Here is a 67,181-nt window from a genome sequence, read left to right on the forward strand (position 1 = left end):
AGATTGAAGGCAGGAGGAGAAGGGGACGACAGAGGATGAGATGGTTGGATGGCATCACTGACTCAATGGACATGAGTTTCAGCAAACTCAGGAGATAGTGAAGGACGGGGAAGCCTGGCGTGCTGCAGTCCACAGGGTCACACAGAGTCAGACACGACGTAGCAGCTGAACAAGGACAGTGGTGCTGGTATCAAACAGACACACAGATCAGTGGGACAGAACAGAGGTCAGAACAAACCCACACTCACGCGGTCAGTTAATTTATAGCAGAGGAGTCAAGAATATACAATGGGGAAAGGATAGTCTGTTCGATAAATGGTGTTGGGAAAACTGGGCCACTATCTTACACCAGGGGGCCTAGTGGTGAAGAACCCGTCTGCCAACGCAGGAGACGTAAGAAACGCGGGTCTGATCGTAAGAAACGCGGGTCTGATCCCTGAGTCGGGAAGGTTCCGTGGAGGAGGGTATGGCAACCCACTGCAGTATTCTCACCTGGAGAATCCCATGGACAAAGGAGCCTGGCGGGCTACAGGCCGTGGGGTCACAGTTGGACACAATGAAGCAACTCAGCATACATCTTACACCATGTACAAAAATTAAGTCAAAATGGATTAAAGAATGTAAGACTTGAAACCATAAAACTCCTAAAAGAAAACCTAGGCAGTAAGCTCCCTGACATCAGTCTTGGCGATAATTTTTCGGACCTGACACCAAAAGCTACAGTAAATAAGTGGGACTACACCAAACCAAAATTCTCCTTTCACAGCAAGGGAACCACTAACAGAGTGAAAAGACAGCCTGTGGAATGGGAGAAGAGGTCGGCGAACCACGTGTCTGAGAAGGGGTTAATATCCAAAATGTATGAACTCATATTACTCAGCAGTGAAAAAACCACAAGAAAGATGCTCAGCATCACTAACCATTAGGGAAATGCAAATCAAGCCCACAGCGAGACATCACCTGGCACATGTCACAAGCACTGTTACTAAAAAGACGACAGACAGGCTTTCCCTGGTGGCTCAGGGGTAAAGAATCTGCCTCCCAATGCAGGAGATGGGGTTCCATCCCTGGTCTGGGAAGATCCCACGTGCCTCGGACCACCTAAGCCCGACAGCCACAACTCCAGAGCCCCCAGCCGCAACTACGGAAACCTGCGCTCCCGCGAGACATGCTAAGCAACAAGAGAAGCCACTGCAATGAGAAGCCCAGAAATAGAGAGTAGAACCACAAATAGAGAGTATAGCCCCTCCAAGAGAAGTCCCTGCAGCGGTGAAGACCCAGCACAGCCAAAAAGTTAAAATTATACAAAAGACAACAGATACCGAAGGTCGGCAAGGATGTGGAAAAAGGGGCCTTATGCACTGCTGTAAATGGGTGCAGCCTCCATGGAAAACTGTGGAGATGCCTCGAAAATAAAAATAAAAACGGAACTACCATATAATCCAGCAGTTCTCCTTATGGGTATTTATCTGAAGAAAATGGAAACACTAACTCAGAAAGATATCTGCACTCCTTGAGTTCACAGCAGCGTTATTTAGAGCAGCCAAGATATAGAAGCAAACTGAGTGCCCGCGGACAGCTGAGTGGATAGAGATGTGGTATATACACACAGTGGAATACTGAAAGTGAAAGTCGCTCGGTCGTGTCTGACTCTTTGCAACCCCATGGACTATACAGTCCATGGAATTCTCCAGACCAGAATACTGGAGTGGGTAGCCGTTCCCTTCTCCAGGGGATCTTCCCAACCCAGGGATCAAACCCAGGTCTCCCACACTGCAGGAGGATTCTTTACCAGCTGAGCCACCAGGAAAGCTTATTCCTAAGTGGAATATTACTCGGCCATTAAAACAATGAAACCCTGCCATTTGTGACAACTTGGCTTACCTAAGAGGGCATTAGGACAGAGAGCCAAATGTATGATCTCATATATATGTGCAATCTTAAAAAAAAATTGAACTGGTAGAACAGATGAATGTGGTTGCCAGAGATGGAGGTCCAGGAGTGGACGCCACAAAGGGAGCCAAGAGGCACCAACTCCCAGTCACAAACCAGGTCACGGGGTGCAGTGTACGACACGGGACTCTGGTTAGCGATGCCGTGTTGTTTGTGACAGCTGGTGGAGAGTCCGTCTTCAGAGTTCTCACCACGAGAAAAAAAAACCCGGTAACTCTGTAAGGTGACGGATGTTACCTAGACTTACTGCAGTGGTCATCTCACAATATACACAGATACAGAATCGTGATGCTGCACACCTAAAACTAATATAATCTGTAATTATACCTCAATTTTTAAAAAAAAGGCTTCCGGTCTGAGACTGATATTCCAGAGTTCAGATGCTAAACTCTACCCGGGACGGGAGGCCCCCAGGCTCCGGGGCACCCCTCCGCCCAGTCTGTGTCCAGCGCCCTGCACGGTCTCCCTGAGGGCCAGGGGCACGACAGGACAGGAGTGGGGCGGGCAGTGAGGACGGCGTCAGCGCGGGGGCCAGGCCGGGGCGCTCCTCTCAGCAAAGGCGAGGAGCCCTTCTCAGGCTTGATTCGGGTCCAGGGTCCCCGAGACCTTCCACGACCACAGAGTGGCCTGCGTGCCTCACCCCTGGCGGCTGCAACAGTTTTGCCGAGGTGACCCCAACGGACTCGGCCACCACCAGCCGCCCTTCGGCTGCAACAGTTTTGCCGAGGTGACCCCAACGGACTCGGCCACCACCAGCCGCCCTTCACGGCTCTGCAGAAAGGGCAGGCATTTTTCTGGTCCCCACTTGGCTCCGTGTGGCTCAGCCCCCGCGCCCCAGAGCCTCCCTGGCCAGAGGGCAGCCGTCACGGGTCAGGACAAACCCCTGCCCCTGGTATTTTGATTCCTGGCTCCTCGACTGCCCCTCCGAGGTGCCTCTGGCCAGGCCTGGAAGACCCCGGCAGGGAACTGCTCTGCTTCCCACGGCCACGTGCCTCCAGGCAGGCGCTGCCCAGGAGACTCCCGGCCACCCACGGGGCAGAGGGCCAAGGGGCCGCAGGGGCCCTTCCTGGGTGCCCCCACATCCTGGGTCGGCCTCGTGAAGACACGGCGGGCTCCTCTTATTCCTACAACAGGAGGACCCAGACGCCAGTCACCCGAGGTCACGGGTAACGCCTGGGACCCAGACTGCCTGTCCGCGCGCTGGAGCGTGTGGCCTGCCCAGACCCCAAACCCCCAGCTGAGGGGCCCCAACACAGCAGGAGCCCCGGACTGGGGTTGGCCACACTTTGCCCGCACGTGCAAAGACAAAAGCTTGCTCCCCTTGGAGTCCTGTCCATGGTCTGTGAGACTCGGACCTGCGTGTGGAGTGGCCCTGGGGCCTTTGCATCTCACTGGGGGCATCTGCTGGCTCAGGCTTGGTGGGGGAGGGGAGCTACATCAACCCTGGCCACATCAACCGGAGGGACCCTCCCCCGAGAGGTGGAGGACGTGTGGGGTGTTCCACAGGCTTCCCATGGTCAGACTAACTGAGGCTTGCTGGGTCCTGGGTGGGATCACCGCAGGAGGCAGTGCACGTGGGTCTGTGTGTGTGTATGGCAGGGGGTGGGGGGGGGGTGTTGAGGGTGGTTGGAAACCCCACCAGGCAGAAGAACCCCATCACATCTCTGAGACCAGGGTGGGAGGGTCCAGCTCAGCAAGGAGGACAGAAAGCCCACCACCAACTCCAGGAACTTCCCAGCACCCAGACCACCCCCCACCGGCCAGGGGAGCCAGGACCACCCCTCCTGCCCACTGAGTCACGGACACGCCTGTCGACCCCCAAGGCCTCGGGAAACCCCCGCCCGCCGGCCAGGGGTCCAACCTGTGCACCCAGAAGCACACAGCAGGAGCCCCAGCCCTCAGGAAATAACTGGCTGTGTTGACAAGGAACATAAGCGATTTTAAAGATCTAAACCGTTCACAGGACTAACTGAATGGGTCCCGGGAGGCCGACAGTCCGCTGAAGGGCTCAAGGGCCACGCCCTCTGGGCGCAAGGCAGTGGTGACCCGGAGGGGATGATGGAGCCCTGCAGATGGACACCCCCCCACACACCCGCCCTGGTTGGAGACGAGGGTCCTCTTCACTGGGCCGCCGCCTCTAGGGAAGGTTGCGGGCAGCTCACATCCCAGGGCCGGAAACTGCTGGCCAGACGCTGCCTCGGGTCCACCGGAGCCGCCGCGGACACCTGTACAGGAGGCATCTCCCGCTGGCCTGGGGGCCAGAGCAGGCGTCAGAGGGGCAACCAGAGCCGTCCGTCCACCCGCCGCCCCCGCCCGGGCCCGGGGAAGCGCGCCCACCCTCGGCTCCGAGCCCGACCGCCGCAATGGCGCGGGGCCGCTCCCTCCGCCGTCCAGGCGCGTCGCCGTCGTCCAGCCGCCTCACCGCGGGGCCGCCTTCGGCCTCTGCTCGGGCGCGGGCAGCCGCTCCTCCCGGGCCTGCGCGTGCTGGGCCCCCGCCCTGTGCGCCGCCTCGGTGGCCGCGACGTCAATCAGCGCGTAGCGGGAGGCGCCGGCCCCTGCAATTACGCGCGGGGTGAGCGCGGCCGGGCCGAGCCCCCCGCGACCCCCCGGACCCCTGAGGAGGAAGCCCATCGCCCGCGCACCCACCTCGCACGCCCGCGCCCGCCTCCGGCAGCTGCAGGCCCAGGTAGTGCAGCCGCTTGGCAGGGCAGGGGCTGGCGGGCACGTTCACGTAGGTGGGCGCCTCACCGCGCGGCCTCCCGGGACCCGGAGCTCCTGCGGGGACAGCGGCCGTCAGTCCCCAGGCGGTGACCCCCTAGACGGTCCAGAAAAGAGCTCCCCACTGCAGGCCACCCCTCTGGCGTCTCACCTCCACCTTTCCAGGGCCTCCCCGGTGCCCCCCATCTTCCCATCACCTTTGCCCACCCCCCCACGCCTCCCCCCCCCCCCCACCCACACAGCGGGCTGCCCGGGGGCGCCCCGATGGCCCCACTGGGTCCAAGCAGCCACACTTCTGTCTTCAGCCCCTGGCCACCCAGCCTTCCAGCGTCTCTCCCCACCACTTCCTCCTGGGCTCCCCAGTGCCCTGCCCCCTCCCAGGCCGCCTTGCCCTGCTGTCCCAGCCCACCCCCAGCCCTCCCCTTCCGCTGTCCTCCTGGGTCACCCCGCCTGTGTCAGGGACCCCCTGTGGACTAGTGAGTCCTTCCCTGAGCACAGGCCCACCCACACTTCTTTTCACAGTGACACCTTCTCCAGGATGGCCCCTGGGAACTCCTCTCCCCCATCTAAGAAACTGCTCCTGGCCCTGGCTGTCTGTGGGGTCCACCCGGGTCATAGCCAGGTCAGGGGGTGGCCCCTCTCTGCCAGGCAGCTGGCTGAGCGCCCTCATCAGGCAGAGGATGGGAGTGAGTCCAAGCCCCAGACATCTCAGCCCTGAGGCAGGGCTCAAAGCTCAGGGCTCTCTGTAAATCCACTGTGTCTGTAGCACAGAGCCCATCGCCCCATCACCCCCGAGGAGAGCTCCTCCCTGAGGCCCAGTGGGCAGTGCAAGAGGCCTGGTGGATGGCGCTGGGCAGGGCCCTCTGCACTCCCCCCGCCCAGGGTGGCAAGGAAGAGCCTGGCCTCGCTGAGCCCATGCTGGCTCCAAGCTCCCATCCAATACACCCAAACAGCAAGGCGGGACCCCACTCTGGGCAGGCCTGGGTGAGCACTGACACAGAGGGGTAGACGCAGACCCTTTCCCGTGTAACCCGAGATAACAGGCAGAGGCGCCTTGGGGAGGCTCTTAGACCAAGGGGCCCAGGGGAAATCTGGGCGGGCTGCCTGGAGAAGGGGGCATGTGCCAAGGGATGAAGTCGGGGGGGCGGGGGGGGCAAAGGCCTGGCTGGAGCGAGGAGAGCCCTTGGGGGCTGAGACAGGGGTCTGAGGGGAGTCTGGGAAGGAGGCCCAGCTCCTGAAATCCGAGAGGAGGGCCCTGCTTGGCCCACAGGGGCCAACCCCAAACGGGGCACGCCCCCCTGAAAAGAAGAGGGAAAGACCTAGGCTTGTAAGGACTGCCCCCCAGGCTGGAGGGGCCTCTATGCACCAAGAAGACCAAGTGCAGAGTGGACCCTCCCCAGCCGGGCCAGGCCAACCGCCCCCACCCGCGGCCCCTTCCACCCGCCCAGGCCTTGCCAGCCCAGAGCCAGCTCTGCCCAGCTGTCCCCGTGTACGGGGGCGTCCCCGAGGAGACCCTGTATCTCCCCTCGCTCCCTGCCTGGGCCCCTGGGCAATGGTCCCCTGGGCAATCATCACCTCCATTCTCTGTCCCCTGGGGACAGGCTTCCTCTTAAAGGCTTGGGCTCCAGGCCAGCCCTGGACCCGCCCGCCCTGTCCACGCAGCCTCCGCGGCAGGCTGGACACACTTGGCCACCTTGTCCCCAACCCGCTGCCTGGCCCCCCCAACTCCAGCCAGGGCCCACCCAGCCACCGTCCCCCTCTCCCACCGTCCCCCTCCTCCCGCTGTCCCCCAGCGTCTCATCTGGCAGACACTCTGGCTGGGCCGTGACCACAGCCGCCGTGACCCCACGTCCCTGCCCCGGGTTGGTGGGCGCTGGTGCCCAGGCTGAGGCCTACCTGCGTGGGTCACCAGGAGCCCGGGGGGCATGGCAGCAGCTGCCTAGACCAAGGAGAACACACGTCAGTCGTCCACCCAGCTCCACCCTGGGCAGAGTTCGGGCTCATTGGGTTTGCCCCCTCTCAGGGCCCTGCCCACCCTGACACCCACACAGCCCATGTGGGGCGAGGTGGTGGCACCTCGGGGCCCCAGACGTGGCCCGCAGCCACGCCATGTGTCACATGTTCACAGCGGGTTCGTTGTGAGGTGCTCAAGGGCACTGTCCACTTGCTCTAAGCAGGGCACCCCGGGTGAGCCACTCCTGGGGGCCTCATGAGATGAGTCAGGGCCCCCAGACTGCAGGGCAGCCAGTCTGGGGCGTCTGATTGGAGGTGCATATGGGCCCGGAGGAGCAAGACGGTTTGGAGACCTCAGAGCTGGGGGCGGAGCGGGCGGGGGGTGGCGCCCCACCACGGGCACGGTCATCACTGCCTGGGCCTCTGCTTCACACAACCAGGAGGAGATGGGCCCCCCCCCCAGGGCTGGACCCAGCACCCCAGCGTGGCTGAGGGGCAGCCTGGCAGGGGGGCCTCCCGGGGGGGCCATGGGCTGGAACAGGGGGTTCAGAAGCCGACCTGCTCTTCAGGGGGGTAAAGGTGTTGCCCACACTCAGGAAACAGCACCCCAGCCCTGGCCCCAGGCCGGCTCCTTTTGGGAGCCCCGACCCATCACCTTTGAAGAGGCCACCGGGCAGGCTCCAGGACTTGGGGAGGGTATGTGTGACCCCTGAGACCTGGGATGAGAGCCGGCTGCCCTCGGGGGCCCCCCGTCACTGGGAGCCCCACCCACAGCGGCACCCGCTTCCAGGGCCAGTCCTGCAGGCACGGCCTGCAGCCCCAAAGATGCAGCCAGGGGCTGGGGGGGAGCGAACGCAGTCCCGTCCGCCTTCCCTGGGACCAGGTGGGGGCAGGCGGGCATACATGGCCCGTGGGGTGAGGGGGGTCTCCAGTGGCCCCGGGGGTGGGGGTGGGGGGCAGGCATTCCCAGCCAGGAGCACACATGAGGCCCAGGGACCCAGGCCCATCCTACGGCCTCACACTTCCCTCTGGGAAGGGGGAGGGCTGTCTTTGTCACCCACCCCATCGGCTCAGAGATGAGAGTAAGTGAATTGGAAGCCTCGTGGGGGCGGGTGGGTGCTGTCCTGGGGCCCACCCAGCCCCACCAGGCGAGATGCCCCCCAACCCCCACCGGTCCCCGGGCCACGCTAGGCTCAGGGGAACCTGAGACGCAGCCGCCGTGGGGGCCGGGCCTCCTCCAGAGCCTCCCCAAAGGGCCTCGTGGTCAGGGGCCACCGCCACGAAGGGCCCTGCCTCCCCTGGCCCAGGGCCCCCATTGGAAGGCCTGGGCCACCCACTCCACCCGGGCCCGGGTCCCCCCCACCGAGCGTTGCCCACAGTCCACCCTGCCCGCCTCAGCCCCCAGACGGCCCTCCCCTGAAGTCTCAGCCATCAGCCTCTGACAAGGAGCCCGGCGCTCACAGCCAGGACACCCTCGCGGGGCGGGGGCCGGCAGGAGGGAGGTCCGGCTTCCAGCCCGCCCGGCTTCACGTGGGGGTAGTTCCCTGGGCCGCCAGGGCCTCCGCCGGCTCTGCTGGAGGGGTGGCCCCGCGGGACGGAGCCTGGAAGCCCCCCGCCCGCAGCTCCAGCCGCTCCCAGCCCCTCGCTCTTTGGCAGCAAGGCCGGCGGGCCATCTGCGGGGAGACGACTCCCGCGGACAAGCTTCCACTAGACGTGGTGTCTCGCTAGTCCCCAGCTCCCAGGCCGGCAGCACTGCCGTCCCATGTACGGGGCAGGGGACTCCCGATGGGAGAGACCCCCCAGCCTGCCTTTCCCACTGCAGTCTTGCAGGGGCCAAGTCAGAGCCTACTTTCAGCACCCCCGGGGAACCTGGGACCCGGGTCCCCACCAGGTGGTGAACAAGGGTAAGACGTGGTCCCCCGGGACTTGCAGGGAGCCCGTGATGGGGGGGTCCCGGCAGCTCTGCCACCCACACGGGAGAGACTGGGGACGGGGGCGCTTCAGGCTCAGAGCCAGGACCCTCGCTGACCCAGAAGATGGCGGGGGTCCACCCTCCCTGGACACAGCGAGCCACCTGCCTGAGCCCAAGCAGACCACTGAAGACTGCGCTGTGGTCTCCAGTGAACGCGTGCAGACACGGTGTCACACACATGGGCGCGCACACGCACATACCTGGCACACAAGCATACATCACACCAGACAGGCAACACACGCACAGCACATGCAAGTGCATGCACATGTGTACACACGCGTGCACGCCGCATGCCACACTTGCGTACACACCTCATACACAATGCACACGCATGCAGACGCACGCTCTCACATGCACACATCACACGCAGACACACACCACACATGCATGCACGGGCCCCGGGGGCTGTCCGAGGCCTCTCTCCTGGTTCATGCTTCCGGCGTGTTCAGGCTTAAGGCCAACCAGACAGGCAAGGCCTTGTACGGCTGCAACCCGCGGGCCGAAGGAGGCCGGGCCCCGGATTTCAGAGACAGCGAAAGGCCCCAAGCGGCAGGGCCGGGGCAGGAGGCGGAGAGAGCCAGCCACACGGAATAGGACAAGACAGTAAGAAAAAACAGTTTTATTTCCAGTCTAAGAAGGTCTTACAAACGGTGTCAGGTTTTAAAAATGTGAAAAGAGCGACAAACGGTCTTCAGCTGACAGTGAAGGTACAAAGCGGAACATTTACAGGTGAGCTGAGCACGGGATGCCCGCCGGCCGGAGCCCAGGTGGGCAGCCATGGGCCTCGCCTTCCACAGGGGCGTCTGGAACCAACTGCGGCGCCAAGGGACAGAGCAGGCCACGCAGCCAAAGTCCATGCAGGGGAGCAGGCTGCCCCTGAGGGCGCACGCGGTGCCTGGGGCCCCGGAACGGGAACGGACGTCCCCACCCTGCACCTTCTGGTCCTGAACACAGGCCCTGGGCTCAGCCAGGAGTGGGAGGAGGGACGGTCCTGGGGCTCCCGACGCGTGACCCCAAACCCTGCCCTTCCCCACCCACAAGAGGCTGCTGTGAGTGAGCCACAGAGGTGCTAGGGTCCCAAGAGCAGACCCCCACCAGCCAGCAGGCCCCCTGAGCCTCAGGGTCCTGTTCAAAGGATGGGCCACCTGTGGGTGCAACTTCGGCAAGGAGATGCGGGGGGCCAGGTAGGTGGAGGCCCCTGGGACACACGTCGAGGAGCACTGGGAGGTCCTTGGGTTCTGCCGCCCCGAAGCTGCCCAGGACGCAGCCCTCCCTGCAGGCTGGTCCCCACTCTGACCCCGGGCCCTCCCCACGGAGCTCAGCACCGCCCCACCCCCACCCCCAGGCCCCCACCACCCTCAGGGAGGGGGCTTTACCTTCAGTCCTCCGCAGACAGGACACGCGGAAAAGAGCGCGGGAGGGGGCCCGGCGTGGGGGACGCCCGCTTCCCAGGGCTCGCCAGCCCCCGCCGCTGCCGCCTCTGGCGCCGGTCCCCGCCGTCTCTCGCCAGGCCAGCCAGGGGGACACCCTGAGTCCCGGGCGCCCCCGTCGGGGCTGCCCGGCGCGGCGGGGGGCTGGTCCCGGGGCGCCTGGCGCAGGCTGCGGGGCGTGTCGTAGTGCGGCCGCGGGGCGGCGGGCACCTGGTACTCGGCCGCCCCGGGTGGGCAGGCGCACAGGCCGGGCTCTGGGGCCCCGGCCGCCGGCAGGCTGAGCAGGGAGCCGAGCTCGTCGCCGGCCCGCCACACGTCCAGGCTGCTGCCCGCGCACGACGAGAAGCTGCCCGAGTAGGAGGAGTGGCTGCCAGTGGCGATGCCGCTGTCCGAGGAGCTCTGGCGGCCGACCTCCTGCAGCTGCCGCGGCCGCAGTGGCTTTGGGGCGGCCCTGGCAGCGCCAGACGCGGCGTCCCCAGGGGCCTGGGCGGCCGCCAGCCCGGGGCCCTCCTGCGACGTGCTGGCCGAGGACGAGGACGGCTCCGGCCACGGCGTGAGCCGGCTGCTGGCGCTGACGTCCGAGTGGCTGGCCTCTGACGACGAGCTGGACACGCTGCGGTCGTCCCCTGGGTGGAAGAGCCCGGGGCTGAGGCTGCGGAGGGGCTCGGCCACTCAGGTGGGCGGGGGGCGGGAGAACCTGGGTGGGGGGCTGACGCCCGGCCCCTGAGGCCCGGGCCCTGCGGAGGTAACGCTCTTCACGCTGGGACAGCTCACACATCCCCTCCCCAGACCCCGCCCCCAGGGCCCGCCCCCTCCCCACGTCAACGCCCTCCCCACCGTCGCCCTGGGAACCAGACATGAGCACCTTCTCCAAGGATGTGGCAGCCCCGGGCACACCTGAGACCCCCGCTGTAGGGCCTGGACAGGCCGCCGTCCCCAGCATGCACCCGTGGGGCTGTCGGCAACCCCAGAGGACAGAGGGCCCGCAGGGCTCCCCTGCTCTGGGCCCAGAGACCCCGGTGCCGCCCCCCAGCCCGGGGGCTGGCCCCCTTCTCGAGAGCTGCAGGGGCCCCTCGAGGATCTCAGCCCCTTCCTTCCGTCTCCCCATGAACCACAGCAGCGGGGCGGGTGGGGGGGGTGCCTCTGCACCAGCAGCTGACACCCCCGGGTCCCCGCTCTGGGCACAGACGGTGCAGCCTGTCCTCACCACGCCCCGGTCGGCATCCAGGCTGGAGCTGGGTGAGTGTGGCCCCTTGTGTGAGGGGGACAGAGGAGTGGACAGGAGCTGGGGGCGGGGGCGGCTTAAAGGGGCGGGGCCAGCCCCAGGGCCGCCGGACCGCCCCGCCCCGCCCCGCTCGCCCCGCCCGCCCCGCTCCGGGTCATGGCCCTACCTCCGCTGCCCGGCCGGCCGGAGTGAGAGAGGAGGCTGAGCCGCTTCTCCAGCTGCAGGGCTTCCAGGGCCTCCTGCGCCACCCTTTCCTCCAGGGCGGGGCCTCCAGGGCTCGGGTCTGCGGCAGAGCAGGGTGTCGGTGAGGACGCGGCCCCAGGCCTGTCGCAGCAGCGTCCTCCCCAGGACCCCAATGCCATCGGAGCTGCGTGGACCCTGGTCCAGCCCCAAAGCCAGGACAGAACCCCTGGGAGCCCCAGCCACCGCACCCCCCCACCATGCCTGCACACCAGCCACTGGACCCCGAGCTCAGGGTACCCCAAACATCCCAGCGCAGGTCCCCTGGCCACCATCCTGTGTCCTGGGCCCAAGGAAAGGACAGCCCCTCAACCACCAGCCGATGTCCCTGGCCCGAAGCTGACAGTCCCTGCAGGGGGTGGTCAGGACGCCAGGACACCCTCCTGCGGCCGGCAGGTCTGCAAGACGCTGGCACTGGACGGACTCGCAGCCCCACCCCTCGCCCTCCCCGAGCCTGGCATCAGCATCTGCCCCCCAGTCACGATTGGGCCCGGGTGGGAACACACAGAACATGTGCTCAGGGCAGGGGCGGGAACTCTGAACTCTAATCTCTCGCTTCTTCCTAGCAATTCTGTCTGTCTGAGGCAGGTCCTGCCTCCGAGCCTTGGGGCCTGAGTGGGCCCCCGCCAAGCCGCAGTCAGCTGGAGGAGACACTCCAAGATCCCCGAGGGTTAAGGCTGCACACCCATTGGAGGCCACGTCTCAAGAGTCCCTGACGATCACAGACCTCGGTGGGACACCAGCCAGGCTCAGAGAGCAGAGCCCCACCAGCTCCATCCACACCCCACGTGCCCACCCCTGCCCTGTCCACACGCTCCCCATCCACGCCGCACCTGTGGCTGCAATGCAGGAAGGTGCCAGCAGAGGGCACAGCCATGCCACCCAGCAGAGCCTGGGCAGCAGGGCTCTGGTCCCAGGAGCCCTGTCCCTGCATCCATCACCCGCACCTCCCTCTGACTCACTTCGGGCTGGGGGCCCAGGGGCTGAGGCGGGGAAAGGGTGTCCTGGCACAGCCCCAGCCTCCCTAGAAGGTCCACCTGACCCCTGTCTGGCTGCGGGGCTCATGCAAGAAGGCTGCAACTGAGAGCTCAGTGACCATCTGCTGCCTGACGCAGGCCTTGGTCTCCCACCTGGACCAGGGGACAAGCGCCACCTCACTGGGGCCAGAGCAGCAGCAGCAGTCCCAGGTACCACCGCCCAGAGGGCCTCAGTGCAGGGCAGCAGCAATGCCCAGGGCCCGCCTTTGTCCCTCCCAAGGCAGCTGTCCCCGAGCGGGGAGGATAGAGCTCACCCGGCGCAAGGAAGTGCCCGGCTAGCATGCACTCCGGGGGCCGGCAACATCCCCGGCCCAGGACTCAAATGAGAGGGGCGCCCCGCCCACGCCGGGGAAGCAGGGAGAAGGCCAGGCCAGCTCAGAGCGGCGGGCCCCCACCCCCACCACCCCGACGTGCGGGCACCAAGACCCCACCTCACAAGGCGGCCTCCAGCCCGAACACCGGCTCAGGCGGGGCCAGAGAGCTGACCCCAGAGACCTCGGGCAAGGCTCTCAGCCAGGTCTGGGAGGCAGGGCCCGCTCAGGTCTTTGAAGGGGGGGATGCAGTTCCAGGCTCTGGCCTCGCGCTGGTCCACCCAGTACGGCCGCGGTAGCTCATCCCGGCCCTGAAGCCGCAGCCTCTGAGCATCTTGTGAAAAAGGGGCTGTGCCAGTGTGAGCGCCCCCCACCCCGGGAGCCCCGCGGGGGCTCACAGCAGCAGCCCCCCCAAACCCTCTGGCCAGGCCAGGCGTCCCCTCCGCCCACTACGCACTCACCTGGAAGAACAGGCCGCAGCCCGAAGGGGCCCTTGGTGGGCGAGATGCCTCGGACAATGCAGTCGAACAGAAAGCTGATCTGGTCTCCCTCGGCGGAGGACAGGAAGAAGACTCCGGCCCCTGAGTGGGGAGGACAGACCCTGCTGTCAGCCTGGCCCAGGGCATCGGTGGCGTGGGACCCCTGTGGGGTGGGCATGGGCCGCCAGATGGAGGCTCCCGCCGAAGCCAAGCAAACCCACGAGTCCCCCCCCAACCCCTGCACCAGGGCGATGCGAGCCTCTTCCCCACCACGGAAAATGCACAACTCGCCCAGGAGGCTGCGGCCACACGCGGCTCTCCCAGGCCTGAAGGCACTGGGCCGGGCTGAGCGGCCTGGACAGGGTGGATGAGGACAATGGTAGAGGGTGGCCGGAGGGCAAGGAGGGCGTCCTGTCTGCACAGAGCGCCCAGCAGCCACTTCCCACTCCCCGTGCTCCTCTGAGGGGTGGCAGGGGCAGGTGCACCCCCCAGGAGGCGGCTGTGGGGCCTGGCTTCCTCAGCTGGGGCTGTGCTGAGCGGCCTGGCCCCCTCCGAGGCCTCTCCTCTTCCCGGGCGTGTTCTCAGGGTGGGGACCCCTGGAGCACCCCCACCCCGGCACTCCCACCCGCAGAGAGGGTCAAAGGAACACTCACATCTTGAGATACAGGAAGGTCACTGTGGCCCACGCGGGAGTTAACCCGAATTTGATGCTAACCAAAGCCGCCTGTTTGCAGCCTATCAAACATACACTGTACATCTGCTTTGATCATAAAAGCAAAGGGCACCCTGACCAGACGTAAAAACGTCCGTGTTAAAGAAGACAGTGCTGGCCCTCCATCCAGGGTGACATCCCTCCCCAGGTGCCAAGGCCACGCTGACTCACTGGGCACAGGCTGATCCGTTCTTCTGGGGGGAGGAGGAAGCGTGAAAACACGTAACCCCGACTTCTTTAATGTTCTTTGTTCTGACGCGATAAACTCCGATAAAGCCCCTGAAAAGCCCTGCTTCTGCAGAGCCATTTGGCAAGCAGGCTTACGGGTCAGTCCTCAGGTGGAGCTCAAACAAAACTCTTCTCTGTTCTTGTGACTGAAGTTTTGCTGATCACTGTTGTTGACAGGGGGAGGCCAGCTAGGATCCTCTCCCCAGGGGGGCTGGGGGGGTCTGGGGGGGGTGCCTGGGCCTGCGGGAGCCTGGGTGGAGCCCGCTGGCGTGAATGGAGTCCCGCGGCCGCGTGAATGGGGACACCGGGTCCCGCGGGCCGCGCGCCCGGCGTGCCATCACCGCCCAAGAATCCCTCGTGCCTCGCCGCCGTCTGCCCAAAGAAAGGCCGGCCCCCCGCGCGGAGGAGGAGGGCACTCGGGGTGGGGCGGGCAGGCCAGGGAAGCGGCACTCTAAAACCGGCCTGGTCACGCTCGCCCGCCCCGGATTCCAGGGCCCCGGGCCAGCCCCACACGTGGTGCCGCCGCTGTGCCCCTGGGCGGCCCCCCAGGGCCCTAGCTGGTGGCACGCCCGCTGGAGAGACCAGGAAACAGAGGCCGGGACGGGCACCACGGAGCCCCGGCCAGGAGCAGAGCAGCGACACCCCCGCCCGCCTGCCGGGCCCCCTCTAAGGCCCCCCTGAGGCTCGCTGCCCACGGGGCTGGGCGGGGTCTCTCCTTCTCCCGGCCCCGGGGTGGGGGGGCTGCTGACCAGGAACTCAAGCCGGGACCTTGGCCGGCAGCGGGCGGACAGGGAGGAGGCCCTGTCCCGGACGCCCCGCTCAGCTGGGGCCAGGCCTCTAATCCCAAGCTTATGGTCAGCTGGCAGCGGCGCTGACACAGCCAGTCCCCCGACTATAAAAAACTGCGTTACAGGAGGGAGCGGAGCCGGCGGCATTCCGCGGGCATCTGCGGGCTCCTGCTCCCGCACTGGCCGCCACCTGCCCCCGTCCTTGGCAGCCCCAGGGGCTCCCACAGGGGACGTGAGTCTCTGAGGGGGCCCACCCGAGCCTCGCAACCAAGAGACAAGGCCGCCCAGACGCAGCACCAACCGCTTACCGCCCCGGGCTCCCCTCTCCACCCCAGGCTTTGAGGAACAAACGTGCCTGGCCCACCTGGCACACCTCCCCGAGGGTGGCCACATCCGCAAGCCCCTGCCCCGCCCTCGCCCAGAACGCCCCTCAGCCACACGTAACCACCCTCCTCCTGTTGACTCTGCTCCTGTGACGTGGCCTTTCCTGGCCCCGACCCCTGGGCACTCAGGGACACTTTCACAGGGCCAGGCGCCAGGAGCGGCCCCCACTGAGTGTGGATAGAAAGAGGGGGCGCGGGCAGCCCGGCCCTTGCCTTCAGACGCCCCTCCCCAGGAAAGTGTCTCCGTGTTTCCTGTTTGCTCGTCTGTCCGCGAGGAGGGAAGGAAAGCTAGAGCCTGGCCCGTTTTGCCTTGTTGTGCAGGTGTGGTCCACGGTCACTGCAGGTGGTGGCCGCAGCCATGAAACTAAAAGACGCTTGCTCCTTGGAAGGAAGGTTATGACCAACCCAGACAGCATGTTAAAAAGCAGAGACATTACTTTGTCAACAAAGGTCTGTCTAGTCAAGGTTTTTCCAGTGGTCATGAATGGATGTGAGAATTGGACTATAAAGGAAGCTGAGCACCGAAGAATTGATGCTTTTGAACTGTGGTGTTGGAGAAGACTCTTGAGAGTCCCTTGGACTGCAAGAAGATCCAACCAGTCCATCCTAAAGGAAATCAGTCCTGAATGTACATTGGAAGGACTGATGTTGAAGCTGAAACTCCAATACTTTGGCCACCTGATGTGAAGAGCTGACTCATTTGAAAAGACCCTGATGCTGGGAAAGATTGAAGGTGGGAGGAGAAGGGGATGACAGAGGATGAGATGGTTGGATGGCATCACCGACTCTATGGACATGGGTTTGGGTAGACTCCGGGAGTTGGTGATGGACAGGGAGGCCTGGCGTGCTGTGGTCCATGGGGTTAGGTCGCAAAGAGTCGGACGCGACTGAGGGACTGAACTGAACAGGTGTGGTCACTGCCACCATGCCCCTCCCACCCGCCCCCTCTCATCCATGTCCGTGAAGCCCTCACTCCACCCCGAAGCGGGGCCAGTCCCCTCCCCTGGGCTCTGGACCACAGTAAGTGGCAGAGGGGACACTCTACAGGGTTTGGGGCCCAGGCACGAGGGGCTGGCAACCCCCAGGCTCCCTGTCTTGGAACCAGCCACCCGGGTTGTTCTGTTGGAAGGTAAGGCCCGGAGGAGAACTGAGGCGTCCCAGCCAATAGCCAGCACCGGGGCCCCAGGCCATGCCTGAGGCCTCCCACCAAATGCCACTGCCCAAGTGACTCCAGTCGGCTGCTCAGAGCAGAGGGAGCCCCGCCCAGACCGCTGACCCGCAGGGTCGCAGCCAGGAAGCAGCGCTAAGGTTTGGGGGTATCTGTCTCCCAGCAATAAGTAAGGTGGAAAGTTAAGATTCGGAGCAGAGTGTCCTGCCCGGTAGGAAGCAGCTGCCTGCGGGTTCACGGCCACCTTTTGCTCTAGAGACAGACGCTATCGCTCATAAGGGGGTGCAGCAAACCTCACTCCCATCATAAATGCAATTGCTCCCAGGGAAGAATATCTCCAGGGGAGAAGCATCACGTTCAACTCGAAGATTCACCAGCCATGAGAAAGAAAAACCTTCCTTCAAATATCCGATGAGCCAGATCCGGGCTTTCATCTCCAGGCTCCAGACTTTTGTCCCTGAATCTCGGTACCCCCAGCTCCTCAGAGAATTCCACTCTCTGCTGGCAAAGACCACACAGCAAAGGCCAGTCGGGGACAGAGACTCTGAAGGAATTTCCTGCTGAGAAGGTTCTAGAAAGCTCCGTCCACACAGCCCTGGTTATCAATCAGAAAGCTGGCAGAGCTAACTGAGCCTTGGGATATTATTTTGCAGTTTCCTAATAGAGTGAAACATCTACTGATTAAAGTTTCATTTGTCTCTGCCTCTATTTTGGGAGAAAGAAAGTGCAATGAGATAAGTTCATGTGAAATGAAGCTGAAATCTCACCTGATGGTTTCATACCCACTAGAAGTGGGTATTTAAACCTATGTAAATAACAGGTGTGCTATTTAAACAACACACAGAAACGAAACAGAAAACAAGAGCTGGTGAGGGTCTGGAGAAACTGGGACCCTCACACACTGTTGGTGGGAACCTAACATCATACAGTCGTGTGGAAAGCAGTGCGGCAGCTCCTCAACACATTCCACCGAGAACCACCATCTGATCCAGCAAGTGTATTTCTGGGCACGCACCCAAAAGAATTAAAAGTAAGGTCTCCAAGAGATATTTGCCTGCCCGTGTTCACAGCAACATCATTCACAATAGCTAAAATGTGGACGCAGTCCAAGTGTCCATCGACAGATGGATGGATAAACACCATGTGGTCCGTCCATACAGCGGAATCTGCTTCAGCCTTAAAAAGGAAGGAAATTCTAACACCTGCTGGACGCGGATGAGCCGTGAGGATGCTGAGCCAAGGGAAATAGGCCAGTCACAAAAGGGCAAATCCTGAGTGATTCCACTTATGTGAGGTCCCCAGAGTTGTCAAAATCAGAGACAGAAAGCAGAATAAGGGGTGCGGGGCTGGGCGGGGAGGGGAGCAGGGAGCTGGTGTCTGGGGACAGAGTTTGGGACGATGACGAGGTTCTGGGGATGGGGGCACAGCCACGTGAACGAACGTGCTCACTGCCACTGAACTGCAGAAGAGGCGTACGTGATGCAGTGTGCACCATGTGGACTTGGCCACAGTCAACCAAAAACAAGGACAAACACCACACAGGCTCCGTCCCACCCTCCAGCGAGCCACCTCCCCACCCCCACCCCGCCACCACCCAGCAGGATGCAGCCTTGCGGTCCAGGCACGTCACATCCTTGGAGCAGCTCCTGCTAAATGCCAGGAGCTCATCCTAATCACCCTGACAATGCCCCCTGCACACGGGAAGGGGGGCACCCAACCCCACCCTGAGCAGACGGCAGGGGCGTCAGCCTTGACCCTGGACTCTGTCCCTGGGTGGATGCTAGCCTCCGGCTCCCAGTCACCCACCGACACCCCGCTCCAGCCAAGGCCACTCGCTGGTGACCCACCTTCCTCCCATGCTCCCCCCACCCCTCCCGCAGGGATGCACTGGGCATCTGCCCAGGTGAGGGGCCCCTCAGGACGAGCCTGGGGCCTTGCTTTCCTCTGCGTCTCCCCAAGTGCTGGCTGAGGGTCCTGCTCTGAAACGGTGTCCTGAATGACCCAGCCACAGAGAGGGCCTGCCCCTCCCCACCTCCACCCCGTCCCCCAGGAGTGCAGGAGGACAGCAGAGCGGGTCAGCGGGTGTCCCCACTCCTGCGTTGCAACAGGGAGCTGAGGTGCAGGCCGGGGAACAGCAGGTGGAGACCCAAACCCAAGCCCCGCTCACTGCACAGTGCCCTCCATCCCCCGGGGCCTGCCAGGGTGAGACTCAGAGGCCCGGGCAGGAAGGACACGGCTCAGACAGAGTGCCCACCACTGGGAGAATTCTGCCAAGCACACCTGCCAGCCCGGAGCCATCACGGAAGCGGGGGCTGGTGCCACCCGCCCAGTCCCTGCAGGGCCAGTCTGGCCAGCAGAAGTCTCTCCCTGGGAGTGTGAGACTCGGGGTCCCCTCTAGAGGACACTGACCCACGGCCCAGGCGCCTGGCTGCACCAGACACCAAACACTCCTTGGCCAGAGACCCGCCGGTGGGGTCAGTCCCGACCCACGAGAGGCTGCGAAACTGCTGGCTCTCCTGCAACCTCCGCGGGAGCCTGGGCGAGGGCGGGGCCTGAGCACCCCGGGGCCGGGGTCCAGGTCACCACCTGGCACACGCCTCCCAGGCAGGGGCACAGGAAGCCGGGGCGGTGCAGATGAGAGACGGAGGCTCGGAGAGGCTGAGACGAGTCAGACTCGTCCCTGGGAGCCTCGGGTGAGCCGCACTTCCTGCCCACGGACCACCTTTCTCCCACGTGAAGATGTGGGATGCAGCTCACACGCCATCATGTCCAGATGGTCCCATGAGGCCACCCTGCCCATCCCCGAGGACGCACTGGGCCCACTTTTCGGCCTGGGAGGAGACAGACTGAAGACAAATGCCCCGAGAAGGAGTCCCGGAGGCTGCTGAGAGCGGGAAGGGGCCCCGCCCCACTCAGGCCTGGTGCCAAGAGGCTCAGGGGTGGGCACCGAGGGGGTCAGGCCCCCCAGCATCACCACGCTCAGACACAGACTAGGGCACGTCTCAGGCCGCTCCGTGCCTCAGTGTCCCCATCTGTAAATGGGCGTGTGCACACACCACCGAGGGTTGGCGTGCAGATCCAGACTCCCCTGCTAGGTAAGGTGTCCTGCAGGGGCCTCACAGGTGACTATCACCCTTGGCCCCTCTCTCCCTGACCCTGAGTGACCTTGGCCTCCCTGGACACGCAGAGGCTCCAGAGCCATCGCCGGGAGCACATGCCATCGTGGGCTGCAGAAAGGTGACAGATCCCGGCCCGACTCCGGCCCCCAGAGCACAGACCTCCGGGCAGAGGGCTGAAATTGACCACAAGTCTGTCCCAAAGTGTGATGGGGGCTCTAGACCCAAAGAGAGACTCCGCCTCCAGGGGTAAACCTGATCCGGCTCTGGACGGGCTCTGAACCCCACCTGGGGGCCTTCCCCTCCAACGGGCTGAGCCCTGGAGCTCAGCCCAGGCCCCCCTCCTCGGACCCTCCCCTCGGCATCCTCACCCCCCACCCCCGCTGGCCCTCCTCCCTCCCCGCTTCCTAACACTCCTGAACCCACAGGCCCCGCCCCCAGCCTCCTCACGCCCCGCCTCCATACCCCCAGCACCCTGGGGCCAAAGCCAACACCCTCAACAGGTCTGCTGGTGGCACCATCCCGCTCCAGCACCTTCGAGGGCTCTCTGCTTCCCTGGGAACACAGCCCAGCTCAGGTCCAGGCTCCAGAGCCTCCCGTAACCAGGACACGGCTTCCCCCTCCAACCTCACCTCTGCCACTCTACCAGCCAGGGTCCTGCACACACCATTCCTGCCACCAGCCACGCTAATGTCTGCCTGGAACCCCTTTTCTCTTCCCTCCACTCTACCCTACCTTCAGCAGCCAGGCTCAGTTGAATTCCTGTCCAACCTGCAGAGGCCCCGTCCAGGCTCAGCCTGCGAGGGCCTCCCCAGTCTGTGGCCCCACCTGGCTCCCCTCGCACCCCTGAGGACTCGAAACGTCCGTGTCCTCTCACATAGCCTGAGTCTTCCCAGCCCGGGATGTTCTCCCCACTCCAACCCCGCACCCAGGGCCGGGCATGGAGAATCCCCTGAACACATTCCCCCCTCCTCCAAGCTCCGTGGCTGGAGACCACGGCTCCAGCAGCTCCAGCAAGACCAGCCTCTGGACCACAGCGCCCACAAGAGGCAGCCGAGGGCGTCTCAGTGCTGGACACGCTGGCAAGGTGGCCTCTCCCGCTCCAGAGCTTCGCCCTGTGCTCACGTGTTTGCTCTTGTTCAGTCGTCGCCCAACTGCTTGTGACCCCATGACCTGTCCTCCACTATCTCCCGAAGTCTGCTCAGACTCATGTCCATCGAGTCGGAGATGCCTTCCAACCATCTCATCCTCTGTCGTCCCCTTCTCCTCCCACCCTCAATCTTTGCCAGCATCAGGGTCTTTTCCAATGAATTGGCTCTTCACAACAGGTGGCCAAAGTATTGGAGTTTCACTATACTTGCTTACATATATATATTCACTATACTCACTTATATACCCATGACGAATTGATGCTTTTGAACTGCGGTGTTGGAGAAGACTCTTGAGAGTCCCTTGGATGGCAAGGAGCTCCAACCAGTCTTTCCTAAAGGAGATCAGTCTTGGGTGTTCATTGGAAGGACTGATGTTGAAGCTGAAGCTCCAGTACTTTGGCCACCTGATGCAAAGAGCCAGCTCATTGGAAAAGATACTGATGCTGGGAAAGACTGAAGGTGGGAGGAGAAGGGGATGACAGAGGATAACATGGTTGGATGGCATCACTGACTCGATCGACATGAGTTTGACTAAACTCCAGGAGTTGGTGAAGGACAGGGAGGCCTGGCGTGCTGCGGTCCATGGGGTCGCAACGAGTCGGACACAACTTAGGGAATGAACTGAACTGAACTGAACACTCACTTATAAAAATGATTTACAATGCTCGCTGCTCCCCAAGGGGCTGACGGGATGGGCTGGACCCCAAGAGCCGGGGAGGAGGAGAGGCGGAGCAGTGGGCAGAGGCCTGGGCTCCAGCCTTGGACTCTGCCGTCCACCACCCGTGGAGTCCCTCAGCAGTCAAGGACCCTGATCCTTGTGGCTGCAGCCAGCTCACGCGGGAGTGGAAACACCTTGGAAGTGTCCTTGACAGGACCTGCCAACGTGAGGGACGGGGACTTCCCCTGGCCCCCGTGCCAGAAACTTCCATTCACCCCTAGGCCCTGTGCAAATGCCCCCCAGCGCTCCCCAAAGCCTTCCCGGCCCTGGCAGGGCATCCCACACCGGGTCCGCCACTCTCCCTGCGGCTGAGCCTGTCCTGGGCGAAGGGTGCCCCAAATCTCTGCACCACCCCCATCTGTGTGCCCTGCCCCTGCCCAGGAGCCCTAAACACACCGCCGTGACCACCCCAGAGACAGAGACCTCAGGCTCCTGTTCAAAGTATCTGATCAGGCTGCCGTCCACGTGGAGGCCACAGAGAGAACACGCCCACCCATGGGGACCCGGAGCCACACGGAGCCCCCGGCCCCGACCCCTCCCTGACACCCACAGGGCGCTGACCGCCCCCACACACTCCTCAGGGCCCTCTCCTGACAGCCGGTCACCTGTGTCTCAGTGTGGGTGAAGGGGCCGGGGTCCGGTCACTGCTCTCCGGAGTGGTCTGGGGGCATGACTCTAGGGCCCAGGGGCCAGGCTGGGGCCTGCCCTGTACAGGATATGTTAATTCCTTCATCCAGAACCTTCCAGAGCCTGCTGGTGACTCTAACCCCTGCTCCAACTCGGGGCCCACAGACTCACTGAGATCTGAATTCTGGCACCATCAGAGTTGGGGTCACCTGGTCATGGGCTGGATGGTGGCCCCAAAGGACAGGCTCCCATCCTGGAGGCTGCGACTGCATCCTTATCTGGAAAAGGGTCTCTGCAGGTATGCCCAAGTGAAGGCGCTCAGGCCCTCCCGAGCATCGAGGGGCCTTGACTCCAATGACCCATGTCCCACGTGAAGGGGGACCTCGTGAAGCCAGAGCAGACAGGAGGGGTGTGGCCACAAACCTGGAACACTTGGGGCCCCCGGGGACTGGACTCGGGACCCCCAGGGACTGGACTTGGGACCCCCAGGGACCACAACAGGCAAGGAGGACCCTCCCCAGGAGCCACCAGGAGGGCGCAGCCCCGGCCCGTCCTTGACTTTGGACAGAACGGTGAAGGGGCAGACTGCGCTGTTCTCAGGCCCGGGATGCGGTCATTCGCTACGTGGCCCTGGCCCTGAACTAGCCACCCTCCTCCCCGGAGGCCCGCATCCTGAGCGGCCTGCTGCTCTGACCACACGCGGGGCTGCACGGTCCTGCTCACCCCGCCTGCATCACCCGGGTCTGGGGACAGTCTACGAACCGGCAGAGCCGCAGCACCTGCCGGGGGGCAGAGGGTCGTGTCCCTGGAGGAGAACGGAACGGAGCCCCGTGGGACCCACCGGGTGGCAGAGTGTCGGAAAAGGCTGGTCCAGCCCCCCGCCACACCCACCGTGTTCTCTGGCCACCACTCGCCGGCCGGCTTTGGCCAGGGGCCTCCAGACAGTCTGGAGGTGAGGGGAGGACCCCCAAGAGGGACTTTCTGTGGGAGGGAGAACATCCGCCCTGGAGCCCTTGGGTCCAGGCAGACCCGCCGGGCCCGCCCAGGGCCTAAGGCCCAAACTCAGGCCTTGCACAGAAGCCCCAGGGCGGCCGGCCACAGTTCACGCTGTTGGCCTGCCCGCCCGGGACAGGACTCAGCAGCTTGAGTTACAGCTTCCACCCTCCCAGGAAGCCCTGCGACTTCTGATGCCTGGAATCGTCGACGGTTGGAGAAGGAGCCCACCCACACCAAGAGCTGGAATTTTAAACTCTGAGGCCTCTGGGGGAAAAACATCCAGTGGACTCTATTACATTACGTCCGGGCAAATAAAACAGTCTCCAAGGAACCGGTCCTCCTGGCCGCCCCCACTCGAGGGCACACACCATCTCCAGCCACGGCCTGCACCCCAGGCCTCAGGCAGCCACAGGCCACTCTGCCTGAATCTTGGCCCCGGGAGTCCCAGCGGTCCAGCCACGATGCTGGTCGCTCTCCTGCCGGGGCCCCCAGCAGCTCCAGGGCCCCATGTGAAGGACATCTAGGGAGAGAAGGGTTGCCACACACACCAAGCGTGCTGCAGCCTGCTGTCCCCCACCGTCCATGCAAGGGAGGGGGTGGGAGCCAGGCTGGGCCCCCCACCGGCCCGCTGCCGGCGCCTCTAAGGTCCGGCGGAGAGGACTCTGGACGGTGTCCCGGGCAGGCCTTCCCCGCCAGACACGGAGGGGCCAACAGCTGCACTCACCTCCTCCTCCTGCTCGAAACATCCCAGGCAGGAAAACGCACAGACCAAGCCTCACGCAAGGCCTTCCGACTCCGGCTGCGGCCCCCCTGCCAGCCCTGGGCTTAGCTCCCCCAGCCCGCCTGCACCTCCGCTGAGTCACCCCTCCCTGCCTCTCTCTGCATCTCAGAGCTTCTAAGCTCCCTGGAGCCCAGGACGAGCCATCAGCACGAAATCCAGGGGCTGCAGTCCCTGTCTCAGCAGCAGCTCCAACCTGCCTGCCAAGGTCCCCGGCAGTTTACATCTCGTCCCGTCAAAGGCAGGGCCCGCCGGAACCGTCCTGCCTCGCACACCCCCCACCCTGAGGAACAAGGGCCACGGGCCCAGCGTCCAGCATGACCACATCCTCAAGTGTGTTCCCGGCGCCCAGAGAAATCTGGGCGCAACTGAGTTCCGGAGCGTGGGGTGGGGGGCACACCCTCCCACCAGCCACATTGACTGTGTGCCGGGCCCTGTGGGCGCCCCTGGCCAGCTCTGTCCTCTCCAGGGGCTGTGGGTTGGGGAGTGATCTGTGTTCCTCTAAGAGGGTGGGGGGGAGGAGAGAGGTCATCCCCAGCTCAGAGCCCTGATCGCCCTCCACGAGGGAGGGACCCGTGACCCCCCAACCCCGGCTGGGGTCGCAGGCTGACCAGATCTGGGATGCACAGCCCCCATCCAGGCCGCACCCTCCAGCCCAGCCCAGTGACCGTGGTTGTCGAGGCGGCCCAGCTGGCGGCACTCGGAGGAGAGGGACTCGTTCCCCCACCCTCAACAGCAAGTGCAGGTCCACAGCGGCCTCCTTCACTGGGAGAACAGCGGGCTGGGGGCGCTGGAACACACACACCCCCACCCTGCACCCCAAACTCTCCAACCGAGGGCCTGTGTGCTCGCCCTCCCGAGCCCCTCCTGGCGGGAGGCTAGCTCCCTGCAGCGCTCACCCGGCCTCGGATGCCACCTCGGCCCTGGGGGCCCCCCGCCCTCACTGCTGGGGCCTTGCATTCAGCCCTCATCTCCAACATCGGCCAGGGTGATGGCTCAGGGCCCAGGGAGCCGAAGTGTCCGCTCAGCATATCCTCAGTGGACACGTCTATTCTCTTTTCTTCCCAGCTGAGCAGCTCTGATGCCCTGTGACCGGGCCCTGAACCTCCCCCAGGCAGCCCTGCACCAACTTCATGCGGGAGGGTCCCCGCTCGCAGCCCCCAAGCCCCTGCCTCCGGCCGGAAGCACAGAATCCGGGCTGGGGGCTAACCGCCGGCCCTTTGAGACCTCAGGCTGCTGCAGGCCCCAGAGAGGCCACTGCAAGTGGGAGGCCCGGCTCTGGGCCACGGCCCGGCCAGCAAGCCCATGGCCCACATACTTACAGAATCCACACCTGGTCCCGCCTTCAAAGATGAACCCGTTGGGCACGGCCCCGTAGCGCCGGAGGTCCGACAGCTTCCACTGCCCCGCCACGGCCGGGGGGACGTCCCTGGCCACCACGAGGATGTCGTTGCAGAGGTGCAGGGTGGCGGGGCCACTCTCCAGCTTGGTGCCCGGAGCCACGATCACGGGGAACCTGTGCACTGGGGCAGGGTGGGGGCAACAGGGTGTTGCTGGGAGCGGATGGCGGCCAGGAGGCGGCAGCCCGGGTGTCAGCTCCCGAGGGCAGGGCCACCCGGTGCCACGGCCCCGCCCTGTCCTGTCCTCAGAGGCCCGCCCTGAGCGCCCCCCCACCTCCCACCCTAACGAGGCTGGACCGACCCCAGCGAGCTCCGGGAGAAGCACGCGGGCCACGGCTGGCAAGTCCGAAGCCTCGGGCGCGTCCTCTGAGAAACCCCGCCCAGCGCAGCTGCTGTGGTCCCATTCCAAAGATGGGAACCCTGAGGCCTAGGAGGCCCAGCCTCCAGCCCCTCCTGGAGACTCCCAGCCTGGCCGCAGGGACACACAGGAAGCCCCAGGCCCTCCCCGCTCCAGTGAGAGGGTCTCCCTGGTGCTGAGCATGGCAACGAGCTCCCTGAGACCTCCTTGCTGCCTTGGGCTCAGCCCTTTGCCCCTGAAGCCCCTCAGGAGGGCGGTGGTAAGCTCTTCTCTCTTCACAAGGGCCCCCCAACAACCTCGGAAGGACCTTGGAAGAGGGGTGCATCCCAGAGCAGCCAGGCCCAGGAGTGGATGGCAGCCTCCCGGCCTGTGCCCACCAGCCCCATGTCCACCCCGAAGCCGAGGGGCCAGCCCCAGCCCTGCCTCCTCCTCCCTCCTAAGCCCACCCAAGCCCCCGCGGTAGGCAGGGGCCCCTGGGCGAGGATCCTCAGCCTGGCCCCAGGGGACTGGGGGTCAGCGACCCATGACCACGTCCTGGTGATGTCTGTTAAGATGCCGGGCCAGGGCACCGGCTGCCTCTGCAGCAGGGCCCCTCCCGCCCTGCCCCGCCCCGCCCCACCCTAGCAGAAGAGGAGTCACGCCCTAAGCCAGGCTGAACCGGCTGAACCCCAACGGGAGAACTTTCTGGAAGAGGCTCCTCCCTCCTGCCCCCGCGCCCCCCCACTGGGCCCTCCACACGTCCCCCGCTCTAGAGGCCTGGTCTGGGGGCTCCCGGAGGAGGGGGGAGCCGCTGCCCCCTAGCTGGGCTGGGCTGAGGTGAGTGAGACCCCTTACTCAGGGTGCAAAGCAGGGGCCAAGATCAGTGATATTTTAATGATGACTTAAACAACAAAAATCAGCGCAAAAAGTCCACGGAGAGTGAAACAGCTTAAATAAAGCCCAGGCCGGCTGTGGCATCGGGGCAGGTGTGGACGGGAAGGTTTAAAGACGGCTCACAGACCAGCTTCGCTTTAGATTTTGACATGTCTGTTCATCGTGGGCTTCGAGGTTTCATTTTTAACTCTTTAAATATTGTGTTAAAACATCATGGCTTTTGAGATAAATCAGGGCTTTGGGATTAAAACGTACACACCGCTACATATACGTTAGGTAAGCGACAAGGTCCTACTGTACCAGCACGGGGAGCTATACTCACTGTCCTGCGATAACCTGTAATGCACAAGAATCTGAAAGAGATCACATACGCGCGTGCCCACCACACACACGTACAACTGAGCCAGCCCGCCGTCTGCCTGAAGCTGACGCAACACGTGAGCTAGCTGCACTTCGATGAAAGATGCCGACCGTGTGTTCTGATGACTCAGCTGGGGGCCGGCCCGCCTCTGCTTGACCAGCTGGGTGGGCGCTGGGTCTTCCCCTTCTCCCGAGAGCACCCCGTCCTGCACCCTGCGCCCCCCCCTTGTGGGGCTCAGGGGTCTGGCTCCTCCTCCCCGGGGCTCCGGGCTTGGGCGACCACCCGCTCGGGCTAAAGGCCCCAGTTCATGTGAATGTGGTCAAGTTCGGGAGCTCAAGAGGCATCTTGATGGGCATGACCCCACCATCGCCCCAGTCACGGCCGACCAGAGGGCACTCAGCAGGCACGGGGAGTCCTGTCCCGGCCCCTGCAGCCCACCGGTGAGACCCACAGGGACCCCTGAGGGCAGGCAGAGGCCGTCCCCGCGGGCCCCAGATGCACTCACCCTCGCCCAGCGCGTAGCGGATCCGGGCGTCCCAGGCGCACATAGCCTCACGGCTGTCGAAGCCCAGCATGACGGCCTGTGACAGGCAGACGATGGCCAGCGTGTGGGCCAGGCCCTCATAGGGCAGGCCGGGCTCCAGCCCGCAGATGTCCTCCAGCGTCAGGCTGCTACGCTCCCGAAGCCCCTTGGCGCGCTCTGACTTGTCTTTGTAGGCCAGCATCAGCAGGCAGTCTGCAGGGGGCGCGAGGGTGGGGGGTGGTCAGTGCTGCCAGGCCCCCAAGTGCCCGGCACCCCCACATATACACGCCCGAGACCCGGGCTCCAGGCACGGCCGGCCCCCAGCAAGCCCCGGGCACCCTGAGCGTCCAGCCCCTCATGTGCAAAAGGTACCCCCACCCCACACGGCCACGGGCCACACGGGCAGCTCAGGACACTCCCTGGTGGGGACCCGCCCACCTTGCCTGGGGCCCCCAGCCAGGGCCTGCACCCTGTCCCCGGCCCTGGGGGGACACCGTTCCAAACGCAAACATGCTGCCGAGCCACCTGCGTGGCCCTGGTGAGCGTCCCTGGGTCAGCTGCGCCCCTGCATCCCTCCTGAATGCAGGCGCGCCCCGCCAGGCCACCACCCAGTTTCTGCTGAGGGTGGGGGGGTCCCGGGAATGATGCGAACGCCGAGACCCTAGAGTGCAAGGCGGCCCCGAGCTTGGTGAACAGGCTCCCTCGTCGGGGCAGGAGAGTGTCGAGGGCAGGCACTGAAGGACCCCTCGGGATGGAGCACTTCCCCGCCCCCGCCCAGCACTGGAAAGTCACCCTGCAGGCCCAAGGGACATCCAGACCCCGGAGCTTGACTCCACACTCAGCTCGGCCAGCAGACGGACAGCAAGGGTGGCGCCTCCTGCCTGCCCGCTGTCAACCCCGGCCCTGCGAAGACAGGGGGCGGACGGCGTGTCCTGGAAGCACACACACCGCTGTGGTCAGAGGGGAACACAGCCACAGGCAGGCTGGACACCAACCTGCAGGACGGGCTGGCTCCAACAAACTATTTACAGATCTCCAAGGCCTCTGATGGGGGCTTCGCTTCCTATTTGACCCTGTTCCTAGTGTTTGAAATGCTTATGTCAGAAAAAAAAAGCAAGACTGTTTTCACTCTCAGGGGAATACACAGAAACCCCAGAACCTACGGAAACCCAGCTGCTGCCCGAGGGTTCTGCTTGTTCTCTCTGGAGCACAATGCCCTTGGGAACGCGTGGCCCGGCCCAGAGAGAAATTAGTCACTCCAGAGGCATAAAGGGCATGTGTTGTTATGGAAATGTCCCCCAAGTGTCACCAGAGGCTCAAGAGGAGAAAGCCTGGGGAGGCCGTGAGCACAGAGAGACTCCCATCAAAGAAGCATGTGGACAAAGGGAGGTCACCTGGCGGCCACGGATGGGAACCCGGCGGGCAAGCACCCAGGGCGGCCACGGACTGGAGCCCAGCATTCGGACACCGGGGCGGCTGTGGACGGGAGCCCAGCATTCGGACACTGGGGCAGCCGTGGACGGGAGCCGGGCGTGCGGACACCAGGGCAGCCACGGACGGGAGCCCGGCGTGCGCACTGCCCCACCACCCACACCAGGGTGCTCCCCAGACACGCCAAGCACTTCCTGCTGCTCCTCGCCCCTGGCAAGGCCGGCCTCTCCCAATGGTGTCGCCGTGCGGCTGGCTGTCCCATCTCCCGTCTCCCCGCTCCCACCCTGGAAGGCGAGCTCGCGAAGGCGGTCCTCTTCTGCTCTGACAGTCCCGTCACCCAGCACAGACGAGCGTGAGGCCCTTCAATCCCAGGGAAGACTGTTTGCTGCAGTCGTGGCCTGACCAGCAAAGGCAGGGCAAGATGGTCACCTCCTTTGTTTTAGGAGTTATGCTCCCAATGATGTAGCCAAGAGCAGGGTCCGTAAACTTTCCTGTGAGGAGTCAGACAGTAACTACATTCCAGTGCGTGGGCAACGCAGTCTCTGTCACAGTTCTTTCTGATCGTTATTTATTTATTTGGCTGTGCCGGGTCTTAGCTGCAGCCCTGGGGGTTTTCAGTCTTCGAAATGGCAGACAGGATCTGCAGGATCTTTCATTGCGGCCTACAGGAGCTAGTTCCCTGATCAGGGATCGAACCGGCACCCCCCAGATTGGGAGCGTGGAGTCTTAGCCACTTGACCACCCGGGAGGTCCCTGGCACAGCTCCTTAACTGCGAAAGCAGCCAGACCACACTCACGGTTATGGCTGTGTTCCAAAAAAACTTCATCACAGAAGCAAGAGATGGGCCAGATTTGGCTCAGGCCCCAGTTTGCCGATTCGTGGTCTAGGGTCCAGCTTGCTACAAGGGCCCCTGGGTTGCCCCACGGCTCCCTGATGCCCCCTGCTGTCACGGAGGGAAGACGCCTGCCCTTGCAAGGCTGGTCTGGGGACCTGTGTGCCAGAGCCAACATCTGTCCCCAAGACCCTTTCCCCCAGCCTGTCCAGTCTTCCTGGATCCTGGCTCTGTCTGAAATCAGCTCACAGCCCACTCCTCACAGAGATTTGAGAATCGACTCGTGCCCTCGCCTGTCTGCGGTGGGGTAAATGGGGACCCCCTCAAAAAGACGTGTCCACATCCTGACCCCCAGAACCTGCAGACACGCCCTCGCTTAGAGAAAAGGTCTGTGCAGATGTGGCCAGGTTAAGGATCTCGAGGGATTGTCCAAGGGGGCCCCAAATCTAAAGCTGAGTGTCCTCATAAGAGAAGGGAGGGGATACAGTGACACGGAGAGGAGAGGCCATGAGAAGACACGTCACGGAGCCACGTGCTCGTGAGCCCAGGAGCCCGAGCAGGCGTGGAGCGCGCCCCAGTGCCTTCGCAGGAGCACGTGGCCCTGCCCACACCTTTACTGTGGACTTCCAGGCTCCAGGACGGGGAGAGAGCACATCTCTCTCATTTCCAGCCCCTCGGTTTACAACACTTCGTTACCGCAGCCCCACGAAGCTGAGACACCAGGCGGGTCACTGGTCTCATTTTTAAGTATGAACATAAACGGCGGCAGACGGGGACACGCTGTGTGCCTAGCCCCCACCTTCTGCCCGGTGGAAGCCGCCTGCAGTCACAGCCTGGTGACGGTGACGGCCGGAGGAGTCACCCCGGACCCCACCATGGTCTCCCACGAGCTGGGGCAGGATGCGGCCCAGGGGAGGGGCAGCAAGTGTGGGGCCAGGAGGGGACCTGGGACGGGCAGCTGCTCCGCCCCCTCCCCTCCCATCACTTTGGCCATAAAGGGATCCTATTTTTAAAACCCATCCTATAGAGAATGCTGCTTGGTGAAAAAGCTGTTGAAGGAACAGGCGCCAAGGAAACAGAAATTCTCAGGTCTGGGACCTGAGGCCACACGGGTCTCAGAGCTGCTCTGCACCCGGGTGAGCGCGCCCGAGCCTCCAGGGGGCAGCGGCCCGCCGGCCCTGGACACAGCACGCGGAGGCCGCGGGGCCGCACCAGCTGCCCAGCCCGGCCGGGGCCCCCCGCCACGAGCACCCAGGGCCGCACCCCCACACGAGGCCAGCGAGCGAGGCTGGCCCTCGGCGAGGTCTCCCCGTCACCAGCGAGGGAGCGCCGCCGGCCTTCCCGCCCTGCACCCGGGGCGCCCCCTTGTCTCCACGCCAGGCCTCATGGGTCCGAGGACCCCGCCCACAGCAGCCGGCCACAGCCAGGCGGCCACCGGGCCTGGAGCCACTTGCACCCTAGGGGGCGGGAGCTGAAGGTGCCCGCGGGGCCTGGAGGGTGGGCTGGAAGGGGCAGCTGGGGCAGGGGGTGGAGCGGACCGGGGTGGTCGTGCTGAAGGGAGGCAGAGAGGGGCCGGAAGCAAAGTGGGAAGATGAAACGAGGTGGTCCACGCACACACACACGCACAGCCACACATCCGGTCACGCGTGCCTGCGTGCCCACATGCGTGTGGGGACACGCACACCTGCTCGCTTGCACGCACACGTGCACACACACTCTGCATGGGCACCGCGGTGGGGACCGCCTGACTGGTTCAAGCCCCGCGCCGTGACCAGAGACCCCCTCTCAGTTCACAGAGACTCTACTTTCAAAGGAGAACTCCGCGGAGTCGAGGCACTAACACAGCCTTGGCCAGGCACGCAGAGGCCCTCAGCCACCGGCCAGCCAGCCGGGACCTCGGCCTGGAGCTGGGCACCGTCCCATCACCACAAAACTCGGGGGAGGGTCTGCCTGTGGACCACGCATGCTCACCCTGCCCTCCTACACCCGCCTGCCCTGAGCCTGGCCAGGGGCAGGGGGCAGGTTCCTGGTGCAGAAAAGGCAAGTGCCCAGCGGCCCCGCTTGCCGAAAGGGCTGCTGAAAGACCCCCACTGGGGCCCCTCGGAACCCACCCCACCTCCTTTTCCATCCCCCCACCTGGCGGCCTCCCCTGCAGCACTAAGCCCAGTCCACTCTGCTCATGAGCAGCCCAGGCACCTGGGGACATGGCCTGACTTCTGTGGAGCTGAAACCCAAGAGGGGGGACGGTCTGAATGTGGAAAAGGTGGGCAAAAAAGCAAACCCTGAGGACGTGCTATTCAGGGGCCCGGAGCGGGCACATGACCACAGCAGCTGTTCATGGGACCTCCCAGATGGGACACAGACTCCCAAGGAAGGAGAGACACCAGCCCGGCAGCACGCAGGGAACAGCATTGTGCCAGAGGGAACAGCCAGTGCAGAAGCCCGGAGGCCAGCATGGGGGGTGGGGAAGAGCCATCTGAGACGTAGGTGGGGTCCAGCCAGGTGGGCCTGCTAAGCCAGACTGAGGCCTCATCCCAGCTCATGGGGGCCTGAGAGCTGTCATCAAACAGGGCCCAGGCTGGCTGCCTGTGGAAAATGGACACAGGGAGACAGCAAAGCTCCAGACCCTGCAACTTCCCGGCCAGGGGAGCTGCTGGCCTAGGCTGGGCAGAGGAAAGGGGGCCCAGGCTCTGCAGTAACCGTGGTAACAGTGGGCAGGGCCTTCCCCCTGCCAGAGGCCAGCCAGCTCACGAGACCCCTTGGTGGGCAGAGGCAGGGCCTGAGGGAAAGGAAAGAAGAGGATGATTCTGGATGGGGGGGCAGGGTGGTACGTGGGGAGATGAGGGGGCGGCAAGGCGGGGTGGAGTTTCTGTCACAGACACATGAGCCCAAGAGGCCCAAGGGACACCAGGCAGCCTGCACGCAGGCAGCTGGACACGGGCGCCTGAAGATGTAAAAATAACCACGAGAGTCATGGGCACTCGGAGGCGTTTACGGCCCGGGGCTGAGCGCCTGGGAGGGCAGCCGGGAAGCTGCGGGCCTCCGGGCCTCGTGGGGGCGGGGGCTGGCAGGGAGGAAGGAACCGGCAGGGGAGACGAGGCGGACGCCCACCCACAGGGACACGGCCGGAGCAGCGCTGTGGGGCTCAGTTCTCGCAGGTCACGGTGACCTTGGGCTGTGCCTTCCGCAGAGCTGCTGGGCAACGGCCCCAGGGGCCGCCCGAGGGCTGGGGCTGGGGGCTGCTGACCAGGCCCGCCTGCCGGGGCCCCAGGCCGCCTGACCCTCGGACCTCCTGACACACAGGCCCAGGCCTGCTGCTGATCCAATTCGGGGGGGAGTGTGCCCGCCATGTGTGTGTGTGCAGGGTGCCAGGGGGCTTCACAGGGCGCCAGGGGGCTTCGCGGGCTCAGCGCACAGGCAGCAGCAGGAGCGGTCAGGGCCCCAGGCTCCCTGCAAACCCGCTGCCCGTCCACCCTCTGCAGGGTCCACCTTGCAAGCCCAGTGAGGACTCATTCTTGTCATTCAGTTGGTCAGAGCAGAAGCCAGACCTGACACCAGGTTCTCTGCTCCTAGTTGGAATCAGGGGCTGCAGGAAGCCTGGCCCTCCATGTCGAGGGTCCACGGGGACCAGGTGGCTGGTCACCACCCTCAGCCCGTGCTTGGGGGCCGGCCCAACCCCAGGACTGAGATGGGACACCCATTCCCAGGACACCCATTCCAGGACATAGCGGATCCCAGGCCAGAAGGTGGGACCGGAGCAGGGCCCTCCTGGACGTCACCACCTGGGAGCCCCACCTGTCTTGGAATGTACCCGCCTCAGCAGAGCTGCCACTGCATGGGGTGGGGCGGAGGCTGGTGGGATGGAGGCTCAGGGGGCTTATGGGGCATGTGCCCCTAGGACCCCGTTCCTGGGCATGTCTGCAGGACCCCAGCCCCACCATCACCTGTGAGGCTGAGTCAGGGTCCCTGCCCTCCAGGAACTCAGCACCGGGATGGAGCGTAGACGGCAGGGGGAGCACTGGACCAGCCCTCCCCAGGATCGGGAGCCCGGTGAACTCCCAGCGGGCCGAGGGGCGGAGCACACAGTGGGTGGAGTCAGGAGACCGCACCCACTCACCCAGGGCCAGAGCCCTTGGGTCACCAGGTCTCAGCCCCGCTGCCTACAAGGCCCTGCCAGCTCCAGGACTCAGGGTCCCTCCTGCCGGCTTTTCTGGGCAGAATAACGCGGCCCCGGCAGCACACACAGGAGTCCCTGCAACAGAGCCGTTGGAGCCGGTACCCGGGGAGCCAATGATACCGGGGGGCCGGTACCAGGGAGCTGCCCTGGCTGTTCGCCAGGACAGAGGTGGGGACCCCCGGGGGGCAGTTCTCACTGAAGCTTCTGTAAAGACCGTCCGCTGTTTCCATAGTAGTTCTCCTCCCTCTGATTACCTAAACTTTATCACGAGCGTAAGTGGTCCTGGCTAAGACAAAGCGCAAACAGCAGAGAAAGGACCAAGTGGAGGGGGCCCTCAGTGCCCCCCGCCTGCCCAGAGCCCCCAACACCCTCTCTACTGCTGCCCGCGGGCCCTCCTGGGAGGGAAACGATTTCTAAAAGCAAGAGCCCTGGGGTCTTCACGAAGAGCAGGCAGGGCGGCCCCTCCTCCCCTTGCCAGGCTCCCCTCTCCTGCAGCTGGGATCTGGAGAGTCTCAGCGGTGAGACCCCCACATGCAAAGGCCTGCCCCCCACCCAGGTCCACCCGAGGGAGCCAGTCTTTGGGATAAGGGGGACCAGGCAGCTGCACCCCTCACAGCCAGGCCCCCAGTGAGCCAGAGAGGGGCTGGCTCATCGGCTAAGGGCCAGGGAGGAGGGACGGGGGATGGGGGACAGGGGACGGATCCTCGGACCGGATGGGGGGCCACAGTGGGGGTCCCAAGACTCTGGGGACCAGGACGTGGGGTGCAGGGCTCAGGGCGGACAGCAACCTAGAGGGGACATGTGGACCCTCCCCCAGCCCAGTCCTCTCCCGCCCAGTCCCCGGTCCGGGTCCTGCCTGGAGCACCTGACCCTCTTCTCCGGGGACGTCCCCTCCAGCCCCACCGCCCTAACGCCCTGGAGAGGCGGCTCTTCCCTGCCCTGAGGCCTGTGGCACACTCCCCTCCCATGGAGCTGCACGTGGGAGGACCCAGGAAAGGCTCCATGACCACAAGGCATATAGACTGGAAGTCTGCAGTGGTGAGGAGCCAGTGCCGGAGGGCCCCGGTCCACAGGTGCATCTGCCGGGGCCGGCCAGGGCGCAGCCCTCACCCAGTTCTCTCGGATATGGACACGACACCCACCACCAAGGGCTGCCCGTCACCACCTGCCCCAGCAAGAGGGACAAGGCCTGCCCAGGGCTGCCCTCGGGTGGGCCACCTTCCCCAGAGGCCCGCACAGGCCCTGGCTCATCAGTCTCCCCGCAAGCAGCCCCCGCCCCGGGCCCCAGCCGGCCCCTGCCTCCTCCGTCAACACCGCCTGCACCCAACCTCAGCCACCCGCAGCCTGGCTGGTGCAGGGACCCCACTGCCTCCCGGCCCCTAGCCCCACCAGGCCTCCCTGAGCTCCCCGGGACAAGGGCCCCCCAGCAACAGGCACGGCGCTGGGCCCGCGAGATCCGTCAGCTGTGTGAAGGGGGTGCGAGGCCCCCTTGGTGGGGACGCTGAGGTCCAGGCAGGAGAAGAGTGTGTCCGAAGCCAAACGCAGGCCCTTGCCCCGCAACTGTGCGGCTCCCAGAGCCCACTCGGCCGATGGATGGAGGAGGGGAGCTCCCTGGAAACTGCCAGACACCCCTAGGTGTGCCGGAAGACTGACAGCCTCGCACGTGTGAGACAGCGTGCATGCACACCCCCAGCAGCCCACACAGACCCCCGGGGGCCTGGGCCGGCTCCAGGGCACCTGTCTCCGGGAACAGCTGCAGCCACCCGGCTCAGAGCCTCCAGAACGCTGCCTCTCACTGAGGACCAAGGCTGAAGATGCCCAGCTCCGCGTGCCCGGCAGGCCTCCTCTCGGGGGGCGCACTGGCCCTGGTGGGGAGCTGGGGCTGGGGGGCTCCCAGGACATACCCCCAGAGGAGGCCGCTTTCCCCTTTCTCTTTTCCCACCTGGGCAGTCCGGCCTCAAGGTGGAGGGGCCGCCTGGGGTCAGCCCAGCCCGGACACCCGTCTGGATCTGGGGTCAGTGACACAGATCAGTCCTCACTGGGCCGGGACTTTCTGGGGTGCTCCCTGCGGAGCGATGGGGGAGGGAACCAGAAAGGGCTCCTGCCCTTTCAACCCTCGGGTCTCCACGGCCCCCCCGCAACCCCACCAGGTCCCTCTGAGGTTGGGTCAGCCCTCCTGCCAAGGGGGGGTCGGCCAAGGGGCCTGGGGTCTGAAGCCACGACAGGGCTCCGGGCCGAGTCGGGGCTGCGGGCCGAGTTGGGGCACCGGGAGGGTCCCCGCAGGCCGACGCCGGGGCGCTCTCCGGTTACAGCCCTCGCCCCGGGGCGCCCGCCGCCGGCTATTTCGGGCGAGCTGGCCGCCTCTCCGGGCCTGCCGGGCGTACGCAGGAGGCCGCCGGCGGCCGATCGCGCGCGCGCGCCCCACCGCCCCCGACCCCGCACCGGCGCCCCGAGCCCGCTCACCTGCCACCGGCGACGGCTTGCGCAGCACCAGCCACCTAGTCTTCCACTGCGGGGACAGAGGGAGCGTGAGCCGCCGCCCGCGCCCGCCCCGCCCCGCGCCCGCCGCGCGCCCCGACCTTCTTGCCGTCCCGCAGCTTGACCTGGCCCTCCACCAGCGCCGCCTCGGTCATCTTCTGTCATGGTTCCCGCGCCCCGCCGCGCCTCTCCCCGCCGCCCCGCGGGCCGCCCAGCCCAGGGTCACTTTCAAAATAGCTCCGGGAGCGCCGTGCGCCGGCCGGCGGGGCGGCGGGCGGGGCGGCGCGCGCGGCGGGCGGGGCCGAGGTGCCAGCCCGCCGGTCCTGCCCCACCCGCGCCCCGCCTGGGCGATGCGCCCCCCGCGGCACCTGGGGCCACCTGAGCGCCCTGCCCTCCGGGGCTGCGAGCCTGGCCGAGGCTCGGACCCTGGGGCTCCGACGCTGCTCACCCCAGTAGGGTGGGCGGGGGAGGAGGCCCCGCCTTCCGAAAGCAAAGGAAACGACCACTGGAAGAGGCATCCCGGGCGGCCGCGGGTGGGTCCCGGTTTTTCAAGTGCGCCTTCCTCTGGGCTGGCTTCACCCTCGCGCACCTGTCCCTCCCACCACCCCTGAGCTGTCACCGGACACCACGGACCACAGACTGACCACGTCGGCTCTGGCCAGGCCGTTGCCTCACTCCCCTACCCAGCTCTCCTGCCCGCTCCCTGCTCCCCTCCAACCCCTCAGACCACCCCTTCCCCATAGGCAAGGGGATAGAGGAGGGGGTTTCATTCCTGTCCCCTGGCAGCAGGGATCCCGGTGCAGATTGCTGCCAGGGGGTTAGTGGGGCCACAGTACCCCAGTCTCTGAGTCTGGTCCCTGACCTGCACGCCCGGCCACTGGCTGCTAGGGTTGGGGAGGTCCGTCCCTCCAGGCTGCTCCGTAAAGGCCCCCCAGAGAGCCCCCATTGCAGCGGGGGAGCTCTGAGCCTCGGGTTTCCGTCTTCCCACACACCCTGGGGCTGACCCACAGCCCCAGGTCAGCTGCCCAGGTTCTTTGGGAACCCAGGTGGGTCCACATCTCAGACGTCAGCCCCCATTTCTGAGACGACCTCCGACACTCACGCCTTTAGGAGCATCGACGAGGCCCCGGGGCCAACGGCAGAGATGGGACGGCACCCTGAAAAGCAAAGAGAAGCCGTGCACCCCATCCGGGGTCCCACCCTAAGGAGGCTGAGGTTCTGTCTGGCAGGAGGGAGGAAGGCTCTGCAGTGTCCTGTTACCCTGAAATCCGCATGGGCAGGAACGCGGGTGCGTGTTGTCAACCCATCCAGGTCTTGCCTCTCACGGAGGAAGATCTAACAGTAAGAACCGTGGGCACCTCCAGGACTGACCCCCGTTGGCTGAGCCCCGAGCAAGGCATGGGGGCCGTGGGGGTGGGCAGACCCCTGGGCTGGGGTTTCAGCTCGGCAACCACCATGCTGGGAGCAGAGAGGGCCAAGTCTGTCCTCTCTGGACACCCCCGTCCCCGTTGTCCCTGGGAATCTGAGAAGGCAGGGCCCTGGGGTGGGTGATGAGCTCAGTTCGAATGTCCCGGGAATGCGTGCCCAGGGTGTGATGCGGAGCAGGATCACCCCAGGCCCAGGAGGCGCCTCGCTCTCCCCTCCTCCAGGGGCACCGCCTCTGCAGGGCAGCTGCCCACTCACCCCAGGCCCCCAGCCAGTGGGCCAGGACAGCCGGCAGGGAGCCAGGCGGCGGCGCTGGGGGGCTGTGGCCACCAGCACATCCGCCGCCGCGGGTGCTGGGCACGTGCTCATCCCCGCGGGGAGGGGCAGTGCCCTGCAGCATTCCGCAGCGCTGGCCCTGACCCAGGCTCCTGCCACGCCCGGCAGCTGCACCTGCTCCCGCACGGGCCCCAGGAAACACAGGCTGCTGTGGGGACAGAAGGCTGCCCGCCGCCCCCCCTCCACGCCGGCGACCTAGAGGCAGGACCACCTTCCGGCCTGGCTCCCGCTTTGGACCTGAGGGGGAGTCCTGGCCTCTCATTCCTAAGCTCCTGCTGTGGACCAAATGCTTGGGTCCCCACCCCCCGAATTCATGTTGAAGCCCAGCCCCAAGGGGATGGAACGAAGAAGCAGGGACTTTGGGGGGTGATAAGGTCGTGAGGGTGGAGTCCCCAGGACTGGATTAGCATCCTCGTAAGAAGACGTGATATTTCTCCCCACCCACCCTGAGGACACAGCCAGAGGCAGCCATATGCGCGCCCGGAAGAGGGCCCCCACCCCAGACCCCAACCAGGCTGGCACCCTGATCTCTGACTTCCGGCCTCAGCAACTGTTGAGAACCGCATCTGTTGTTTCAGCCTGACAGTCTACAGTATTTCTGTCATAGCTGCCTAAGCAGACTCAGACAGTTCCCTCAGCCGTGGCAGCCAGAGTCGCTGGTGGCAAGTGGCAGAAGCTGACTCTGGTCACTGAAGCAGGAAGGGATCTGTGGGAAGATCGCCAGGCCTCAGGTGGAACCCAGGGTGGGCGGGGGTCAGCAGGAGCTGCAGGAGGCGGGGAGGACAACCACGCTCCGGGGACCAGACGCCACCCCAGCTCTGCACCACTGCGCTGCCGGACTGCACCACCACGGGCCACGGCCGCTGCCTTCCGAGAAGCCCACCACCACCACGGGTCAGAGCCGCCGATCACACAGCCGCGGAGGCTGCTGCTGGACGTCACCGCCGAGGACACTGCCACCACGGCCAGACCCCAGGGCCACAGGGCACGGTCACCCCATTGGTGGCTCTGCAGGGACGTGCCATCTGACGCCGCACCTGACACTCGACACCCACATGAACTTTAACCGTCGCACGACTTCTCTGGCCCGTCTCCCCTTCCAGCCGATGTTATTATGATGAGCTCCTAAATGACAGGGCTTCCCTGGTGGCTCAGACGGTCAAGAATCTGCCTGCAGTGCAGGAGGCCTGGGTTCGGTCCCTGGGTCTGGAAGATCCCCTGGAGAAGGAAATGGCAACCCCACTCCAGTATTCTTCCCTGGAGAATCCCATGGACAGAGGAGCCTGGCGGGCTACAGTCCATGGGGTCGCAAAGAGTCAGATGCGACTGAGCACACACCTGAATGAGCAGATGTGTGTGAGCATCTTTCAAAGTGACCCTGAGTTTTACAAACACAAGAGAATGCTGGGACCAGGGACAGGCTGCCTTGTCTTGTGTCTCCGGGTGCTCAGTGAGGCTGGAGAGAGACACATACCAGCTGATCGTGGCCAACACTCCGCCTGTCTCCACCCGAGTGACTCTCTGAGTCGCCCCTCTGCAGGTCCCAGCTCCCTGCAGGTAGGTGGGGCCACAGGAAGGAGTTGTGGCCAGCGGAGTGTGGGCGGGAGTGATGACCGCCACCTCCCAGCCCTGCCGTCTCCTACACTCATTCATCGTGTGGTGAGATAGGCGTTACGGACCCACCTGTACGCCGGCTAATCCACCTGGTGAGGCCCTAACCCCAAGGTGACTGTGTGTGGAGATGGGATCTCTAAGGAGGCAGCAAAGGTCGATTGAGGTCGTAAGGGTGGGGCCCTGATCCCATAGGACTGCAGCCTTTTAAGGAGGAGGAGAAGTTCTTTCTCTCTCTCTTTCTATGCGTCTCAGCTCATGCACAGGCACGGCCATGTGAGGACACAGCAGGAAGGCCTGGAGGAGAGTCTCCCCAGAAACCCACCTCACTGGATCTTGATTTTGAGCTTCACCTCCAGAACCACGAGAAAATAAATGTCTATGGTGTGAGCTGTCCCTTCTGTGGCCTTCTGTTACAGCAGTCCCAGCAGACGGGTACAGAAAGCATGTAAGATTAAAACACACTGCAGCGCCTCTGGCCTGCACCTGCAGCCCTTGACGTGACCTCCTCCCACTGAGAGCTGAGGCGTGTCTGTCTGCCCCGGCTTTGACGAGTGAAATGCAGTGCGAACACTCACATCCACTGTTTCTTTGGAGCCCAGCCTCCACCATGTGAACGGGCCCAAGCCAGCCTGTCAGGTGACAAAAAGATGTGTGTCCCAGTCACCCTACCGCCCCAGCCAAAAGCCTGTTGGCCCTCAAGGGCAGAACTGCCTAAGACCCACCGATGACCCATGTACAACTTGGGCCACGAGAACCACCCCGTGAGCAAAGCCAGGGACCAACAGGCCCAGCATCATGAGCTAAATAGTTTGGGTGTCATTTGCGACACTCTTGAGAGTCCCTTGGACTGCAAGGAGATTCAACCCGTCCATCCTAAAGGAAATCAGTCCTGAATACTCATTGGAGGGACTGATGCTGAAGCTGAAACTCCAATACTTTGGCCACCTGATGTGAAGAACTGACTCATTAGAAAAGATCCTGATGCTGGGAAAGATTGAGGGCAGGAGGAGAAGGGGACGACAGAGGATGAGATGGTTGGATGGCATCACTGACTCAGTGGACATGAGTCTGAGAAAGCTCCAGGAGTTGGTGATGGACAGGGAGGCCTGGCGTGCTGCAGTCCATGGGGTTGCAAGGAGTTGGACACAAGTGAGCGACTGAGCTGTGACACTGAGCGGCATTCTGATACAGTGTCTGTGGCAGAGACTCCAAGCCTCGGGGGACACGGGAAGCTCTGCAGAGAAGGAGCTCGGACCCCGAGTTGCCATGGCCAAGGGCACCAGCAAACGTCCAAGCTGAGCAGGGGTCGGCACACGGCAGGCACGACCAGACAGAGCGAGGCCCCCCGCGCGTCCCGCGTGAGCCACAGCACATCAGGGACACACTCAAATGCCGAGCGTCACAGAGCGAGGCCCCCCCCGCGCATCCCACGTGAGCCACAGCACATCAGGGACACGCTCAAATGCCGAGCGTCACAGCGCGAGGCCCCCCGCGCGTCCCGCGTGAGCCACAGCACATCAGGGACACGCTCAAATGCCGAGCGTCACAGAGCGAGGCCCCCCTGCGCATCCCGTGTGAGCCACAGCACATCAGGGACACGCTCAAATGCCGAGCGTCACAGCGCGAGGCCCCCCGCGCATCCCGCGTGAGCCACAGCACATCAGGGACATGCTCAAATGCCGTGCGTCACAGCGCGAGGCCCCCCGCGCGTCCCGCGTGAGCCACAGCACATCAGGGACACACTCAAATGCCGAGCGTCACAGCGCGAGGCCCCCCGCGCGTCCCGCGTGAGCCACAGCACATCAGGGACACACTCAAATGCCGAGCGTCACAGGGGAAAGCGATGTCAAAAGACACAATTCACAATCCGATTTTTTTTTTGGCCACATGGCTTGCATGATCTTACTTTCGCAACCAGGGATGGAAGCTATCAGAAATGCGGAGTCCTAACCGATGGACTGCCAGGGACATCCCCACGATTCCATTTAAAGCAGATTTCTCAACAGTAGGAACGGAAGCCAGTGGAATACCTTCCAAGTGCTGACAGGAAATAGCTAACAATACACGTGAGATGAAACGCCAAGAGAACAGTATGAACGATGTTGTGGCAATAAATGTGGAAATGTAGACAGATAAATTCATCAAAGTGGAGGTTCCTAAACTAGCTCAAGAAGAAACAGAATTCTCAACAAGTCCCAAACTATTTAAAAATGACTCAGTAGTTAAATATCATCCCATAAATAAGACACTGGGGGCTTCCCTGGTGGCTGAGTGATAAAGACTCCGCCTGCCAATGCAGGAGACATGGGTTCGATCCCTAATCTGGGGAGATCCCACACGCCGTAGAACCACGAAGCCCAGGAACCACAACTACTGAGCCTGTGCTCTAGAGCCCGGGGACCACAACTAGAAAAGAGCCCTCGAAGCAACAAAGACCCAGCACAACCAATAAACAAAAAAGAAAGAAAACTCTGGGTCCAGGGAATCTTATAGGAGATTCTACCAACCTCTGAATGAACAGACGACCAGCTTTCTACAGCCCTCCAGTGGACAGGGAAAGTAGGGGCAGATTCTCTTAAACTTGGTCTATGAGGTCTGAGGGTAGCCCTGCAGACGGTCATCCAAACAGTGTAAGAAAGGAAAATTACAGGCCAATCTCATTCAGGAACATAAATGCAAAACCCTGAACAAAATAAAAGCAAATTCCGAAAAAGCTGCTAAAACATCAGCGTGTGTCGGCCAGGGTCCCAGCTGCTGACATGTTAGGACAATTCAGAGAGGGTCTATTTACACAGATGTCGTTTTGGAGGGAACCACCAGCGGTGGTGACTGTATGTGTGTGTGTGTGTGTGTGTGTGTGTGTGTGTGTGTGTGTGCGAGTCGCTTGATTATGTCCGACTCTTTTGCAATCCCATGGACTGCAGCCCACCAGGCTCCTTTGTCCATGGACTTCTCCAGGCAGGAATACTGGCGTGTTCCCTTCTCTAGGGGATCTTCCTGACCCAGGGATCAAACCCTCATCTCCTGCATTGCAGGCAGGTTCCTTACGTCTGAGCCACCGGGGAAGCCCACCGTGACTGTGTAGCCCTGGGCTGGTTAGAGAGACGTGGAACTGCTTCAAGACCTGGGGGTGGGGGGTCCCTGAACCACAAAGGGGCGTGATCTACACCTTGGGAGGAGTGTGACCTTCAGGTAAGGGATCCGGGTGTACCCTTTGCTGGGATACCAGAACAAATCACCGTCCTGGAGGCCTGAAGTCCAAGGTGAGGATGTCGGCAGGGCTGGGTCCTTCCTGCCGTTGTAAAGACCCACTCGGGCCTCTGGCCTCGCCTGTGGACGGCTGTCTCCCCCTGCATCTCTTCACATCACCTTCCTTCAGTGGGTGTCTCTGCGAGCACGATTTCCCTTCTTACGAGAACATGGTCATATTGGATCAGGGCCCATTGCAACGATCTCATGTTAACATGACCTCCTCTCTGAAGACCTTCTTTCCAAATCAGGTCACATTCTGAGATCCTGGGGGTTCGGACTCCAGTCTATGAACTTGGGGAGGACACAATCCAACTTGTAACACTGAGGTCACCCCAGAAGAGGGAGCCAGGGAAAACAGCACCCCAATCTCACGCTCCCCTCTCCCCTGACCTCCTGGTGGGCTCCCCCCCACCCGAGGGCACAGGCACCCATTGATGCAGCCCGTCAGGGTCAGCAGAAGGGGCACAGCATGAGGTGGGGAGGACTCCCTCCCTGACTCAGCACAGCTCGCTCCAGGAATGCAAGGTTGGCTTGACGTCAGACCATCTGTAGACGCATGTCACCTCTCTAACAGATTCACACTCCACACCCACAGAGAACGGGGTCGGGGAGCGCTCATAGCAGGCAATGGTGTGGGGAACCTGAAGCTACACAGCTCCTGGAGGCCGAGGACGGGCAGTCAGAGGCCCTAGGTCCACCGGCAGGAGCTGCTGTGCCTTCCATGGGACGGGGGTGGCCAGCACCAGCCTCTGCCACCCTGGCTGTGGCCAACATAGCGATTCCGGGTCCACCGCAGGCTCCGAGCCCCACCCAGCCCTGGGGCAGCAGGCACCCACGGAGGCCATCTCTCTTCCTCTGGCTTTGCCGGGGAGGCCGGGTGCCTTCCTGGCAATGTGTCCCATCCTGTCCTGACAATTGTTCCCTGCCCTCCCAGCCTCCCCAGCAGCTGCGTGTGGCCACTTGACCCTATTTGGGCAGATGAGAGCGAAATGCAAAATCTGCTGGAGAAGGGGTCCCTGGGGAAACCCTTCCTCTCCTGATAAAAGGGGCTGTGGCTGGACTTCCTGCTACGGGAGGGAAGCAAAGCTCTCCAGCCCCATCGGTCAGGTCCGAACGCAGTCCTGACTGAGACGGGGCCAAGAGGCGAGGGGTCTGTGCCTACCTGTGTGCGAGACGATGGGGAGGGACTGGAAAGGACCTGACTGCCAGGCCTCCAGGGACGTCAAAAGGGTGAGTGGAGGGGGAGGGGCAGCAGGGGACAGAACGTTCTAGGCAGCAGTGGGAGCAGGGTGAGCAAGGAGCCTGGTCGGTTTCACGAACACAGGGAGGCCAGGGTGGCCGGAGCAGTTTGGGGGTCAGGGCGGGGCAGAGGAGGGTCTGAGAGCAGCCTGGCTGAGGAGAAGGTCCCATACTGCATCCCTTGACCTGAGTCTCCAGGCCGTGGGGCCAGACCCCTCCTGATGGGGTCGCAGGCTCCCTTCTCCACTGAGGAAGGGCCACTGGGGTGCTGGCTCAGGGGGCCCCCCAGCCCTGAGGGCACGTCATCCACAAAGCTGGGGGGGGGTCATGGCCTGGGAGGGAAGGCAGGGCTGGGGGGCTTGGGCAGGGGGAACTGCAGTGTAGACCCGGAGTCTTGGAAACATCTTTATTGGCAGCAAGAAGGGAATGGCGGGGGGCAGGGGGGCGGGGCTCAGGAGGAACTCGCGGGTCGCTTGGGGGGGCGAATCCGGTCGTTGATCCAGTCCACGTAGTTGGCCACGCGGGTGTAGACGCCGGGCTTGTTGAGCCTCCCGCAGCCGTCGCCCCAGCTGATGATGCCATACAGGTAGGCCACACCGTTCTTCTCGCAGGCCAGCGGCCCACCGGAGTCTCCCTGTGCAGAGCGACCCATCAGGGCCTGAGACCCGCCTGGAAACTGCCCACCACCCCTCACCCCAGCCTCCCGCACCCCAACCCTGAAAGTGCCGCCGCAGGGGTCCAGAGCTGCCCTGGGGTGCAGACTGTCAAGGTAGACCCCCAGCAGCCTGGGGGGAGCGGACGACACAGGCATCCCGAGTGAGGGAGCGGTCCTGCTTGCGCTCCCCCAGCCCCAGAGGAAGCGAGGCCTCCGGCTCCTGGACCGCCGTTCCGCAGGCCCCGCCCTGCCTCCCTCTCACCTCCACAGCGAGCAGACCTCCTCAGTCTGGCTCCCCATCCACCCACCAGCTGGCACCCTGCTGGAAACGCCCTCTTCGCCACCTGGCAAACTCCTATTCATCCCTCAGGACAGGTGCAAGCGCCCCCTCCTCCGTGAAGCCACCCTTGACCTTCCACAAGGCACGTGCTGGACCTCGTGGTCCAGGGGCAAGCCCCCACACCCTTTGCCACTTCTCGGATGGGTAACCCAGGAAGAGCGTGCAGACCCTTCTGGGCGTGTCTCCCCACCTATGAACTGGGGAGTAAAGCAGCTTCTCCATCTCAGCCCTGAGGCGCAGCCCCCCAGCCAGGCCTTGGTAACCGGGCTACTGGGATCGGCAGACCAATCGAGCCCACTCGGAAGAACGCGGGGTGAGAGGGGCTTTGGCCTTTGGTGTCATATGGACATTCCTGCCCTTGGTTCGATGTGCCCAGGCTTTGGGACCCGGCACGGGTGAGCACCCATCCTGGGGGCAGCCAGCGACTGGGAGGTGGGCCTCCCGCCCCACCTCCTGGCTGGCCCTGAGGGTCTGGCCGCTCTTGGCTCTGAGCTCCGGGGCGGCGGGCTGCCCAGGCTAACCTGGCAGGCATCCGACCTGCAGTCGAAGTAGCCGGCACACAGCATGTTGGGGCTGATGTCGGCCCCATACACCTCGGGGCTGCTGCACTTGTGGTCCGCGACCAAGGGGACCAGCGCCTCCCGCAGCGAGGGGGAGTAGCCGCTCACATCTGCGGGCCAACACGGGGTTGGGGGGGGGGCGCTCAGGCTGGGTCGGGCCACCACTCCTGGGGGCACGACCCTGGCCCCCTGCCCGCACTCACTCTCGTCCTGGTGGCCCCAGCCCGCTATCTGGCACTTGTGTCCCGCGGGGAAGGGGCTGCCGGGCTCGGGCAGGCAGATGGGCTGGACAAACTGGGAGCGGACAGCGCAGCGCTCCCCTTTCTTCTCCAGCCGGATCAGGACTGGGCGGGAGAGAGGTCGGGGGTCAGCCGGCCGCGCGGGAGCCCGAGACAGCCGAAGGTGGCCACGGAGTCACATGGGGTGCAGCCCGCTGGGCCACGGGGCTGTGTCCTGGGAGGCCCAGGAGGGAACTGCAGGCAACCTTCCCCCTCCTCCTCACCTCCTCCCTCCCCCCGCCTCCATCTCTCCCATCCCTCCCGGGAGAGCCTGAGGACTCCCCCAGGCCTGCCTGGCGCCTGCTCCCAGCACACAGCCCCGGTCGGGCCTCACCAAGGTCGTGGTCACTGGGGTTGAACACGGAGTACAGTGGGTACGGGATGTACTTCTCTATGCCAAACGTCTGTGTCACGTCCGTCGTGCGGTTGAAGAAGTGCTGGCCCAAGACCACGGAGACGCTTTCCCTGGGGGGGCTGTGCGGCAGGGGCTGGTGGCGGCATGACCCTCAGGCCCCTGAGGTCGGCTCGCCCCTCCCCACGGGCACAGAGCATCCAGGAGACGACCCCGGGGGAGGGGGTGACACTGCGCAGGGCCTCCACCCCCAAACCCTGGGAGAGACCTGAGCAGGGGTGCAGCGGGCTGTAGTGTGGTGGGGCTTGGCGGGCTACGGACACACCCACGGTCCTGGCAGCACCACCTCTGAGACCAGGGCCCGCACAAGCCGGGGGCCTCTCGTGGGTCCAGGTGGGCTCGCTGCTGAATGGGGCCCAAGCTGGTGCAGGTCCGGGTTGGGGCACGGTTCTGCCCGGTGCCCCTGGCCTGGAAGCAGGCCTTCCTGTTAAGTCACCCACGGGTCTAGGAGCCTGAGCACTCCTCTCACCCAGTGACCCCCATCACACCTGCCCATTAACGCCCTGCTCCAGCCACCTGCTTGGCCAAGGCCTGGGACCACTGCTCTGGGGCCCTGGCCGCAGAGGGTGGGTACCTCCACCCAGCTGGGCCCATCCCTTGATGTGAGGAGAGCAGGCCAGCTCCTCTTCTCCAGCCTGTTAACCACCCCCACCCCACTGTGTACCGAGGAGGATCCAAGGGACGTTTCACAGGTCCAGCGGGGAAGTGGGGGGGCCCAGGCCACAGGCAGTCAGCACAGGGCTGGTGCCCACTGCCCCCACCCCCGCGGTGTAGTCCTTAGGGTGACTGGTGGGGGGGGAGTGCTCATTTCGGAGTCTCATGCAGCCAGACCCCAGCCTACCCCAAGCCCCTGACCCCTGGGATGACACTGGACCCCCCCTCTCCCGAGAGGAGCCCCTTCCCCCCAAGGCAGAGAATTTAGGAGCAGGGGATGGGCAGGCCTTTCCCGGCTCTGAGCTCGCTGCCCCTACCCCTGGGGTGTGGTCGTGGGCCTCTCACCCCTGACCCCGACCCTGGACGCCAGCCCCGGCCGTCCTTGCCCACCCGGAGGAGGCCCCCGAGTGGGCAGGACCTCAGGCTCTCCGGGCCCCTGCATGGGGCCACCTGCTCCTTCTGAGCAGAGGCGGGGCCGGAAGGGGCGGGGCCTCAGGGCAGGTCACGCCCACCGCCTGCTACGCAGCGCGCCGCCACGCCCCAACACGTCCCACCACGCCCCGCCACGCCCACCGCCCTGCCGCGCAGGCGCGCCGTCCCCGCCCCCGCCCCGCCCAGCCCAGCCCAGCCCCGCCCCGCCCAGCCGTGCCCCAAGCTCCAGACCCGGGAGCTCCCGAGAGAGGACCGTCCACCCGGACAGAGACTGGGGACGGCGCCACGGGGCAGGAGCGCGGCGGCTCTCGCAGTCTCCGGGCCCAGCACCGAGCTGAGCGCGGAGCCCCACCTGAGTCAGAGGGGCGACGTGGAGCGGAGGGACCGAAGGACGGGGCTTACACCGGTAAGGTGGAAACGCACGAGTGATGCTTAGGAGCGGCGGGAGTGAGCGCGGATTGCTGGCGGTGGAGCCGGGACGCCGCGTGTGGGGCTGGGCGGAGAGGCGGGTGGTTGCAGGGGGGACACAGGGATGGATCGTGGACCCTGGGGCCCAGGGCCGCTCACCTGTTGGAGAAGCAGTGGGCGGCAGACACCACCCAGCAGGTGTGGACGAGACTCCCTGCACAGAAGTTGTTCCCGATGTAGATGGCGGCCAGCCAGGGATGGGAGCCGGGCAGCGAGGAGGAGCCGCCAATAATGCGCGGCCGCAGGAAGGTTCTCTTCTTGTGCCTCTTGCCACAGGTCTGGCGTCCAGCTGGCCCAGCAGCCGCGGGCCCAGGCAGGGTCAGCAGGGCCTCGGTGGGCGGGGGCTGAATCCTGGTAAGGGATTCTGGGGACACAGACCACTGGATCGCGCCGCAGGTCCTAGCTGTGTCCAGGATTCTCTAGGCCCCCAGTGGTTCACCGGCCTCCAGCCCAGCCTAGGCAGCTCCTCTGAAAGAGGACCCCAGCTCAGGCCCAGCTCTGCTCTTCCGGGCGGGGCACAGGACTTACCCTGAGCCTCAGTTTTCCTCATCTGCAGGATGGGGAGAACTGCACCTGATCACAGGCTTTGCGGGAGCCAGGGTGGCCCAGCATACCTGGCAGGGGTTCCTATCCCTTCCAGCAGCCTGGGACCGCAGAGCCAACCCGGGATGGGTCAGAGAGCCCTGGGGCAACGGGGCCAGAGGGCAGGCTGGCCTCTTGGAGCCACCTACCCCCCAGGGGCTAACCCCAGGGACACCCAGCTATCCGTGTCCGTGGGGACTGTCCGGGCACAGTGCAGAGTGCGTGGGCCCCCTGACCTCTGGTGCCGACCCACTGCATGCCCTTGGTCCAGCCCCGCTGTGGTGAGCCTCAGTCTCCCCATCTTTCAGATGGGCCCATGGTCCTCCGGGGAGAGGCGGCTGGGCATGGGGGTGGAGTGGGGAGACCCCAGTGGGGGTGGGGCCAGCCCGGTGCCCACCCTGCTCCTCCCGAGACCATCTCCGGCTGCTGCGCGCACCGCAGGCCGCCAGGCGGCAGTACTCCCAGGAGAGGGCGCTGTCCTTCACCACGTAGCACCAGGGCCTCTCGTCCTTGTCTGGGTTCCTGGTGGACAGGGACAAGCGGGTGGGCGGGGTCACGGCCCCTCAGAGGCAAGGGGAGGAGATGGGGACACCTGCTGGGGGGTGTTCCTGACCCCCCCAGCAGCTTCTGCTCCTGCAGAAGGTTCTGAGCTCCAGCCCCAGGCTCTGCTCCCTGAGCAGCCCCCCGAGCAGAGGGGTCAGGGCCGTGGGGACAGTGCTGACCGGCAGTAGGCGTGGGGGCCCAGGCCCAGGAGGGCCGCAGTGCCCACGGAGTCCACGTGCAGCTCCTGGTAGAGCAGGTCAGAGTTCCAGGCCAGGCAGCTGAGGCCTGAGGCCGCTGTGCTGGCCACGCCTCGATACTCCGTGCCCGTCCCCACGAAGCAGCGCTGGGCGGGCACTGTGGGCGGTGGGAGTGCGGTGAGCCTGGGCCGTGGGCCGCGGGGGCCCACCCTGCTCCGAGGCCGGGCAACTCACCGATGTTGCAGAGCCGCCCGGCATAGTCTGGGGGGCAGGCACAGACGGTGGTGCCGGTGGCCACGATCAGGTGGCAGGAGCCCCCGTTCAGGCAGGGGCTGCTCAGGCAAGCTGCAGGGGGGCACTCGGGAGCTAGGCCTCAGCCCCAAACCAGGGGCGAGGGGGCGGGTGTCGGGGCCTGGTTCCCGCCCTGGTGCCCCTCTCTGGGTGGCCCTGGGAAGCCCCTTTCCCCGAGGGCAGGCTCAGTGGCGTGGCCCGCCCCGCCGGGCCGCGCCCTTGAGTACCTGTGTGGCGGGTCCCCTCGCAGCGGACCTGGCCCCCCGCACACTCGCACCGCTCCACGCGGCCCTGGTGCACGCGGGCCCAGCGATCGCCTGGCTCCAGGTACTCGTAGCGGCTCTCGTCAAAGCACTTCTCTGGGGGGTTTGGGGGGCACAGTGAGCTGTTGCTCCCCGCCCGTGGCCGGCACCCCGCCGCCCCGCCGCCCCGCTCACCTGTGCCGCAGTCCTGGCCGGTGAAGGCCGCGGGGCAGGTGCAGTGGTACGACTCGGGGTCCTGCGTGCTGGAGCATGAGCCCCCGTGGAGGCAGGGGCCGGAGGCACAGGGGTCCCGGGGGGCTGGGCACACGCGGGAGGGAGGGGGCGTCTGAGAGCCCCGCGGGCTTCACGATGCTCCCCGCTTGCCCAGGGCCTGCCGCCTTCAAGATGCCCCTTCTAAGGCTCCTCTAAGGCCCTGCAGGCCTCTGCCCTCCCCACCCCTGCCCAGCTCTCAGACCCCAGGCAGGTGGGCCTCTGACTCCGCATCCAACACCCTGAAAGCCGGACCCGCCGCAGGCAGCACAGGCCCCTGGAGAGCCCTGGCCCCGGGAGCACATCTCTCCGTCTGCGGCCCTGTGCGGGGACCCTTCGAGCCCTGTGGGGCTGAGCCTGACCAGCAGGGGGCAGCGTGGCCCCAGCAATAGCCACAGCAGCTCTGTGGCCCCCAGAGAGGGCAGGACCCTGCCTTGTGGGTGGGCGGGTGTTGCCCACTCCCCACTCCTCCAGCCCCCAGGCCTGCAGTGGGATGAGCCGCAGACAGGACAGGACCCCCCACCGCAGCTCAGCTCTGACGCCCCCAGCAGATCACCCCCACCCCGGCTCCAGATGCCCGGGCACCCACCTGGGCGCCCCTGGGGAGCGGGGTCCTGCACACAGTAGCCCCAGGCCCGGTCCCGGTCGTAGTTGTGGGTCGTGGCACACCTGGGGGTGAGGTGTGCGCTGATGGGGGGGGCGCCCACAGACCGGCTCGGTGCGACCCGACTCCCCGCAGGGCGCCCTGGAGCGCTCCCCCGCTCAGGCCCTCGTTCGTCCACTCCACCTGCTGCGTGCCGGGCTCAGGCCGGAGTCGGGAGGGTGGAGGGCAGAGGGTGGGAGGGCCTCCAGGGCGGACACGGGGGTGCAGGGACCCACCACTTCCTGTGGGCGCTTCCCTCTGCAGTGCAGGAATGCAGCATGCGGCCGCCGTAGCGGAAGGGGAACCTGCAGGGCTGCCCGGCCTCGGTGAGCACTGTCGGGGTGGGGGGGGGAATGGCAGTCAAGGGCTCCCGCGCCGGATGCCTTCCGACCCCCATCACCCTCCCCACTCCACCCCCCAGCACTGCGGCGGTCCTCCCAGACCACCGTCTGGCGGTCACCCGCCGCCTCCTCCAAGAAGCTCTCCTAACGCACCTGTGCCCCCAGGGCTGTTGGAGGGGGCTCCCCTGGGCAGGGGGGTGAGCCCGCCACCAGGGGGCCCCTCTGCCTGGGGTGCTCCCGCGGCTGCAGTGCTGGGGGTCGCCGAGGTTACAAGGGTCACAGGAGTCACTGTGGCGTTGTGTCCTGGGGGCTCCCTTTGGCTCTGGGAAGGACCGAGAGGGCTGTGATGGGGGGTGTGGGGTGGGCCCCTCACACGAGGACCTGCCTCCATTTGCATGTCGGCGTCCTGAGGCCTCCGAGTGGGGACCAAGGGACACCGGCTGCAGCTGAACACTGTCCCTCCCCGCCCGCCCAGTCCAAGGAGCCAGGACACCAGCACCACTGCCATCCGGGCTTGAATCCTGGGGTTGGGGTCGGACGAGAGCAGCTGTGTGGCGTTCGGAGCCCCCCCCAACCTCAGGCACGTGGACCCAACAGAGGCCCAGAGGGCAGGGACCAGCCCCCGCGCCCCCGGGCGGGGAACCAGCAAGTTGGAGCCCCGGCGTTCTGTCCCCCAGGCCTGCCCAGCACGCCCACCTTGGCCCCCAAGGTCCTCTGTCCCCACGTTGGGCCCCTCACCCCGTCCACACCCTGCCCTGGCTTCGCCCCAGGGCCCGGAAAGGGCCCAGGGTAGCCGGTGGTCACAGTGCTGGGGTCAGCGCTCACCCTGGCAGCCTGGGGCTGCGCCCCGCGAGGCAGCAGCAGCAGCAGCAGCAACAGGGCTGGCCCGGGCGAGGGGCAAGGGCCGGCGACCCGGGCCCAGCGCCCCATGGCTCCTCCTGGGCTGGCGTGAGGAGCTGCGGGACGCGGGAGCAGGGTGACGGTCAAGGCCGCCTGCAAATGATTAACCCTGGCTGCCTCCCGCGCCGGGAGGCCCGCACATCCGCTGTATCTGCCGCCCGGCTCACCCTGCCTGGGTCAGCGGTCCCCTCTCGCCTCCGCCGTGCTGTTCCTGGACCTGACCGCGTCCTCCAGGCTCGGCACAGACGCCTCCTCCAGGAAGTCTTCCAGGATGACGTGGAAGGAAGGGGCCTGGGCCCCCCATCCCAGCTTCCGGTCCCCACCCAGCCACCACTGTGTACTTATGAGCTGTACCAACCAGAGCAGCTGTACGTGCTGGGCCCTTTGGTGCAGCCCCATGGCCGCCAGGAGGCCCGGCACAGAGGAGCGTGTGCGCGTTGGGCTGAGAGTTGAGGACAAGGCCCCGGACAGGGACCTCTGCCGCTGTCCTCCACAGCACTTCCGTCTGTCCCCTCCCAGGGAGAGCCTGGGGTGGGGCCTCCCGTGCAAGGGGAGCAGGGAGGAGGCCTGCCCCCAGCACCCTGCCCCCACAGCTCCTGGACCCACAGGCCTCCGGAAGCCCAGGACCAGGACCACCCAAGACTACCCAGGACCACCCGTGCCATCCCGCCTCCCCCCTCCCGAGCCCCTGGCCAGGCACGCAGGCCCACAGAGAACCCAGCTTGGGGCCCTGCCCTGGTCTGGGGGCACTTCGCTCCCTGACCCGTGAACGAGGACAGGGTGTTGCCCCCCAAGACACGGCTGGAGTCGTCGCCCCAGCCGGCCTGTGGTTTGTGACTGCATCCGCGGGCAGAGCTGCTTGGGGACCCGCTTCGGCAGTTTGAGGGGGTCACAGAGGCCAGGGGACCCCGATCCCCATGAGTCAGCTCAACTGCCGACATGGGGCGGAGGGAAGGGCTGGCCCAGAGGGTTGGCCTGGCACTGCAGCCGCCTCACTGTGCACCCCCAAATTGCCCTCTCTGGGCCCCCGTTTGCCCTCTGTGTAGAGAGAGGGAGCACAGAAACGGGGGCACCCTGCTTGGCAGGCGGTAGGCGCCGGGCCTTCTTCCACACGGGCACTCTCAGGCCCAGCTCAAGGCACAGCCCGCGGCCCTGGGCGCGCCGAGGCTTAGGGCCCTTCTGCAGACCCGGAGCGCGTCTCCTGGGGCAGGGCACTCAGCACGGGCTCCATCCGCCCAGGAGCCTGGGCCCGCAGCACTGTCTCTGCCTTCCTCCACCCTGTGCCCTGCCCGCGGCCTGGCTGCCACCCTGTCCCCGCCCCCCCCTAGGCCCCAGCCTCAGGGCCTTTGCACAGGCTGCCGCCCTTTCCCAGGCCTTCTCTGGCAGGCAGGGCTCCCCTGACACGGTCACTGCAGCCTGGCCCTCCCAGACCACTTGTCTACACAAGGCCGGGGGCAGGGGTTCGGGGCAGGGTGGCCTGAGGGGTCCCTGGGCCGAGCCCCGCCCCCACTGGCAGCCGCCCCAAGAGGACGACCCTGCGGGGCCCCTGGCAGACGGCGTGGAGCAGACAAGATGGGGCCTGGACGTCGCAGGACCTCAGCCAGCTGCCCACACGCTGGGCCCTGCACCCCCTGAGGTCAGCCTTGTCTCCCTGCCTGCCTCTGACCTCGCCCCCCTGAGCCGGTTCTCCCCAGCCTGTCCTCGCGATGTGCCCGGGGCCACGGGGGCCACGGCTCCCTGGGGACAGGGCCTCTGCCCCCGGACCCAGCACGAGGCTGACAGTCGGGTCCGCACTGACACTTTATTGCGGGAAGGCTGGGCTCCAAGCAGCAGGGACCGGACCACCAGCCCTCTGAGCTGGCCCTGGCGGGCCTCTGAGGCCAGGCCCCTGGGGGCAGCTGACCTGGCCTGTCCGAGGCCCCCGATGGGGGGCTCAGCTGCCCCCTGAAGACCACCACTCTCCACGCACATGTCCCAGCCGGCAGCCTGGGTGCAGGGTCCGCAGAGTTGGCTGGCGGGCGGCAGCCTCAGACGAAGGTGGCGTGGTGCGGGCTGGCCTTGGGCTTGGCGGGCCCTCCGGGGACAGGGCTCGGGGTGGGGCGGGCCGACGTTGGGGCCCCGCCGGCCCGTGGCCTCCAGGGGGCCATCCGCACCCCTGGGACGCTGCTGGCCGGCCCCGGCGGTGCACCAGCAACTCGGTCCATGTCCGTGACTGTGCTGGCCGGGGGGCGTCGGCTGCCACGGGCCCCACCTGCTGTCACGGGGAGAGGAGAGAGGCTGTCACCCGCCTGCCCACCCTGGCGGGAGACCCCAGACGCCCTCCTCGCTCAGACCCTGCCAAGGGGTTCCCCGCACCAGCCCCGCCTCCGCCCCGTGCGTCCCAGGGGCGGTGACCTCTGCCCTGCGGCCCCTCGGCCTTTGCTCCTGGGAGCACTCAGCAGGCACCCCGAGGAGGGTCCCAGGTCGAGGCGGGTAGCGGTCTCCGGGGAGCGGGCAGGGGTGAGGGCAGCTGCGATCCTGAGTGCTGGGGGTGGGGTCTGGAGGTGCCGGGCCTGGGAGGCTTGGGGTGCTGGGGCCAGCGGGGCCCCTCGTCTGGCAAGGGGACACCCGGGGCTCCCTGCGCGGGTCCAGTGCAGCCAGGAGACGGGACAGCTTACCCACCTAGGGCTGCCCGCCCAGCTGGGCCCCGAGGCGGGGCAGCTCCCCGCCGCCCCCCACCGCCCCTTGTTCTCCTCCCCAGGGTGGGGGGCTGTCTGCAGCCGAGGGGCATCGGGGAGGTGGTCGTGATGGGGGCTCCAGAGAGACGCGCACTGCTGGGCTCGGGAGCACGGAGTGCTGGGTGGGGCTGTCGCAGACGGGCCGGACACTGGGAGCAAAGCCCTCCGCAGGCACTCGGGGTCTGCACCCACGGGCCGCACTGCTGGCTTCTCAGGGCCGTGGCCCCCAGGCCAGGGTGGGCAGGGGGCCCCCGGGGCCCTCCTGACCTGGCCCTGCCGTGGTCCACCTGCCGGGCGCCCCCCCTCCACGCTCTCCCGCTCTGCCAGCAACACCGCAGGCCAAGCGCCCCTTTCTCCAGCCTGCTCGCTGATCGGAGCAGCCAGGCCCTGACTCCAAGTTCCCCCTTCACCCCCAGGAGCTCCAGGCTGCCTGGGACTGCCTTGGAAGCTTCCAGACGCTGGGGTAGGCAGCCACACCTCCCCGCCCACCACCCCAGGCGGTGGTCACTGCCGTTGTTGCCCTGGCTGGTCCCGGGTGGAGCCCCAGCGGGACAGAGTGAGGTCCCCAGGAGCCAGGCAGGTGTGGGCAGGGCACAGGGCACTGGGCGGGCCCTCAGCCTCAGCCCCGACACTGGGCTCCCCAGGTTCACCCCCAGGACAGGCGCCAGGCTCAGGGACACAGGCGCGACTCCAGACCCCGATTGGGCCAGGTGTAGGCGGGACGCAGCGTGTCTGGGGTGGTCTCGGTGAGCCTAAGAGCAAGGACCCTCCGATGTCTGGGGTGCAGGGGAAGACACACCAGCCCCGGCCCCCCGGTGGACAGGCTAGAGGAGGGGGCTCCAGCTCAGGAACACAGGGTCCCACTCCCCTGACCGCCCCTCCCCACCTGCGGGGGAGGGTGCAGACAGCTCCTTCTGCGGACCAGAGGCCTACGAGTGAGGGGGGGTGGCCGCGGGGGTCTGCACCTTGCTTCCCCAGCTGCTCCGTGGCCCCCAGGACCCCTGGGGCAAGTCTAAGCCAGAGGCAGGGGCCCGGCGTCCTCTGACAGAGGTGGCAGAAGGGACGCCCACGGCGGATCAGCCTTGCGCCTCCCAGGGGGGCTGCCCAGCCACACGCGTTCTGCTCGGGCAGTGTGACGGTAGGGGTGGAGCATTTGCAAGGGAAGTGGCCTCTCCAGGGCTCCCAGGGTCCAGCGGAGCAGCCCGGGAAAGATGCTCCTCCCAGACCATCAGTCCTTTAGTTATTCAACAAACATTCCACTTGGGCCTGTCACGTGCTTGCCAGTCAGCCCCCCGGGGGCCAGGAAGCCATGGGGTGGGGCTGGCCTGCCCTTGGATCTGGGGCGGTGGGGACGGGCGGGGGTGTGCTCCTCAGCCGCTGGCCCCCACTTGGGGCACCTGTCTGGAGCATGAAGAGGCCTGTGAGCCCACACACACCACGTGACACGGCCCGCTCCTGTCCAGCCCCGCTCGGATGGACCCGCCAGGAGGACAGAGGCTGGCAAGCAGGGTGGGCCCAGCCGCGGGCTCGGGATGGGTGCGTCTCAGGAGGGCGGCTGCAGTCCAGGCTCCTCCCGCCACCCAGACTTGCTCCTCCGAGGCAGCGGCAGCCCCAGGCCTGTGACTCAGTGTCAGGGGCACAGCCTCTGTGCCAGGGCCTGCCCATGGCAACTGCTCTCCCGGCCTCCCCGTGACCCTCCTGTCAGGGGCGGAGCACAGAGGACCCCCCACCCCCCACCCAGAGCTCAAGGGCCACTTCTTCCAAGGAAGCCGAGCTGCCCTGTACACCAGGCTCACTCCTGGCACCAGCTGGCCCGAGTCCTCTGTCCAACATCTCCCCAGACCCCACACGTGGGGCCAGAGCCGGAACTTCACTGACCACCCCTCGAGCTGCCCCAGGGGTCACAGGCCAGGACCCCTGGCCGACTGGATTCTGTGCTTCTGACTGGCACAGCCAGCCCCTCCCTGGGGGCCCCCTGCTGGACCCCTCACAGCAGCTGGGACCAAAGAGCCCCTCCTGGGACCCTCCGGGCAGCTCCTAGCTAGCAGCTGATCTGCTCTGGCCCTCAAGGCTCCACGTCGGGAGAAGGATCCTCCTTTGGGGGGCCGGCGGGGCTCCCGACGGCCTTGGTGCAGCCTGACCCCGCAGCCACCCCCAGGGTCATGGTCTGGCCTCAGCCTCCAGACCTGCTGGGCCCTTGCAAGGCCCCCGCTGGCCCTGGGAACCCCATCCCACTCAGCTCCCTTCCACGGAGGCTGCCTGGGCCCCCAAGGGCAAGTCAGGGAACAGCCCAACTGAAGCCCTGGTTCACACGAGGTTCCCCCCACCCCAGCCCCCAGCGTGTGTCTGTGATGGGGTGGGGGGTGCCTGCTGCAGGTGCCAGGTGCCAGGGCTGCAGCCCATGGCAGCACAGGGCAGGTTGGGGGGCCACACGGAACGCAGGCGGGCAGACCTGGGGGCGAGGGTGTGGGCAGGGCTGCCCCAGCGGAGGTGGCGGAGGTCGTATTACCAGCCACCAGCGTCCCGTGGCTTCCACTGGGAGAGACCCAGAGGTCAGGTGGCATGGCACCTGCGGGGCACTCAGGGTAGACACGGAGAAGGGGACGCGAGGGGGACAGACATGCAGCAGAGACCCAGGGCCAGCGACCTGAGTGGCCAGGAGGACGGAATTGTCCTCACCCATGCTGGGGCCATGTTGGGCCAGCTCGGTTAGTCCCAGGGAGGCCGGGGAGCTGGCCGGGTGGAGATGGGAGCCTGGGACATCTTGTGGGAGGTCCGCTCAGGTCCGTCCTGGCCAGGGCAAGGTCGGGGTGCTGTGCTGGAAAGGGGGTTCTGGATACAGCCCTGGCTGAGGGCTGCCCTCCCGGGACCCCCGAGCACCCACGTGTCCCTGAGAAAGTCCAGCAGCCGCCCCGTCTACCTTGGAAGGTAGGTGTGTGCGGTGGGGGTGCCCCTCTGCAGCCCAGATGGAAGGGCCAAGCCACTGCTGGAGAGGGGACGGCTGAATGGACAAAGTGCAGAGGAGGTGGCCGGGGCGGGAGGCACTTGGAGCAGGCACACGGGGCTGGGCTCCGTGCTGGGGAGACCTGCACAGCTGTCCCAGGAGGCCCTGACGTCCTGGGCGCAGGTAGCGGCCCGCTGTGGAGCCAGGCGGGCTTCCCTGGTTGTCCGCGGCCCAGGGCTCCCGCCTCACCTGGGCATTAGCAGGTGAGACATACCAAGGCTGTGGCTGGGGGCCCAGGCTGGGGTGGGGGACGGGCGGACAGGGGCAGAGGGGCTCCTGGAACCCGGGGCCACCCCGAGGGCACGCGGTCTGGCCGCCTACACTGCCCAGTGGAGGGCGTGGCCCTGTCTGCCTGGGTGACGCGCCCCGCCCCGGTTTCCATGGAAACCGATTTACTAGGCCACAGCGACCCCTGGCGGGACGGCCACGTGGCAGCACTTCCTGGATCCGCCGAGAAGTGACTGCGGGCCCCTCCCGCTCTGGGGACTGGACGTGCCTCTGGGGGCCCGGGACTCGGTGCAGGGCTACGAGTCCCCAGGGCAGGGGGCTTCCGCCCCATCCAGTGCTCCTCGGGCTGAGCCCCCAGCGGGGCCAGGATGGTGGCGAGGGCTCCTCGGGAAGGGTAAGGGAGGGCTCGACCCCTGACCCAGGCCCCACCGCCCAGCGCTGCCGGGCAACAGGAGGGGGAAGCCTGCCCAGCGCCTGGCGGGGGCAGAGGGCCCGTCCGTGGGCAGAGCGGGCGCGGAAGGACACACTTCTCTCAGCCCAGCGCCCGACAGCAGGTCCCAAAGGGTCAAGCCCGCACCCGGGTTATGGCACCCCGCTGAGCGCTCAGCCGGGGGCAAGGCCAGGACCCACCCCGCCCGACACCTGGGGGCAACGGGGTGCTGGGCCGGGCCCCACCAGTCAGCGCTGCAACGGCTCCTCTCCTCGGCCTTGAACACCCTGCTGTCTCCCTGGGAACACAAGGCCCTTCGGGGTGACTCCCACGCCCTCGCCACACCCACCCACGTGGACAGGGGCGTCTCGACCCCCTGAGTGAGCCCTGAGCCCTCTGCAGGGCCCTGGACAACGTCTTTGGGCCTGACACTTGCTCCATCGGGGCCAAGGACCCAGCCGATGCTCCCCGGGACGGGACGTGCCCACCACCTCCTGGGGCTTTGCTGGACACCAAACAGGTTAACAAGACCAAATCCGCGGCAGGCCATGCGGCAAGGCCGTGCCCTGCGTGGAGACCGCGCTGGACACGCGTCCGTCCCAAGGGCTCTGACAGGCCTCTGAACGTGGGCGCTGGGGACCGAGGCCCACCCTGACGAGACCCTCTCCTCGGGGTGGCACAGAGCTGGCAGCCCTGGGTTCCACATCTCACGGCCTGGCGGCATGGCCGTGCTGCCTCTCACCCTGGACAGAAGGATCTCCATGGCCACCCTCTAGGAAACAACTCACAGTACCTATAACTGGGGACGAACGCTGCCTGAAACCTGCCAATGGACCCCAAGAATAAGCACACTGGCCTAAGGGTGCCCACAGTGCCCCCACTGGCTGGGGAACCCCCGGTGCTGTTCTGAGTCACCAAGGTGAGCCCAAGGCTCACGGGAGGAGGGGAGGGTCCCTCTGGTGAGCACCCCCTAGGACGCCCAAGGAGGCAAGCATCCAGGGCCCCCACCTCGCTGGGGGCTGGGGGGCGGTGGGGGTGGCCACGGTGGTCAGGAGTAGCTGCCGGCACTGGCCATGACCTGGATTCCTACCCACCAGTGCACGGGGGTGCGGGGGTGGGGATGGGGCTCACATGGCCCCAGCAATGTGCCGGGAGATGCAGGGACCCACCCGTCACCCTGCCCAGGCTCAGGAGCGAGGGGCAGAAAGAGGCCCCACTGGGTAAACCGCGTGGGCTCGATGCCCGAGCGGAGTGTGGAGCTGGGGAGGAGGTAGCTGGACCGCAAGCAGCCAGCACGCCTGCGCTCTGGGGTCACTGGGGGCGAGGCGGAAGGATCCGGCTAGGCCACCTCACCCAGCAGCGCCGGCACCCCCCACATTGAGCCATCCGACCCCTAACCCCAGGGCTCAGGGAGGGAAGAGCCATCCCCCGCTGCCCCCCTGCCGTGCGCTGTGTCTGCCCGTCCAGCGCCCCCTCCCCAGCCACACCCCCCTCATCCCGCCCTCATGCAGCTCTCTCTGCAGACACACCCGAGGCTCCCAAGTGTATCTAGAGTGGTCTATTTTCAAATGCCAGTATATTAAACAATGAATTACACGAAAATGTGCAGTGTTTGCCATGGATTAAAATACACCTATCGTTTTCTAAAGAGAAAATAGGTTTTCAAATGAAGGAGGAAAGACTTTTCAAGCAGTCCGGTGGTCAGACGCAGAGTTTATTTCTCCTGAAGGAGCACAGACTCAAAGCACAGATGCAGCTGCACGGTGTGCAGGGGATGGAAGGGGAGACGGCGTCGCAGAGCAGGCCACATGCGAGAAGGAAGGCCCTGCGTGGTCCCCGCGGGGAGCCCGCCCACACAGCCCCTTGTCCAGAGCCGGCACCCCGCGCACCGAGCCAGACCACCGCAGCCCGGGGTCCCCAGAGATGCGGCTGCAGGTCCCGGAGGACCCATCCCAGGCAAGACTCAGGCAAAGGGGGCCTTCCCGGCGGTGGAGAAGCCCACAGCGAGGAGCCGCCCCGCCCGCGGGCCGGGCACGGGCGTGGCCCTCGGCAGGCGGGCGGAGTGCCCCCTGAGGCCCTTCTCCACGAGGCCAGGGGCCTCCCTTCCTCAGCCAACATTCGTGCGTCTCGGGACCGGCTCACGTGACACGTTCACGCTTCCGTTTGGACGAACCGTGCTGACCTCCCGGGTCAGGGAACCCCAGGCCCACGGGCCCCCACGTGCTCTGACCGATGTGGTGAGGGGGAGCAGCCCCCCGCGGCCGGACCTGGGGGGTCACCATGAGCCTCGGGCTCTAAGCCACATAGGGCTTCTCCCACTTGCTCAAGACAAATACTTTTTTTTTTCGGTCTTGAGATTAAAATACTGAAAGTGCTAGCGATCTAGATTGTAAAAATAACACACATTTTTCAGAAATCCCCAGGGCCTTGCTTGGTGGCATTACTGCCCCGAACTGGGGAGAGGCACAGCGGGGCGCGCCAGGCCCGGTGGGGGCGCCGCTCATGAGCGCCCCCCACAGGAGGCCTCCTCCTTGCCCGCCGCCCCCTCCCACCGTCCTGGCCACTCTCCGACCTCAGCGGCGCTGGGCCCTCTCAGAGAGGGCGGGGGCAGCCAGGACAAGCACGGTCACCGAGGAGGAAGCACGCTGAACCCTCCCTCAAGAGACTCCGGGCGGGGGATTCACTTCCCACCGCCCTCTCGTTTTAATTGGAAACTGTGTGGACAACGCCAGCGCCGGGCGGATGGCACGGGGCCAGCGGGAGGAGGGCAGTCAAAGGGGAGCAGGGGCGGCGCGCCCGCAGGTACCTGGTCTCGGAGGTGCGGCCGCGTCCCGCGGGGTGGGGGGCGGCGGCAGGAACGTGCTGTTGGGGCTGCTGATGTCCCCCTCCCCCGTGAGCGTCAGGTCGGCCACGTGCTCGCCCTCCTCGGTCTGGACGCTGCCGGCCTCCACTTCCTGCGCCGGCGGGCTAGGGGTCCCGGGGGCGCCGAGGGGCAGGCTGTCGCCGGAGCCGGGGCTGCTGGCCGGGCTTTCTCGGGGCCGGGGTGCCCGCTCCTCCCCGTGACCCGTCACAGGTCTCGGGTCGAAGGCCTTGGCAGCGGCTGAAGGTGAGGGGGCGAGCCCTGGGGGGCTGGGGGGCAGACGCAGGAACTCGGGCAGCACGAGGTCCTCCTTCCTCAGCAGCCCGCGCTGGTCGTCTGCTCTGCTGCTCTGAGCTTTGGAAATGAGCTCAAAAAACTCTAACAAGAAAACCCACAGTGACCAGGTTTTAGAGCGGGTCCCCTCCGGCCCACGGGCAAGCGCGCGGCTAGAAGTTCCGTCCAGCTGCCCCGGGCCTTCCCACCCTCTAGTCTCCGACCAGAGCCCGGGAGGCTGCAGGTCCTCCCTGGACTGGCTCTGGGTGCCGGGGCAGCAGCCACCTGGTTCCCTTCTGAGCAGGAGGGAAGCTGCTGACCAGACGCCACGGCCTGACAGAACCAGGAGCCCAGGTGTCCGGCACCCGTGAACCCGCGTGCGGGCGTCCTTGGGCACCACCTGGGCCTGTGAGCGGTGCCTGGCCCTCGACCCCCTCCCGCTGCTCCGGGACACCCGCCTGCGGCACCCCTGGCCAGGTACTCTAGCTTCCTGGATGCCCCCCAGAGCCCTTCCTGTTCTTGAAAGTGGAAGTGTTAATCGCTCAGCCGTGTCCGACTCTTGGTGACCCCACGGACTGTAGCTCCCCAGGCTCCTGTCCATGGGATTCTCCAGGCAAGAATACTGGAGTGGGGTGCCGTGTGTTCCTCCAGATCGTCCCCACCCCGTGGTCGATCCGCGTCTCTTTTGTCTCCTGCACTGCCAGTGGGTTCCTTTTACGGCTAGCTCCACCCGGGAAGCCTGTTCTTACCGGGGTGGGTTCTCAGCTGTAACTCGAGTCCACCCTCCTGGGTAGACGGTGTCTAACACTGAGCCTTCTTGGGGTTAGCTTAGCTAACTAAGGTTACAGTCTTAGCTTCTGACCAACAAGCAGCCTGCAGCCTCACACCTGAGGGCGCTCAGAAGGCGGGCGCTTCGGCGCGGGTGCGGCCGGGCAGCACCGGAGCTGCGACGAGCCGGCCGAGCGGAAGCGCTGCCGGGTCCAGGGCAGCTCTAAGCCGAGCTGCTCCGAGCGCTTCTCTGTGTTACTGGCTTCTGGAGGGAGAGCTTCCCGCCTCCCTGTCTCTCACGCGCTGCCCTCCTCCGGCCTGCGGTCCCGGGGCAGCGCGGGCGGCCGGCCCCCACGGCCTGACACACAGCGTCCCCTCCGGGCCTCTGACCAGGGCGGTCAGCGAAGTCAGGGCTCCGCCTCACCTGGGACCCGCCCCCCGCGAGGACCCGCCCCCGGACGAGGACCCGTCCCTGGTGAGGACACGCCCCCTGATGAGGGCACGCCCCCTGATGAGGGCCCGCCCCCTGACAGGACCCGCCCCCCGCGAGGGCCCCCCTCCTGACGAGGACCCGCCCCAGGGACCCTGAGACCACCTGTTGCAGCCCCAGGCCGGGGCTCCCTAACTCCTGAAAGGCCCGGCCCTCTGTCTGAAAACTGGGGCTTTAGTAAGGTTACACCGACAGCTGCATACCCACACGGGCGACTTCTCAGTGAGAAGGGGTCACAGTCACCCCGGCGGCATAACCCAGAGAAGGGTCTAGGGATCCTATGCATTCACGAAAAACGTGCAAGTTTTAAAAAGTACACGTACCCTCTGCTTCGTCCAAATTAATTTTCTGATATTTTTTTTTCCCAATCTTTGCAATAGATTCTTCTCTCTTTGAAAGCCGGGGCTCCCTAGCATTCTTCCCATTTTCTCCTTTAATTTTAATAGAATTAGACTTGCCTAGCGTTCTCTCCTCTCCCTGCGTCAGAAGGAAAGTCAAAGTTCCACTCACGTTGCAGACACGATAGCACGTTCATCAGTTACATAACAGGGGACTTGGAAACACAGACTGCACGGATTTGGGCTTTACATGCATTGCAGAAAAGTCAATCGCAATAAAGACTGCATGTGAGGTACACACACCCACCCAGCGATTCCCAGGCCAGTGGGAGCAGGCACCACAAAGGGGCCCTAGAAGAACCCCCCACCCCGGGGCACAGGCCCAAATGCTGCTGGGGCCGCCGCCCCCGAGCATCGCAGGTGTGGGGTGAGGGGAAATTACCGTAGCCGAGTGATTCCTGGAGCTGGCGTTTCCAGCTGTGCTCTGTCTGACCGGCGCAGCTCTCTGTTTATCTGTGGACGCTGAACACAGCGAGATCGACTTTATACTGCAGTGAACCACAAGCCCATCTCCACATCAACACAATAACGTTTATCCGTCTTTGAGAGCAAAGGTGCACAGAAGCCAAACTTCTCAGGTCCCTTATCTCCATCACGTTCAGGCCGAGGTGCCCGCACAGGGCCAAGGGACAGAGGACCAGCGCCCTGGCCTGGCCGCCTCTGGACAGGGCAGGGGGGAGGGCGACCATGCTCACTGGGCTCTGCAGTGAGAGACAGGGCCTCCTGGGGACTGTTGGGCACGAGCGCCTTTAGAAAGTAGGAGGCTGTCACATTCATTACGTATTTTCAACCATGGCCACTGCCCCAAGTCAGGGCCGCAGGCTGGCCCCCAGCCCTCATGGTACACGGCCACTGCTCTGGCCCAGGACGGGCCGGCGCAGTCCTGCCCTCCCGCCTGTGAGCAGCATTCTGCCCCCTGCACACACCTGCTTGCAGCTGCACCTTCAGACTCACCTGTGCACACGGGCCAGGGGGTCCCACCGCATCAGACCCTGGAGGGGGCCCTGCTCAGGCCGCTCGCCCCCCAGACCGGCCGCCGGGCAGGGGGAGAGCGCACTGCACTCTCAGAACCCAGATGGGCCCAGAGGGGGACGAGGGGCTGCGCTGGAGCCCCAAGGGCAGAGAGGCCACCACAGCCCCGGTCACCCGGGGGCACAGACAAGTGACCGGCGCCCCATTTCAGAGCTGAGTCAGCCCGGGAAAGGGATGGGGCAGCTCCCGGCACAGCTCGCCCTGTTCAGTGGACTCCAGGGGCTCCCTGCAGGAGACATGGCCCCGCTACCCCCTGCCTGAGAGGGGCTGAGTCCTCCGGGGAGTGCCGGTCCCTGAGACCCAAGGCGAGGCCAGGTGACCTGACAGAGCCCCGGTGGTCACACTGCTGCCCCGGGGTCTCGGCAGGGCCCGTCACCCTTCTCCTGGCAGAGGAGACACACTCGGCGAGGCCCCAGCGCTCCTGCCCACATCAGATGCCCGTCAGGCTTGAACTCGGCCATGGCGGGGAGCTGCCGGGCCCCGGGAGACCCGAAAGCCGTTAGCGGCCCTCTACGGCGTCATGCTGAGACCCAGACAGCAGAGCCCGGGACCCGGCATTGCTCCGCTCACCTTTCCCTCGGGAGGGGTCCTTCTCCTCCAGGATGACCCGCTGTCCGTCCAGACTTGAGATGGGGGCCCCAAGGTCCAGGGGCTCCTTCTCTCCACTCTAGAGGCAGAGATGGTGCAATGAGCAGCCCATGTGGGCTGGAGCTCTCCGGAACAACCACGTGTGGTCCATCTGCCAGCAAGACCACCCCAGGCTTGATGGAGTCACACAGGCCAGCTGACCCCACATCCTGCCACCTCAGCAGGGCTGGCCACAGACTCCTGATGTAGAATGACACGGATCCCAAACGCTGGCAGGCCTGCCCGAACACAGGCACCCTGAGGAACCGGCGTGAACGGGGCTATCAGCAGGGGCCAGCTGCGGGCTACGCCAAGTCGGGTTGAAGACTCGGGGGTGGAGGGCACGCGGTGGCACCACTAACAGCTGAGTCCCCGAGTCAAGCTGGCCGAGGTCTCAGGACGACTCTCAGCCTGGAGGGGGCAACCCCGAGCCCGCCTCGCTGCTCCTCAGTCTGCCAGGAAGCTCCAGTGGGGCTTCGCGCCCCTCCCTGAGAGCAGGAAGCAGGCGGGTCTGAGGCCCAGGGTCCTGCCCTTCTCCCCTGGGAGACTATTTTGCTGTTCGAGTCCCACAGTTTCTGTCAAAAAACAATCTGAACTTGCAGTCTGGCTCTTGAACTACCTAGGGACCCGACACACAGCCAGAGCTCCAGCCAAGTGGGGAGTGGACAAGGCTAGCAGGTCCAGGTGGCTCATGACCTCTGGCCTCAGCGGCCCACAGCTCACCCAGGAGGGTCCGCAAGAGGGTCCCGGGACAGCCGTAACCTCGGAGACCACCCACGGGGCCCCCATTCTGCCCTCCCCAGTTCTCCCAGCCCCTCGCCCTGGAGCGGCTGGACCACCCTTCTGGCTCAGGCATCAGCATGGAAGGAGCCCTGCCCGCCAGCCAGCCCCCCGGGACAGAAGCCCCACAGCTGCCCCATGAGCAAGCTGCCCTGACTCCCCCACTTTACAGAGAGCGCTACAGGCACAGAGCGTTAAGCCACAGCTTAGGAGCTCAATCAAGAGAGGGCAGGGAGGCCACGTGACACCCAGGCCATGCGCCTCTCCATCGGGCACATTCTAGACTCCAGATTCTGGGGCAACGCTCCCCCCCGTCCCCTCCCCCACTGTCCCAAGCTAGGGGGAGGGAGCCCTGGGTTCCCCTCAGGGCTGGTCCTCTGCTTCACTTCAAAATTTCTGAACAATTCTGGAGCTCGTCTCAGAGAAAATAAAAATCCTAACAATACTTGCAATCTATCTCTGATACAGTATATTTTGTAAAGATAGGAGAACACAGACCAATGGGCCATAACTGTGTGCTCAGTCTCCTCAACGTGTCCAACTCTTTGCGACCCCATGGACTGTAGCCCACAGGCTGCTCTGTCCATGGGCTTCTCCAGGCAGGAATCCTGGAGCGGGCTGCCATTTCCTCCTCCAGGGGATCTTCCCCACCCAGGGACCGATGTCTCCTGTGAGTCCTACGTTGCAGGCGTGTTCTTTATCGCTGAGCCACGAGAAAGCCCCCAGTGGGTCCCAAAATCACTACATTTCAAAGCAAACACGTGGCTCATGTGAGGACAGCCCCGAGCCTGCTGGCCCGAGTACCCCCAGACGCCCTCCGGCGACAGGGTGGGGCTCTGCTCTGTCCCTCCTTAACCCGTTCACTAAGTAACCCGATGGCCAGCTGGGAAATGCCGAAGTGCCATCAGACCCTCAGCATGTGCGCAGCTGGGCAGTTAGCGGGCTCATGAGGGTCTGGTGTGGATGGATCGGGCAGCTCCCGCCCTTGAACCGACGCCTGATCAGATGCGCAAATGGCAGGAGGCTGCAGGGTTTTCCTTGTTTCTTTTCTTGGCCTCCTTGGGCCAAAACCCCCAAATCTCAACTCAAACCCAGAGGGCACAACAGGGGTATGAACAGCGAGCGTTTCCACTGCAGGGTGGGAGGCAGACGGGTGGAGGTGACACCCTCCCAGGGCTCTGGGCGCCACCAGCCGCTCCTCATCCGTCCCTTGGATGCCACAGGCCACTTCGTGGACGACTGGGGGCAAACTGCACCCCAGCAGGCAGGAGCTCGTGGGCAGCTCAGAGCACAGGGGGCCCCGTGACCCCGTCAGCCTGGTCACTCACCAGCCGGGCCACCAGCTCACTCAGGCGCAGGCCGTACTTGGCCGCCACGGGACGCAGCACCTCCGTGACGGGCTTGCTGGGCTTGGCCTTGAGTCCCACCGATCGGTTAATCGGCACCAGATCCAGCCTGGGCGGAGGGGGAGAAACAAGTACGC

At 65.3% G+C, this 67,181-nt stretch overlaps 3 protein-coding genes across 13 annotated transcripts in view; all 3 read right to left on the bottom strand.

Annotated features, from left to right (window-relative positions):
* Nucleotides 1-3,824: 3,824 nt before the first annotated feature.
* On the bottom strand, nucleotides 3,825-36,997 carry DOK7 (docking protein 7). Of its 4 annotated transcripts, none has more exons than XM_043448341.1 (11): nucleotides 36,543-36,837; nucleotides 36,403-36,448; nucleotides 27,481-27,711; nucleotides 25,306-25,506; nucleotides 13,301-13,420; nucleotides 11,418-11,534; nucleotides 9,973-10,652; nucleotides 6,568-6,610; nucleotides 4,600-4,728; nucleotides 4,291-4,508; nucleotides 3,830-4,204 (listed from the first exon to the last, which is right to left on the bottom strand). In XM_043448341.1, the coding sequence occupies exons 1-10, from the start codon at nucleotides 36,570-36,572 to the stop codon at nucleotides 4,372-4,374; spliced, it is 1,734 nt and encodes a 577-aa protein (XP_043304276.1). In that variant the 5' UTR covers nucleotides 36,573-36,837; the 3' UTR covers nucleotides 3,830-4,204; nucleotides 4,291-4,371. The 4 variants fall into 4 exon arrangements, with proteins under 4 accessions (XP_043304277.1, XP_043304276.1, XP_043304278.1 ...); XM_043448343.1 differs by lacking the exon at nucleotides 36,543-36,837 and adding an exon at nucleotides 36,866-36,959 and having other exon boundaries at nucleotides 3,832-4,204; XM_043448340.1 differs by having other exon boundaries at nucleotides 3,837-4,204; nucleotides 36,519-36,834.
* Nucleotides 36,998-44,570: 7,573 nt separating this feature from the next.
* HGFAC (HGF activator) lies at nucleotides 44,571-52,397 on the bottom strand. 5 transcript variants are annotated; one of them, XM_043447664.1, is made up of 15 exons: nucleotides 52,259-52,397; nucleotides 52,017-52,147; nucleotides 51,345-51,513; nucleotides 51,087-51,183; nucleotides 50,797-50,876; nucleotides 50,133-50,255; nucleotides 49,923-50,054; nucleotides 49,639-49,749; nucleotides 49,387-49,561; nucleotides 49,062-49,186; nucleotides 48,182-48,446; nucleotides 46,451-46,590; nucleotides 46,042-46,182; nucleotides 45,800-45,948; nucleotides 44,676-44,917 (listed from the first exon to the last, which is right to left on the bottom strand). In XM_043447664.1, exons 2-15 carry the CDS (start codon nucleotides 52,119-52,121, stop codon nucleotides 44,735-44,737), a joined length of 1,995 nt encoding a protein of 664 aa, XP_043303599.1. In that variant the 5' UTR covers nucleotides 52,122-52,147; nucleotides 52,259-52,397; the 3' UTR covers nucleotides 44,676-44,734. The 5 variants fall into 5 exon arrangements, with proteins under 5 accessions (XP_043303603.1, XP_043303599.1, XP_043303600.1 ...); XM_043447665.1 differs by having other exon boundaries at nucleotides 49,101-49,186; nucleotides 52,017-52,386; XM_043447663.1 differs by having other exon boundaries at nucleotides 52,017-52,386.
* A 1,455-nt stretch (nucleotides 52,398-53,852) lies between these two features.
* RGS12 (regulator of G protein signaling 12) overlaps nucleotides 53,853-67,181 on the bottom strand; it is a 118,212-nt gene continuing 104,883 nt past the window's right edge. Inside the window, exons 16-21 of one of the 4 annotated variants that reach the window (XM_043447659.1) lie at nucleotides 67,027-67,153; nucleotides 64,862-64,958; nucleotides 63,642-63,721; nucleotides 63,185-63,338; nucleotides 61,277-61,708; nucleotides 53,853-54,345 (exon numbers count right to left, since the gene is read on the bottom strand). In XM_043447659.1, coding sequence (XP_043303594.1) covers nucleotides 54,119-54,345; nucleotides 61,277-61,708; nucleotides 63,185-63,338; nucleotides 63,642-63,721; nucleotides 64,862-64,958; nucleotides 67,027-67,153 — 1,117 coding nt within the window. In that variant the 3' untranslated portion in view covers nucleotides 53,853-54,118. The remainder of the gene's footprint in view (nucleotides 54,346-61,276; nucleotides 61,709-63,184; nucleotides 63,339-63,641; nucleotides 63,722-64,861; nucleotides 64,959-67,026; nucleotides 67,154-67,181) is intronic. The other 3 variants (XM_043447662.1, XM_043447660.1, XM_043447661.1) reach the window with 3 other exon arrangements.

This window comes from Cervus canadensis, chromosome 26 (genome assembly GCF_019320065.1).
Source record: "Cervus canadensis isolate Bull #8, Minnesota chromosome 26, ASM1932006v1, whole genome shotgun sequence".
In the NCBI taxonomy this organism is placed as follows: Eukaryota; Metazoa; Chordata; class Mammalia; order Artiodactyla; family Cervidae; genus Cervus; species Cervus canadensis.

Coding starts and splice junctions, on each gene's coding strand:
- DOK7 (XM_043448340.1), bottom strand. CDS start 36,572: ATGACCGAGGCGGCGCTGGTGGAGGGCCAGGTCAAGCTGCGGGACGGC. Junction 10,653..11,417: donor CGGCCGGCCGGGCAGCGGAG/GTAGGGCCATGA, acceptor TCTTCCACCCAG/GGGACGACCGCAGCGTGTCC. Junction 6,611..9,972: donor CTGTCTGCGGAGGACTGAAG/GTAAAGCCCCCT, acceptor TCCTTGGTCTAG/GCAGCTGCTGCCATGCCCCC.
- HGFAC (XM_043447664.1), bottom strand. CDS start 52,121: ATGGGGCGCTGGGCCCGGGTCGCCGGCCCTTGCCCCTCGCCCGGGCCA. Junction 48,447..49,061: donor ATGGTCTCGGGAGGAGCAGG/GTGGGCACCGGG, acceptor CTGTGTCCCCAG/AATCCCTTACCAGGATTCAG. Junction 45,949..46,041: donor CTGGGGCCACCAGGACGAGA/GTGAGTGCGGGC, acceptor GTTGGCCCGCAG/ATGTGAGCGGCTACTCCCCC.